The 72,089-nt window shown below is 42.5% G+C and overlaps 1 protein-coding gene and 1 non-coding gene across 2 annotated transcripts; one reads left to right on the plus strand and one right to left on the minus strand.

The window, feature by feature from the left end:
* Window positions 1-835: 835 nt before the first annotated feature.
* LOC126174767 (mucin-19-like) lies at window positions 836-11,054 on the minus strand. The gene is made up of 2 exons (XM_049921104.1): window positions 10,998-11,054; window positions 836-3,501 (listed from the first exon to the last, which is right to left on the minus strand). The coding sequence occupies exons 1-2, from the start codon at window positions 11,008-11,010 to the stop codon at window positions 1,358-1,360; spliced, it is 2,157 nt and encodes a 718-aa protein (XP_049777061.1). The 5' UTR covers window positions 11,011-11,054; the 3' UTR covers window positions 836-1,357.
* Window positions 11,055-22,854: 11,800 nt separating this feature from the next.
* Trnas-cga (transfer RNA serine (anticodon CGA)) lies at window positions 22,855-22,929 on the plus strand. Its single transcript has one exon. It is a non-coding gene; the product is annotated as a tRNA-Ser (tRNA).
* The last annotated feature ends 49,160 nt before the right edge of the window (window positions 22,930-72,089 follow it).

The following is a 72,089-nucleotide window of genomic DNA, read 5'->3' on the forward strand; positions in this document are numbered from 1 at the left end:
TTTAGCCAATATGTAATTACACAAACAAAAGAATGCCTTTGATCGAATGTCGATTCTAACGTTTTACTACTGCTAAATAAGTGCGCGGAATGTATTTCCGTTGGCTATTTGCTTGGTAATGTGATGTTTGATACTGATAAACAAACCATAGTCAGCGTGATGAGAAGGTGAGCTTTCCTTTTGTGGATACTGTGCATGCATAGTTTTACCTGACGAGTAAAGTGATACAGCGTAATGGTCCCCGCCATAACAGGTAGGTGCCTTGTTTTGAGATGTCAAGCCACGTCGAGAATTTCATTTTCGTCAATAATATTTTTACGATTAACGGAGTCGACATAGACACGTATTTCAAGCGATAGTGTACATGTGACTGCTGCCTAGACACGTAGCTGTGTCTGAAACTTCAATCAACGGCGCAGTTACACCGTCAAGAACTGCAAATAAGAGGTAGACGGGAAAAACAAGATGACTACCCGATTCCGTTATACTTGAAGACTACTATGACATCATTCTGCTTTTGAAACAATAAATTTATGTTTGCTGATTCACACAGTTCCCAAGCTCAAATATCACCTAATGTGATAATAAGGAAGTTAACAGTACCATAATGCAGGTGATTTCTCTCAAAATATCCAAAACATGTAATCTAAAGAAACCCCAGACTTAGGGAAAACATTTTAAGGAGTTCCCAGGAGGAAACATGGACAAAGTGTATTTTATAGTGCCAGTATCACATTTAGAAGGAATGCTTTACAGTCAAGGGGCTATAAAGATCAAACGACCTTTTAAATGCAATCATTATTTATTATACTGATTCGAAAACAAAAATGGACATTGTATTTCAGTGGACCAAAAATAAAAAACATTTCAACATATGTGACATCTACTGTTTCTATGTCTATGTAAAGAGTCTAAATATGAGTTCGGTAAAACTAAACGTAACATTTTGCTGTGTATTATGAAATTAATTTGTACAATATACAGTTACGTGAATAAAAACAAATATAAATTTAAATATAAATACATCTATTAGATTTTCACTTACTCACACATAGAGTCAAAATGAGAGTCTCACACCTACAGTTTCACAATGAAAAACAGTACAAAAGAATATATTTCAGTGATTGGTGCGCCATGACTGCAAAAGCAATATAGACCTCAGTTGGTTCTGTGTCTGAGATGCTTAACAATAGAATCTTCAACATACGTACAACATGGAAAAACTGAATCAAAAGCCCCTTTATTGGCGAATAGCACGGTGGATCTACCAGGTGTACCACTACTTAGTTTGGCTGAAGCTATAGTAGCCATATTGGTGGACTGAAGCTATAGTAGCCATTTTGGTAGCACATGCCTATCAGGCTGAACTATTTGCACAGCCAGCACGGTATGGCCAATCACATACTTCCAGTGTAGGGTTGAAATGGAGCCCAGCAGGGCAGTCAAATGTAACAGGTGTACCATGGTCACATTTGCAGAACTTGGTGCAGTCAGATGCATGGGGAAGGTGCTTAGCAATAGAGTTCTCATCTTCATATTGTGGGCAGCTGCCGACTGCTGGGCAGTCTCCTGATGGGGCAGATGTTGGATTGGCTGTTGAACTTGGTGCTGCTGTTGGAGCTGTTGTAGTGGCAGCACTTGTAGGAGCAGCTGTGGATGAGCTTGGTGCTGCCGTTGGAGCTGCTGTAGTGGCAGCACTTGTAGGAGCAGCTGTGGAAGAGCTGGGAGCAGCAGTTGATGCTGATCCACCTGAACAGCCCGCTTGATCTGGCCAGTCACATACTTCCAGTGTAGGGTTGAAGTGGAGTCCAGCAGGACAGTCGAATGTAACAGGTTTTCCATGGTCACATTTACAGAACTGGCTGCAGTTAGTGGCATGGGGAAGGTGCTTAGCAATAGAGTTCTCATCTTCATATTCTGGGCAGCTGCCGACTGCTGGGCAGTCTCCTGATGGGGCAGATGTCGGATTGGCTGTTGAGCTTGGTGCTGCTGTTGGAGCTGCTGTGGTGGCAGCACTTGTAGGAACAGCTGTTGATGAGCTTGGTGCTGCAGTTGGAGCTGCTGTAGTGGCTGCACTAGTGGGAGCAGCTGGGGATGAACTGGGAGCTTCAGTTGACACTGATCCACCTGAACAGCCCGCCTGGTCTGGCCAGTCGCATACCTCTAGCGTAGGGTTGAAGTGGAGTCCAGCAGGACAGTCGAATGTGACAGGTTTTCCATGGTCACATTTACAGAACTGGCTGCAGTTAGTGGCATGGGGAAGGTGCTTAGCAATAGAGTTCTCATCTTCATATTGTGGGCAGGTGCCGACTGCTGGGCAGTCTCCTGATGGAGCAGATGTTGGACTGGGTGTTGAGCTTGGTGCTGCCGTTGGAGCTGCTGTAGTGGCAGCACTTGTAGGAGCAGCTGTGGATGAGCTTGGTGCTGCAGTTGGAGCTGCTGTGGTGGCTGCACTTGTGGGAGCAGCTGTGGATGAGCTTGGTGCTGCAGTTGGAGCTGCTGTGGTGGCTGCACTTGTGGGAGCAGCTGTGGGTGAACTGGGAGCTTCAGTTGACACTGATCCACCAGAGCAACCTGCTTGGTCTGGCCAATCACATACCTCTAGCGTAGGGTTGAAGTGGAGTCCAGCAGGACAGTCGAATGTGACAGGTTTTCCATGATCACATTTACAGAACTGGCTGCAGTTAGTGGCATGGGGAAGGTGCTTCGCAATAGAGTTCTCATCTTCATATTGCGGGCAGGTGCCGACTGCTGGGCAGTCTCCTGATGGAGCAGATGTTGGATTGGCTGTTGAGCTTGGTGCTGGTGTTGGAGCTGCTGTAGTGGCGGCACTTGTAGGAGCAGCTGTGGATGAGCTTGGTGCTGCAGTTGGAGCTGCTGTGGTGGCTGCACTTGTGGGAGCAGCTGTGGGTGAACTGGGAGCTTCAGTTGACACTGATCCACCAGAGCAACCTGCTTGGTCTGGCCAATCACATACCTCTAGCGTAGGGTTGAAGTGGAGTCCAGCAGGACAGTCGAATGTGACAGGTTTTCCATGGTCACATTTACAGAACTGGCTGCAGTTTGTGGCATGGGGAAGGTGCTTAGCAATAGAGTTCTCATCTTCATATTGTGGGCAGGTGCCAACTGCTGGGCAGTCTCCTGATGGAGCAGATGTCGGATTGGTTGTTGAGCTTGGTGCTGCCGTTGGAGCTGCTGTAGTGGCAGCACTTGTAGGATCAGCTGTGGATGAGCTTGGTGCTGCAGTTGATGGTGATCCACCTGAACAGCCTGCACGGTCTGGCCAGTCACATACTTCCAGCACAGGGTTGAAGTGGAGTCCATCAGGACATATAAACAATACAGGTGCTGCGTGATCACATTTGTAGAAAAGTGAACAGTTTTTGCTGTCTGGTAGATGGTCTGTGTGATCTAGGGCATCTACTGGCGGACAGTCACCTACAGGTGATGCGCTGACTGCAGTTAGAGCAACTAGGACCCACACGGTCGTTAACACAATTGCTGAAAGTAAAAGAAAAGTCTGTGATAATTTTGCTGTCACTTACAGAATTCTATTTATAAATTTTAGTATCAGTTATCAGAATACTTCAGAAAAAAGTCTATACTTCCTTTTATGCGACCCAAAAGCAATATCGTCAAGGAATTACCAGATTCAGCGTTCGGTAAACAAGTGTGTAGTTAGCTGTGCTGTTAGTTAGTCCCTTCGTGATATCATTTTGTGTTGTAGAACAGGAATGTATTTTATGTTAAGTTTAAAATATAGAAAGACATTTAAACCGACAATATTAATAATTACTAGTGTCCACTTTACAAATATTTCCAGTACAAATGATACGGAGTTAAATCGTGCGTGCCTTCCATGAAGCAACTATACATAACTTTCCTTCAGTTATGTAACATTACAGTGGACCCTGTAATAAACCCGGTACAGTATGAAGGAGGTTTTTAATATTTGGAGGAGACAAACTCGGATCGCTGTACATGAAATATTAAAGCATTTTATAATAATCCATTCTTCTAGGACTGTGGTTTTGGCCTCCATGAGTAGTTGCAATTCGGCCGCTTAAAATGAAATATGTAGTCCCGAAATAATTTCGTCTCTCGCTCGTTTAGGACTGTAGATACGCTAGCACGTAGGATGTTGCGGACGTGATTAAGAGCGCCACCTGCCTGTTTCAAGTTGAAGTACATTTGTATGCTTGCATCTGTCGGGGGACTCTTGAGGGCTAAGGAAGCACTGAATAGGAGTGCCCATGTGTTGTAAATACACTCCTGGAAATGGAAAAAAGAACACATTGACACCGGTGTGTCAGACCCACCATACTTGCTCCGGACACTGCGAGAGGGCTGTACAAGCAATGATCACACGCACGGCACAGCGGACACACCAGGAACCGCGGTGTTGGCCGTCGAATGGCGCTAGCTGCGCAGCATTTGTGCACCGCCGCCGTCAGTGTCAGCCAGTTTGCCGTGGCATACGGAGCTCCATCGCAGTCTTTAACACTGGTAGCATGCCGCGACAGCGTGGACGTGAACCGTATGTGCAGTTGACGGACTTTGAGCGAGGGCGTATAGTGGGCATGCGGGAGGCCGGGTGGACGTACCGCCGAATTGCTCAACACGTGGGGCGTGAGGTCTCCACAGTACATCGATGTTGTCGCCAGTGGTCGGCGGAAGGTGCACGTGCCCGTCGACCTGGGACCGGACCGCAGCGACGCACGGATGCACGCCAAGACCGTAGGATCCTACGCAGTGCCGTAGGGGACCGCACCGCCACTTCCCAGCAAATTAGGGACACTGTGGCTCCTGGGGTATCGGCGAGGACCATTCGCAACCGTCTCCATGAAGTTGGGCTACGGTCCCGCACACCGTTAGGCCGTCTTCCGCTCACGCCCCAACATCGTGCAGCCCGCCTCAGTGGTGTCGCGACAGGCGTGAATGGAGGGACGAATGGAGACGTGTCGTCTTCAGCGATGAGAGTCGCTTCTGCCTTGGTGCCAATGATGGTCGTATGCGTGTTTGGCGCCGTGCAGGTGAGCGCCACAATCAGGACTGCATACGACTGAGGCACACAGGGCCAACACCCGGCATCATGGTGTGGGGAGCGATCTCCTACACTGGCCGTACACCACTGGTGATCGTCGAAGGGACACTGAATAGTGCACGGTACATCCAAACCGTCATCGAACCCATCGTTCTACCATTCCTAGACCGGCAAGGGAACTTGCTGTTCCAACAGAACAATGCACGTCCGCATGTATCCCGTGCCACCCAACGTGCTCTAGAAGGTGTAAGTCAACTACCCTGGCCAGCAAGATCTCCGGATCTGTCCCCCATTGAGCATGTTTGGGACTGGATGAAGCGTCGTCTCACGCGGTCTGCACGTTCAGCACGAACGCTGCTCCAACTGAGGCGCCAGGTGGAAATGGCATGGCAAGCCGTTCCACAGGACTACATCCAGCATCTCTACGATCGTCTCCATGGGAGAATAGCAGCCTGCATTGCTGCGAAAGGTGGATATACACTGTACTAGTGCCGACATTGTGCATGCTCTGTTGCCTGTGTCTATGTGCCTGTGGTTCTGTCAGTGTGATCATGTGATGTATCTGACCCCAGGAATGTGTCAATAAAGTTTCCCCTTCCTGGGACAATGAATTCACGGTGTTCTTATTTCAATTTCCAGGAGTGTATATGTTAGGCAAGGCCCTATTTTGTCCTGATATGGCCGTAGATATTAAAAATTCACATTTCTCTGTTAGACTGCTTAGTGCTATTTCTGTTACTGTATCTTCTAAAACGCTGACAAGAGTCCTGAGTGCTGTTAGCGTGCAGCACACACAACAGTAGGATCTTCTTAAGTTCTTTTGTGCAAGTAGCATTTCAAAAAGCACATTACTTGATTAATGTGCATTTGCTACTGATGCTTACTTCACCGTACGTTTGTGACTGTTTTCTACAATTGCAATCAGCTGGTTGTTGTCATCATTATTCCCTTCATCGGAAGAAGAGTATACTTCAGTTTTTCCAAGAGTATGACTCGTGAGTTCACAGAGAAAGTAATCCTACAGACATAGGAGTGTCAGCACGAGCGGAGTTTTCAATATCGGTAGCTGTCATGACCCTAGTATAAAATCCAGAAGTGACATTATAGCATCGTTTACGCGAACAGTTATGACTTATTCACACAATGTAGGAAAAGACAGATTACTATTTATCGTAATGAGGAGACACAAAGTTGCAGTCAGGCATTACTAAAAGACACTTGCACATAAAATTTCGGCCACAACCCTTTTCCGTAGAAACGCACACCTCATGCACACATGACCGCCAATTCCGGCTGTTCGGCATTCTGGCCCGAGCTTCCACAGGTGGTCGTCATGTGTCCGTTAGTTGTCCTTGCTTTTGTGAATGAATAGTGTGTGTTTCTCTTTTTCCAAAGAAGCCTGTGTCCGAAAGCTTATATGTCTTTTAATTGTGCCTGTCTGTAGCTTAACGTCTCTTATTTATGGTTAAGTAGCAATCTGTATTTTGCTATATTGTTGATATTCTTCATAGGAGACATATAAGTAATCCTTTTTTCAGAAATGGAAGAATATGAAAGATATTTTGAAACTCTAGACAAAGATACTATTTTAGTGACGAATACGATGAAAGAAAAACTAATTTCGTGGAATTACGCATGTATTTCACGAGTTGGCTACAACATGCAAGTGTAAGGATTCACTGAGGTGATAATGCAAGGGTTCTGTCATGTGACGTGATGATTCTTATTCAGTGCCTAATGTATTAACAACAAATGAAATGAACTGATTACATTCATACACCGAGGCAAATATGCCAGGGTAAGTGAATTTTCCGTGTCAAGTTGAAAAAATATAGCACCTGAAAAATATACTGCGTAACAATTACGTGACTTGTCGCGGCTCGCTTGAAAACTCTGAAAATTAGCTATATTTGGGCAGAGTTGCTGTTTTGAAAGTGCCAGTTATTGGCACGTATTACCCTGAGACCCTTTGGTTTAACTTCGAGAATGCTTCGCATCAGTTACAACTTTGCCAGTGAAAGAGGAGAATATTGTTAATACTTCCAACAGTTCTCCCTGAATTACGATTCCAATTATGTTTACCATGTTGATAAGAGTGAATCCGTCTTTTGCAAACTGAATCTTTATTTTTTATTACTAAATATGTTTCACTTTTTCACACCAGGCATCGTCAATGATTTTCATTTTTCTCTGCTTTTCTTGTTTGCGTTGGGTCTTCTGCAGGCATTATACGCACCCAGTACGTATTTTAAATTGATAATGTGTCACATTTATACATTTCGCCCTTACCGTTGCAGAATGCTTATGCCCCATACCAAAATAACAGGGAGGTGCCTTTAGTATTGGCAAGTAATATTTAACTCCGCACTGATTTCCCTGACTCTACAACCATGAAACAGTCGCGTGACATATTGGTTGCAGGAACGGGCGCGACCTATGAAGACGGCAGAGAAACTGAAACAATGAAAATATTTTTTTATATCACTTGATACGTTAGTTATCTAACAGTCAAGTCACGCAAAACAAGATAAATTTGAATGTTAATCATCTGTAACTCCATAGAAATGTTTGAGATGGCATCAACAGAAACACCGATGGAAATCTCAACATACCGCAACTTGTTAAGGATCAAAATCCGAAGATTGAATATTATGGTTTAATGTCCCATCGACGACAGAGCACAAGCTACTCTTGAATGAATGATACTCGTCCGTATCCATTTCAAGGGAATCATCCTAGTATTTAACTAAACGGCTTGGGAACATTGCGGATTACAATAAATCGAAATGATCGGTCATGAAGTTGAACCATCGTCCTCGAGATTATGGATCAAGTGTTTTACCACTGCACCATCTTACTCGATATCAGAATTCGAGTATGAAAAACGTCGTATTGTTTGGTATGCTACTGTTCTTAATTGAACCAGTGTGAAATAAAGTAAAGTGGCAAGTCGTGGATCATCACGTTTTAATTTTGTAATACTTACTATATTTGTCTGTACAACAGAACGGATAAAAGCTGTGAGAGGGCTACGTTAAGTTGACGAAGGATCTCTGCTGTTTGCTGGGAAGCAGTTATGTTAGTGAAATGGGACAATAAAGGGAAAGGGCAGTTAGTCAGAAGAGAAAGTCCGTCAAGAAACCAATTACTAATGCAAAATACTCCATATACCATTGTGCATTGTATGGTGTATCGAGACCTTGTACAAGAATAAAAATTAGGACAGGAGTAATTAAACAAATATTGAAGAGTAAGTAAAGAGAAGATACCCGTTTCGCATGAAACACAGCCGTACAGTAAGGCTGAAGCGTTCGTAGACATTTACCTGTCCCCTGCACAGGAAACTCAGAATGTTTAAATCTATACCCAGCCAATACTATCGCTTTCCCTGAACAGTTCGCTATATTTCATTGCCCGTGGGCCACGCGCAACACATTGTGGACACAGCGAGTACTAACCTCTGTCTACATTCACCTTTTCAATGACGGAAGTTACATTCCATAGTATTTAATAATCAGCGTACGCACTGATAGTTAAGAGTTTCACAGTCGTGGTCTACAAGTCGATTAATTTATTTATGTGTATACTAACGTACGTTTTCATTTGAGGAGAACTTTTTTTCAGCTTTGTTCGAAGCTTCCACACCGTACTACTCTTAAGTACGATGCAACCATATTAACCATAATGATATATTAGTGTTATGATATATCTCTCTGACAAGAAAATGTCGATAGATTAACAATCCTCAGTAGTCTGTTTCACTTTGAGATGGAGAAGAATTGGATATTCCCTAAAAAATTTCCAAAACATATTCGTATGATGCAGGTACAAATCATGAAAATTTCTGACGAAGTTACAATTTATTAAGTGCAAATTCAGATCACTAAATATAAGACAGAATTCGCATATACCATAAAGATACCGTCAACACGAAATGGCATGCATAGATGAGTGTAAACCTAATTCTTTTCAGACTATTAAGAAATGTGTGCGTATCTTCGTAGCCAAAAGGATTTTGTAAACTATTCTCTGGAGTATACTTACGATACGATAAGTTGCAGCTTACACATATATGCGTATCTGACAGAAACAGGTCATATAATGGACAGATAGTCTTACTTTTACTCCTCACACCAGTACCAGAAGAATCAAGATTATTTAAAAATATTTCATACACTTATTGGAACTCCTTCAAGAGATCCATTCCTGCGAAAGAATGATGAAGACGGTCAAAACCATTGTCCCTGTTAAGAATAATTACCCCAGCATGAACATCAACATCGCCGAACGTCCAGATCAATTTGAAGATACCATAATCTACTAGTATTCACTTGTTCCAAGGAAAAATAAATTCGTGATCTTGTAGTAACCGGAAGTAAACGCCATATGTATTATTAACAACGGTACGATATTGTTATCGCTGTCTCATTAAACGGTTTGTCATTTATATGTTTCTAGTAACAGATCGTATCACACGTATTGTTTATTCCATCTATCAGCAGAAACAAGAAACCTAGCGTTAAATTTGGTCAATGACAAAAAGGCGATAACCTGCTCCGATTTAAGTGACACACTCTAAGATCTCGTCAATTTCTGATCGACAATACTGAAGAAAAACTTATATCGGAATCTTTTACTGAATGAGGTACTCATAACAAGAAATCGGGGGACAACAAGACCAAACGTTTCACATTTCGCTACAAGCCACGAAAGCCTTAAGTTGTTGCAGTAAATTAAGTTTCTAAGAATCCGTCTTCTCTCGAACCACTTGCAAAATGATGAATACCACACAGTGCAAATTTGTCTGAAACTAATGACGATCAACCCGTCCTAAAGAAAAATACTACAAACATGTTACATTCCTCTAAGTTTCATGTTTGTAAACAGCAAGATAACGCCACCACGAGAGTATAAATATAAAATAAGAACGAGAATGACAAAGGAAAACTAAGACAGATAGTGTAGAAAAAACGAAATTTAGAGCGATGTGCTAGATCCAACTTTTTGTCAATATTTTCAAAAAAATAGACACAAGAAAAAATTACTGAATTCCTTGAAAACAAAAGAAACGTTACAGGAGCAACAGAAAAGTTGTGATTACTCTTTCCAAGTAACTGTGTTTTGAGACAGCGATAAAGTCTACAGTCATAAGTACGAATCTTCAATTTCACATTCAAACTATTACGTGTGTTGTTCGAGGGCTGATTGTGTTACAGCTGGTCCCATGCTATCCCAAAATTGTTCTTCAGAAATAATGAGTATAAACATCTTGATGTAAAATAAAGAGGTGTTTGTGAACCTTAGTTAATCCACTATGGCGTATATTATGGCAGAAACCCTATTGAACTGAGCCAAAACTTAATGTTAAGGGAAAGTGATTTTCCTTTAAAATTCCAATAAATGCTACATAATGTTTATTAGGAGAGGAATTATATCGTAGTATAGTATCTCATTTGGTTCATCCAGGCAGTATTACATTACCGGAACTGAACAAAATGAATGGTTTTTATGATATGTGAAAACCTTCTGTCAAATAGAGAAGCTATAATGTACAAATCTAAACCGAGCGGCCTCGATCACAGTACATCTTTTGAGTAGTCAATAAGTTTTAACTGAATATAAATTTGTGACTGTGAGTAATGAATGCATAAGTTACAACTGACAGTTGTCCTGTTTTGTTAGTCATTTCTAAGTGAGTTGAATATTGCTATTCTTCCAGTTTTTAAACAACAAATCCGAAAAGATAGCACAAGAAACAAGTTTCGAGTAGAAACAGAATACAAGAGAGATATAAAATGATTGGCAGTACTCGGCGGGAGTTGTTAATAGACGCATGAATGTACCTGGCACAGAAAAGAGTCCTAGCGCATGCCTAACACATTTGTATAGGTAAAATGAAGACTGTCAGTGAGAATAACAAAAAACTAGAACACAGCTGTAGCTTTCAGCTCACCTATTAGATTCATGTCGAAAAGACGTCAGCGCTTTCGATGATTCAAAGCGAATGACGATACCAAGGATGAGCACTGGTGGTAAGAGCTTATATATCATGGCTTGTGTAGAATTATCACAGTGAAACAAGTTATCTTGATCTTATCTCGCAAAAGTGAAACAGGTAGTACGTCACATCGAGAAAACGCGAAATTTTGGAGGGTCACCGTGCGAGAGTAACACGCCCATGCTTCGATACGGTTATTAGAGATACGTCTTGTCATATCAAAACGCGTGGAGGGAGATTCAGTGCTGTCGTTAGCGGGGCAAATCCAATACGCACGTACAAGCAGCCCTTGACCCTAACGCAGTCTCACACTGACGACATTTTCCTGACATATAGATAGTGGTTTTCCTGTAACACCCCTGTGGCAAAGAATTATATTTCTAGCATATGTATTACGCCGTGATAGTACAACGTATTGATATCGATTGGCATCCGAAAGTAGGTTACGTTGCAGAGGAATTAGGGATAAGCAGTTTTCTTACGACATGTTTGATAAAGGAACAATGTGCTGTAACATGAGGATTACGCTTTTTCCTACTTTTTATAAAACATAAAAATTGACCGCACTATTTTTATGTTAACAGTGGCAATACAACGCGTCTGAAATTTGAATGTTTGACCTCACCCATTGTATACTTGTTTAGGCATCGCAATAGTTGTTCATACATCAGATTTATTAAGATAGATAATTAAGCCGTTATCATACATGTTTTACCAGAGTAGTATCCCAGTGACAATTTGTGGAACCTCTCAACGAAACACAATCGTAAAGTACAAAATACATGTACGAGCAGAGCTTACACATTCAGCGTCCCCAATAATGAGTACCACACGGCACTTTACGATATGCGTTGGACTCATCCTGACAGATCGATATAACGTGGCGGAAGAAAACCAGCCACGATCGGCACCATTCTATCGTCAAAGCTAGGTAGTTTGTGAAACACGAGTTTCGCAGAAGTTGCAGTTGATATGCTCCTTGGTTGAGGGCTACGTTGAGACAATTAGACAAGGCACCAAATATCTATACGGGAATTTTCTTCTTTCTGCTTACAGCGTAAACTATAAAATCGTATTTGAGTAAATTTACTGTATGGTACTTTTAAGAGAACTGATAAATCTACAGTTAATTTTTTTCCTCGCCAAGTTTTCCGGCTGTATCTCGAAAACCCTTCATTTTGAAACTGAACGTAGATATTTAAATCTGCTTTCGATACCACAGGGATACCGTAATCCGGAGGACGACGGTTCAACTCAGCGTGCGGCCATCCTGATTTAGGTTTCCCGTAATTTTTCTAAATCGATTCAGGCAAGTGCCGGGATGGTTTCTTTGAAAGCGCACGGCCGATTTCCTTCCCCCTCCCCTCTTTCCCTAATGCGATCTTGTGCTCCGTCTCTAATGACATCGTTATCGACGATACGTTGAACACTAGTCTCCTGCACCCCCTCCTCCAGGGCTTCCATAGAAATAGCTTTTCCTTGATATTTTTAGCGATGTATTGCATCCGATGTTACCCACACGTTACCAGTGCTAATATCTTTACAATTCTGTTAACTTCAATGTGTATCTGAAATATCTAGACGTTCCACATAACCACATACGCAAAAAGTTCTACTTAATTTAGGATTTCCTAGTGTCGAGAAGTTTTCAACACATTTCTGTACTTGCTTGGGTCTTTTACAAGCTAATTTTCACAGTTTTGTTTTGCTAGAGTGAAATGTGTGCAACGGTAGACTCTACATCTTCAGAGAAGAAGAGCACGATTCTAATTGATAAGCAAAATCATCCGTAGTTGACTATATACGTTAACTCAAAAAATCTTGTCTTCTCAGTACACACAAAATGTCAGTATCTCCTGGCAAATGCAACGTGAGATCTGGTGTTCGAAATCCATCTGCACACACAGTACAACGTGCGCTTATCAATAAAGGTCACTGTATTGTAGATTCTAGTGGCTATAAGGAAAGGTAACTGCATTTTAGATTCTATGCGTCACCATCGAAGTTTGAGATGTCAGGAAATAGAATTCTCGGTAACAATGCAAGCACCACCATGAGCACCAATGTGATAATGCTAATTGGTGATGGAAACCGACAGTTAATTGACTATTAGTTAACTGACGTATCAGACAGAGCTCCGAAAGGTAAAGATGATTTGTGTTGCCAATTACACCTTCACTTAAAGAAGTTAATATCTAATAACGGATCCACTATTCAGCAATATCACACATCATCTCTTCAGTCCCGGTTAGAGACGTTGCGTCATATTCGAACGTAATCACCACGTACCTAGGAGAAATCTTATGAGAAAATTATATGCGTGTGGATGTATTAGCTGTTTTCATAATCTGTACTTTTAGTGGAGATACTTCCAAACGAATGCGAACAGGAGTAACCCATACATTCTCGAAGGGAGCAGTCGGAAAACCTTCGAACGAATATCAATTGTGAATGTCGGGGAGGCACTAGTATACATTCGGTATGTTATGTTTCCTCTGACGGTCCAAATGGTGGTTCGTTAGTTTATTGAGTTCTCAGATTTGACTGTATCTGTGTGTCTGATGACGTTTCTGTATCCCACAATAAGCTTTCTATGTTATCTTTATGTAATGTGGTTCATACGAACACACTAAAAAATTCCTTTGAAGTTAATTGCTGAGATAGTCTCCAAAATATTATTCTGTAATTACTGGATAGAATGTTAGTGCATTGTGAAGCAATTTACCATTTGAGAAAATACTGTGTTGTCTAATCACGCTGGGACGGGCTAACAAACATACTATTTTAGAGACAACACTGTCTTCTCAGTAGAACAAGTCTAGGAAAAGCATTAGCATCCTTCTGTTTTTATTTCTGTGAAGTGACATCCACAGTTTTTCACTGGAACATCGTAGAGAAAAGAGCAAGAACTTAAAACACCGGTGTCCTTAGAGGCACTGGAACCTCATTAGTCCGGAATACGAGTCAAGCATGATCATTATTGTACCAATACGATCCTGGAAGCACGACTCCGAATTTCTTTGCCATCTCCTGCCAGCCATCGTTGATAAGAATTTCAAACGCTGGATAATACTCTAGAACTGGTCGTAAGAGTGCGTTACACACAATTTCTTTTATAGAAGCACAGCCGTTTTTCAGAATACTTCCGACTAATACTGATTCTACGTCATCATCCCATTACATATCGCTTCTTAGCATTACTCCAAATACTTGTAAAATGTGACGTGCTCAAAATGGTCGCTAATAGTCTCGTAATCGCGGCTTTTCTATAGTTGATATAGACATCTCATTGGTTTTGTGTCCCATTAAGTTATTGTGTGGTCTGCATCTTCTACACAGATGAAAGTTACAGAAACAAGAATTATGGCAAGCATTCTTAGCCCATGTGCACGACAGAGCAAGACAATTACAGTAAAAGAGGAGGAAATTCAGGTATCGCAAAAAGAGGGAAACTGTGGCATTCTAACGGTATTTGTAATGTCTATGACACACTTCTGTATTTTGATCAATGAAGAAATTTCAGTTGAGTGAGAAATCTAAGAACACTTCGTTAGGTATAGGCAATGATTTCCTAACTTCAAGCATTATATAACTACTGTAGCACCTGATCTTGAGGCAGTTTCGTGGTAAAATGAATGAAAATACTTGCTTAATAGATAAAACAGCAGTATTGAAGATGGTAAGTCTCTTAAAACGGGTATTAGAATGGATAACAAGAAGACGCGACATGACTTAGCGTTTTTCAATCTCAAATAATAGAAAAGCAAAACAACAGAAAACATGTGCGTGTTGCATATGATAAGCTGGATACTGTACGTTGCATAAGACTTTACCAGCGCTGAATAATTTTTGCCTAGAGGTAACAGTAACGGTGTAACTATCTTGTTTCCAAAATAGAGGAGTACAGATGATAGTAAAACAAGAAAAGAAATATGGAAACGTCGTATAATCGTCTGTCTTCATCTGTGTAGTCCGCCTGCTTAGCTGGGTGGTAACATGATTGCCTCCCATGCAAGCGGGCCCGGGTTGGATTCCCAGCCGGGCTGGAGATTTTCTCCGCTCGTGGATTGGGTATTGTGTTGTCCGCATCATCATTTTATTCCCATCACCGGCGCTCAATTCGCCCAATATGGAGCGTCGAATGAAATAAGACTTGCACTTGGCGGCTGAACTTCCCCGGATGGGGCCTCCCGGCCAACGATGCAATAACCTCATTTCCATTTTTTCATCTGTGCAGACAGGAAGCAATAAGTTCATCTCATGTCACGAAAATCCATTTTTGGGATTATATTATGACCATGTTTCGATAATATATAACAAATTTATAACATCTGAAAGAATAAAACTACAAATATACCGTAGCTTGTGGCTATTCAAATCAGTTTCTTTTATCTCTGCATTAAAACGTGTTGTACAAGAGATTAAAGAGAGGAATTGCTGCTACACTGCGCAATCGACATAACTGAAATCGAGTGACGTATAAACATTGTTTTATCGATATGTGATCAGTATAATTGACGCAAGTTGCTGACGTTCGCAGCTTGTCAAATACATATCACGTCTTCACCGGCTGAACGTTCTCGTTGTAATAACTCTAACAGTCACCCCATAAAACAGTACAACAAAAGAATCTTGTATTGTTCACCCTATTCCGTTTGATATATCTGGCACTCCGTTAAGTAATACTGCAAACCATACGAGTTCTCGTGATTTTCGAGACAGAAGTGCTATAAAGGGTAACCCCGTGATAACATTAAAAACTTTCAGGAATAATGGAGAAGGTAAATACATAAATCTGAGGTAAATGACTGTAGTCGGGAAACGAAGAAGTGGAAAGGTACAAGCTGATATCGACTCAAGTTCCTCCTTAGCCTCACACGGCGCTCAAAATGACAGCCCCAACTAAAGAGCCCTGATCATGGTGTACGGAATTCCTGCAGAATAGTTCCTAATGCCCCAGATAATATCCCTCGTGTATAGACTAGTAGCAGCGCACGTGACTTGATGTCAGAGAAATGGAAAATCCCAAGTGTACGGTAGAGTAAGAATGATTTCAGTTTACCTGCACAAATTCACAAGCTGCTACATTTACAACAGTTTTTCAAAATGGCGTCCCCCAGCGTCAAGCAGGCATGGCACCGTCGTGCAAAGTTCTGTTGCACCCGCTCCAGTATGCGTGGCGTCGTTTGAACAGTGTCGAAGGCAGCGAGAATTTTCACCAGGAGATTCTCTTTAGTAGCAGTCATCGAGTCAAGTATCCGTGTGGTCCGCATATCTCAGACGCACTTTATAATATGCATCAACAACTAAGAGCCGAATCCACAAACGTCAACTACACTCCTGGAAATTGAAATAAGAACACCGTGAATTCATTGTCCCAGGAAGGGGAAACTTTATTGACACATTCCTGGGGTCAGATACATCACATGATCACACTGACAGAACCACAGGCACATAGACACAGGCAACAGAGCATGCACAATGTCGGCACTAGTACAGTGTATATCCACCTTTCGCAGCAATGCAGGCTGCTATTCTCCCATGGAGACGATCGTAGTGATGCTGGATGTAGTCCTGTGGAACGGCTTGCCATGCCATTTCCACCTGGCGCCTCAGTTGGACCAGCGTTCGTGCTGGACGTGCAGACCGCGTGAGACGACGCTTCATCCAGTCCCAAACATGCTCAATGGGGGACAGATCCGGAGATCTTGCTGGCCAGGGTAGTTGACTTACACCTTCTAGAGCACGTTGGGTGGCACGGGATACATGCGGACGTGCATTGTCCTGTTGGAACAGCAAGTTCCCTTGCCGGTCTAGGAATTGTAGAACGATGGGTTCGATGACGGTTTGGATGTACCGTGCACTATTCAGTGTCCCCTCGACGATCACCAGTGGTGTACGGCCAGTGTAGGAGATCGCTCCCCACACCATGATGCCGGGTGTTGGCCCTGTGTGCCTCGGTCGTATGCAGTCCTGATTGTGGCGCTCACCTGCACGGCGCCAAACACGCATACGACCATCATTGGCACCAAGGCAGAAGCGACTCTCATCGCTGAAGACGACACGTCTCCATTCGTCCCTCCATTCACGCCTGTCGCGACACCACTGGAGGCGGGCTGCACGATGTTGGGGCGTGAGCGGAAGACGGCCTAACGGTGTGCGGGACCGTAGCCCAGCTTCATGGAGACGGTTGCGAATGGTCCTCGCCGATACCCCAGGAGCAACAGTGTCCCTAATTTGCTGGGAAGTGGCGGTGCGGTCCCCTACGGCACTGCGTACGATCCTACGGTCTTGGCGTGCATCCGTGCGTCGCTGCGGTCCGGTCCCAGGTCGACGGGCACGTGCACCTTCCCCCGACCACTGGCGACAACATCGATGTACTGTGGAGACCTCACGCCCCACGTGTTGAGCAATTCGGCGGTACGTCCACCCGGCCTCCCGCATGCCCACTATACGCCCTCGCTCAAAGTCCGTCAACTGCACATACGGTTCACGTCCACGCTGTCGCGGCATGCTACCAGTGTTAAAGACTGCGATGGAGCTCCGTATGCCACGGCAAACTGGCTGACACTGACGGCGGCGGTGCACAAATGCTGCGCAGCTAGCGCCATTCGACGGCCAACACCGCGGTTCCTGGTGTGTCCGCTGTGCCGTGCGTGTGATCATTGCTTGTACAGCCCTCTCGCAGTGTCCGGAGCAAGTATGGTGGGTCTGACACACCGGTGTCAATGTGTTCTTTTTTCCATTTCCAGGAGTGTAACTTTAACAGCCTGTGAAGAGATTAGTTTACCTGCTTGCTATAAAAAAATACTTACTGCGATAGTGTTATTTTAAGACGTGTTTGATTGTATTTGATGTTGGTGAATTCCACCGTGAGCTAAGTAAATCTGGCCGCCTGCTTAGCTGGGTGGTAACGTCCTTATCTCATCTTGCACTATGCATTAAATGCAAGTACAATTTCTATTATTAATCAGTTAACCATCCGCTCACACAGAGAACACAAAAACGTTTCGTCTTGCCATTACAATGCCACAACTCTACAACTCTGGGGTCGATTACAGTGGCAGCAATCGAAATCAGTGAGAGCGAGCGAGCGGGTCGACACAAAGTGTTACGAATTGTACCGACTTCTAACCACTAGTACTTGGGGAAGCAGCGCCCAACTTACCGCGACCCACATGGCCCCATGAGAAGAAATGGAGTGAGTTCAGGTGAACGTGCTGGCTACGAAACAGAACGTCATCTGCCTATCCATTTTTCGGGGAATGTGTGATCCAGATGTTCACGATCCTTCAGTCCAAATCGAAGTGGGGCTCCATCATGTTGGAACCACGTCCGTTGACGAAAAATGGGATATGTTCCAGGAACCGGGGTCGTATGTATCCGATAAACACTGTATAGACTTTATGAAAATGTATCTGTTCTTTCGGAACAGAAACCGTGTTCATATAGTTAAGGCTAACCGGCCATTGACCTTCTTCTTCTGTGAGGATGCACACGTATTGCCCGAACGCTTACGGAACTCGGTAGGATTGTCTGCCGCGAGTAATGAGTGTAATGGGCAGGGGCACTGCGATTGTACTGTGTGGACATTAAGCTGGGAATGTGGGTCTCACGAGGAGCTTGCAAGGGATAAGTCCCTGCAGTCGCACTCTTCTCTGTGGGACGGCCAGAATGGCCAAGCGCTTCTAGGCGCTACAGTCTGGAACCGCGCGACCGCTACGGTCGCAGGTTCGAATCCTGCCTCGGGCATGGATGTGTGTGATGTCCTTAGGTTAGTTAGGTTTAAGTAGTTCTAAGTTCTAGGGGACTGATGACCTCAGAAGTTAAGTGCCATAGTGCTCAGAGCCGTTTGAACCATTTTTTGGCTCAGATGGATAGAGCGTCTGCCAGGTAAGCAGGAGATACCGGGTTCGAGTCACGGTCGGGGCACACATTTTCAACTGTCCCCGTTGATGTATATCAACGCCTTTTGGCAGCGTAGAGTCTTGATTTAATTATCATTTCACTGTATAGACTGATGCATTGAGGTGGAGAGGTCGAAGAAACGGGCCTAGTACGTAATGATTGACTTTTCCTGCCCACACGTGGGTAGATAATCTGCGGTAATGGCTCTTCACAACTTTAAAGCGGGGACTCTCATCGGCTCAAACATGACTATTGCGACTATTTAGCATTCAGTCTCTGGTGAAATAGGTTTCATAGTGAAAAGTCTGGAAAGTGATTTGAAACTTCCCTGCCAGGAAGTTTCAAAATGGTGTGAATTTTAATATGGTGTGCCGGATCGAGACTCGGACTTGGGACCTTTGCCTTTCGTGGCAAGTGCTCTGTCGACTGAACTACCCAAGCATGACTCTCGGCCCGTCCTCACAGCTTAATTCGGCCAGTACCTCATCTCCTACCTTCCAAACTTCACAGAAGCTCACTTACGAAACTTTCATTCGGGAAATTTATTGTCGGCTGTTCTGAAGTCAGCAGGAATCGAAGCATGTGCTTTCTGTGGATGGTCGGGGTGTAGCTGCATTTCCCGTAATACTCGCCATACAATACTCTGTGAAATGTTCATTTCACGTGCAGCAAACGGAGTGCTGGTTACAGGCGCCTCATCCACTCGAGTAAGCACTAAGTCGCCCGTGCGTTTCGTCGTCATTCTCGGTCGTTGTACTGTGGTACCAGTTGCCCTGTTTCACTTAATCGTTTGAGCAGTCTTTAAAACATGAAGTGCATGTCTCCTATGAGGATATTTTTCCTGTACAACCTTTCCGCCTCTCTGCTGCTTTCGTTTGTTCTCACATACATGAAAATCATGCCTGCAAGTTCCGTCAGCGGATACAACTTCATTTGCTTAGGGCTGATTGCCGTTATGGCTTCAGCTTGTAAACACAGACTGCCGTCTACTAAAGTGCACCAGGACTGCTCATGTCAGAACACAGCACGCCATCAGAATTGGATTAGTCATTATTTCAACCTCAACACCTGAGTGCTCATCGAGGATACCTACCACACAATCGTAGCCATAACAATTCCGGCACACACAGGGGATAGGAAAAATAGTGTGAACACTTGTACTGACTTGGGGATGGTTTCTTAATAACCGGTTGGACTCCCATTTGCCCGTAATACAGGTGCGATTCTTCTTGGAAAACTGGCATGCAATGATCGTAGAGTCTCCAGTGGAATGCTATGCCACTCTTCGATAAGGACCTCTTCTCACTCCTGTAGTGAGGGGGAGGCGCAAATCTGCTCCAGTCTGTGCTCCAATACCGCCCACAAGGGTTCGATAATGTTCAAGTTCAGAGACTATGTTGGCCAGGGAAGACGCTGCAGGACAGTTACATACACCTCATACCACCATTCTACTGTCCTGGCTGCGTGAGTGGGTGCATTATCGACCTGAAATAGGGCATCATTGTTGGGGAACAACATTTCAATCATGGGGTGCAACTGTCACCTAAAATGTTCGCATAATCGTTGGCTGTAACACGATCTTTGAGAGTAATGATGGGACCAGCAGAATACTATGATGTGGCTGCCCACACCATCACACTTCCACCTTCTTGCTTTGCAGCAGGATACAAGCAGTCAGGATTGTAGGTTTCTCTTGGCGTTCTCCAGACGTAAGCCCTACCCCATGCTGGAGATAACGAAAACGTTGACTCGTTGGATCATTCCACGTGTTTCCACCGATCAGCGGTCCAGGATTTATCTTCCTGACATGTTTTACGTTTCTTTGCGTTGGTTGTTGTCACTAATGGTTTCGGTATAGCAGCTCTTCCATGAATATTCGCTTTATGGAGTTCTCGGCGGACAGTGTCAATAGATACGGGATTTCCAAGATGGCTATTGAGCTCTGCAGTCACTTTAGCCGCCGTAGTTTTGTGTTGTTTTGACACAACTGCTGCCTGCGTACAACGATCTCTGTCATTTGGTTTTGATTTGCTTCCACTATTACGTTTACACAATGATGTCTTTCCATGTTTTGTGTAGGCTTTCATGGGTGTTGAAACAGTTTCTCTTGAAACATTCAATAAGTTGGCCGTCTTGGTTACTGATGCTCCAGCTATTCGGGCCCCCACAAACTGCTCTCTTTGAAACTCTCTTAAGTCTTTCGTTGCACTTCGACCTCGGTCTCTGAATGCAAATACGAAGTGCGCACTACTCGTAAACAGCCTGCAATGATGCCTATGGTCCGTACTGAACAGAAGCAGTCCAGCGCGACCCTTACCTTACCTGCGTTCTTGACCGTCGAACAGAGCCACTGTTCACTTTATGTTGTCTATTCTCTACGTATTCCACAGTCAAAGGTATCAGAAAGATCTTCGCATACAAATTTCTTCTCGGTCTTTTCCGGACCAATATCGCTTGTCTCAGATTATTAACGTTCACCCTTATGCACCATCCCTGAACGTTTGCAACATAATCAATGGGATTGCCCTGTATAGTAAAGTTAATGGTCTGTGAACTGCCTTTAGGTCTCCTCTCCGATTTTCTGCAGCTCTAAAGACCTAACGTTACCAAGCGTCTCTTATATTTGAACACTTTCACAGCCATAAAAAAGACTGCTATTTCTCACTACTTATTACAAGACACGTCACCTCGTGCTACAGGAAGACTGGAATTCCCAGGGTACTGTCGATATCACCTGAAGTTATTTATTATGCATGATCACCTTCGAAATACTCTCCTCCACCATTGATACACCGCTCCCAAAACCGTTTCAACTTCCGGAAGCCGTCTGCGAATTTTCTTTCATCTCGTCTATCGTTGCAAATCTTCGTACGTTGAACTGAGTTTTGAACTTTGAAAGTAAAAAAAAAATCCGCAGGGGTCAGGTCTGGATAGAATGCAGCACAGTGATTTCGTTTTTTGTACAATAGTCACTCAGCAGCAGGAATGAATCGTGATGTAAAAGCCATGAATTATCTCACCATCATTCAGGCCGTTTCCTTCTCATGTTTGCTCGCAGACGTCGCAACACGTAGCGATAGTGCCAACGATTAACAGTTTGTCCCTGTGACACGAATTCATGATTAAGTAATCCTTCAAAGTCGAAGAAAACTCTCAAGCATAGCTTCGACATTTGACCTAACATGACGAGCTTTCTATGGTCTTGGAGAGCTTTCCCGACGCATTGTGAAGATTGAACCTGAACAGAATCGTACACCCACGTCCTATAACCAGTTATGATTCTCTTAAGAAAAACCTCGTAACATACGCGCGATATAAAAGCTCTTCACAGATTGCGTGGCGAAGGTCTTTCTGGTCTTGACTCATGAGCCACGGGACGAACGCGGCGGCAACACGGTGCATTCCAAGATGCCATGTCAGGATTTCATGTCAGGACTTCATGGTATGATACAACTGAAGTGTTACATTCTTATGAAATCTCTAGGACGGTGAGCCTTCGATTGGCACGCACACTTTCGTTGACGTTCCTGACATGAGCGTCGTCGATAGACGTCGAAAGGCGTCCTGTACGAGAGTCTTCTTTAACTTCCGTCGGCCATTTTTAAACAGTGTGAACCTTTCGTAACACAAAAGTACGGCTTACGCACTAATCGCCATAGGCTCCCTGCATCATTTGGTGTGTCTCTGTAAAGTTTTCTTGAGTTTCACGCAAAATTTAATGAAGACTCTTTGCTCCTCTGACTCTGCCACCTCGAAATTCGCAGACTGTGCGACACAGCGTTCTACTCAATACAGCACTGAACAATAACTAACAGAATGGTTCGCAGGAGAGCTTCTGTAAAGTTTGGAAGGTAGGAGACGAGATACTGGCAGAAGTAAAGTTGTGAGTACCGGACGTGAGTCGTGCTTCGGTAGCTCAGATGGTAGAGCACTTGCCCTCGAAAGGCAAAGGTCCCGAGTTCGAGTCTCGGTCGGGCACACAGTTTTAATCTGCCAGGAACTTTCAATAACTAACAGACATTCAACAATGAAACTTCCGCAAGTTACACTTTACACACAAGCATTTCACTCCAACACACCATTAGTGTAATATTACGACTGTTCCGCAATTTTTTGAACAAACCTCGAAAAAAGCCGTCAAAAATTACTAACAACAAAGAAAGTAATAAAGAGGAAATGACTCGTCCATACATCTGCTTCCCAGCAGTGAAGTGACAGGATCAGTATAACATCATGTACGTGACAGACTTATTACTGACTGAGATCAAACGTTACCAGGTTATGTCCCATACTACACCAACCATAAGAAGAATAAAGTCAAATGAATAAAGAACAATGATTTATGTTGGTGCCTTTCCTCGTCTGGCGATAAGGTACGTCAGGAACTAGGGTCAAGGGTGATTTTATTTCTAACAGCAGAGTCGATTCTTCGCCAACCTTAACGATTCTGAACATCATTTGAAACTTGCCTGTTAATTTTTTTTCCATTGTTTTGCACGTCCATGAACTAACGAGTGATTTTTGCTGTGATAATCTGTGCACAATGCTAGATATCTACGATGTAGCCACTCTGGGCGTAACTGCGGAGATTTGTCTTGACGATGACCTTTGGGACGACTGGTTGTTCAGTTAATAGGCATTTTATGCAGTTACAGAGTACAAATTTTCCGAAGTCAAATGGTAATTCTTTTGTTGGGAAACTTGGTCATTAAAGTAAATTAACCGGTCTCTATGCCCTATTTAAACGCTGCACGAAGCAAGAGCTTCCTGTGTTACGATTTTCAGTAAGTTAGGTCTGATTGCGTTATAACAGAACTTACGGTCAGCATATATAGAAACAGAAAGGGCATATCAAGTCAAATGTCAGACATATTTGATGTCTTTCTGGCCACTTACACATACTAGTTCAGACATCACACACAGGAATGAGACATTAAATATTACCGATTGCTCCCTGAGAGTAAAACAAGTACCATGTTAAAAGTTACTTCAAAAAAGGTTGGCTATTTGAGAGTGCCCTTTGTATTCACACATTGCTCAAATGGATACAACCCATTAAAAACAGAAGAGCAGAAATGGCAGTGAGTGGTCCGTATTAACAAATAATATAAAATTCGAATGTAAGCCAATATCATAATGGAATTGTTCGATATAACAGTAGGAAGGTAACGTACTTTCTGAATGCACATTGAGCTTTGGCCTCTCAGTTGCCTTTATTCAGGAGAAGAGGTTAATGTCATTTGACTTCTGACCTTTGCCTATATCTAATGGGTAATAGTGCCCTCCCCATCTCCTCAACCACCCCTCTCCACTACATCCTCCTTATATCCAACCAGTGACAGCACAGCATTAAAAATGAAAGAGCCGATCAAAATATCCAAAACGGCGGGGCTAACCTATTATGATTGTGGGAAATTAAAAACACTGTCCCCCTTCCCTCCCCACTTCCCGCCTCCAGCTAATCAGACTCCTGTAATAAAAACGAAAAATCAGTCAAAAAATACTCATTATAGTGGAAATACCTTAAGCGTGCTAGTGGGAAACTGAAAAACAGCTCCACCTCCCCTTCTTATCTCCAAGCAGTCTCAGAGAAGTATCAAAAATGATACAGCCAATCGCAAAATTCAAGATGGCGGAACTATATCAATCGTGCTTTACACCTTTCCCTGCTTCTCTCCAGCGTACAGGGTGTATTATTAAAATGGTGTCTAAATAGGAAGCAAAGCTGCATTATTTTCGTGATTTTTATGTAAAATTGGGTAAACAGAAACACACACACGCAAACACACACACACACACAGTGCAAAATGTACACTCTCACTTGTCTGTCCATGTATCAGAGCCTAGTGTTTTAGGCTCAATTAAAATGAAAGAGCCAATTACGGTGTAGCTCCACTTTGGCTGCAATCCTAAATATCCTAATTATTTAATGAACAAATTACGTATGCAATAATTCCCATCCCCTGGAATCGCGTAAAAAATATTGTCAACTATGTTTGCATTAGCGACTTCAAAAAATCGTCGATTTTTTATGAACAGGTTGCTATGCTGTCAGCTACCACGTTTCGGCTGTTTTTCAAGATCATCCAACTACCAACTTTTTGGTACCTTTCAAAAACGTAAGGAAATTTCTGATAGCATCAGACAACATTATGAGCACTGGTGGTACCTACAATTATTGCTTAAACGACTGCTGTCACTGGTGCGATAGAATAGGAGTAATTACAATGTCTTTATTTAAGCAAACACCACACGATGGGCTCTTATGCACTTCGAAGAGTGACGCACTGGACCTCACTGCCTCCCGTCCTCGCCGGCATCTCGTGGTCGTGCGGTAGCGTTCTCGCTTCCCACGCCCGGGTTCCCGGGTTCGATTCCCGGCGGGGTCAGGGATTTTCTCTGCCTCGTGATGGCTGGGTGTTGTGTGCTGTCCTTAGGTTAGTTAGGTTTAAGTAGTTCTAAGTTCTAGGGGACTTATGACCACAGCAGTTGAGTCCCATAGTGCTCAGAGCCAGTTGAACCATTTTGAACCTCCCGTCCTCACGTGTGCTGTAGCGCCAGCCCTTTAGGCAGCTTGCCTCGTTGCTTGTTGCTGTCGTAGTACAGGGTGTTTCAAAAATGACTTTACAACTTTAAAAATTCGTATAAGTTTATTGAAAAAAGAAACAGAGTTGGATTTAGTGGCCGGCCGAACGGTTGTAGGCGCTTCAGTCCGGAACCGCGCTGCTGCTACGGTCGCAGGTTCGAATCCTGCCTCGGGCCTGGATGTGTGTGATGTCCTTATGTTAGTTAGGTTTAAGTAGTTCAATGTCTAGGGGACTGATTTAGACGGTCCACAACAGGGTCAGACATGAACAATTCATTCCACAGTCATAAATCGTAGCTTAAAGTATATTTTCTCGAAACGGTAGCCAATGCTCCCTCGCTGATTTTTTCCAGCTTACTACTTCCCGCCACAGTGTTGTCCCCATGTAGAAGAAAATGTCATGTCTCTAGAACATGGGTCTCCAAACTACGGTTTCGGCCCGCGAGGGCTGGCAAACCGGCCCGCGTTAGCTGGCCGGACATCCCCGGTATCCGGCCCGCCAAATATTTGAGGTGGTACCTATACTGCCAACAATTGAGTTTCGAGGCCTATCGCGACCAATATACCGCGACATTGTCGGACACAATCACGCAACAGAACTATCTAATATATACCCTGGCTCTGCTACTCGGTACAAGACTACATAACTAAACTTATTGTTGCGCCGCTTGAAATAACAATGCGTTGACATTCTCTACCTCTACGTCTTGCAGAAATAGTGTTTCTAACAATGACTTTGAGATTTCGTTAACTTTGCAGGACGCTTTCGTGAAGAATGTGCAGTGACATACTTTTTTGTCGGTGAAATTTGCCAGAATAAAATACGCCAGAATTTTGGTCAGGTACGTTCACTAATCAAAATTATGTAATTAAATAAAAATCGTAGTTCGTTTCAGTGTTAGCTATTCCCACAACCTCAGATTTTTGCGATTTCATCTTTCCTTTAGCCTTACATTACGGTGATCATGGAGTTCTAGGGTACTTTAATCCCACTAGGTGGATCTTGGCCCTTATGACTTCGTGGAGGAGTCAACGTGGCCCGCGGACTAATAAGTTTGGAGACCCCTGCTCTAGAATGTTATTCTTTGGAAGTGCGCGTAAGGGGCGCCATCTCTGCCGCAAATTCCGAATACTTCCACTGCAGCGTTAATTTTTTTTCTGTGTGTACTTGTAAATCACTTTAGACCGTGAATTATAACTGGTATATATGGTATGGAATCACATAGGGTTTTTCCATGCTGTACCCCCAATAAAGCTTAATGGAGTGTGCATGTAGGCCCAGTGTGTTATTAACAAATTCAAAAGTACAGCTGGTATCAGCAACAAACTCAAATGTACAGGAATATTGTCTGAGAATTCTACGCATTGACACTAACATCACGATTCTTTGATGCTGATCGGTGTTTTTGAAGTGATAATATCATGATATAATCACACCCATAATTTTAAGATTTGACGATCTACTTATTATCCACTTATACTGCGCAGCATCTGAGGGAACAGTAGTAGTCTATGCTGTTTTTCTTTGTCTTCAGACTCACAGAACAACAGTACACCATATGGTGATACAATATAAGCATCCTTTTTTAAGCAAATCAAAACGAGAATTGAGGATTACAAACAGATCTACCGTATAATCACTCAAGCAGCCGTAAACACCATCACTTTCGACAAGTACACACTCGTACGACCTCACTTAGTATTTACAGTACACGTAGATAAACCGTATCCCCTCATTCGTGTCCAGATTTTTTTTAAATTCTGTGTTTAAAGTAATTTGCAAGCCCTATATGCACAATCGCAATGACCTGCTCTTTTTCGAGTAACAGTCTGCAATTTTTCTTCGAGGCACCTTCTTTCGCCAAATACGGCAGTGTTTCTCAGTTTTTTTATATCAGTCAGTTCCACTTCCAGTTCTTCGGCATTAACTGTACTTTAAGGAGCAATTTGTTTAATAGGGATCGACCTTAGTTTATTTGAAAAATTGCTTCTTTTTCTTAAGAGCTCTGGAAACCAGTATTTGTGGTATCAGTGATACTTTATGGTTGCATTTTTCTTAAGAGGCTTATAAACACTTTCTTTTATACAGTCCCTAAGGCAGTAAACATATTGTATCCACTTTTTTCTCCGAGTACGCCAACATATGGACATTTTCTATTGGCATACATAGTAAATGAAGATATGCCATATTCCCCATTTGTATCCATATATTTTCCATATTCTGCGTGTAAATGTTTATGCAGTGATTAATAAAGACTTTTGAACGCGCATTTATCCTTCATCCACCAAATGTCTACCCAGAAAAAGTTACATGAACACGCACTGCCCATGTTAAATCCACCCTTTATGTTAACTAAAACTCATAGACTGTGGTGATGGAAGTGAAGTGCTTTACACAGTTCGTTATCTATCTTAAATACAGATTTATACTTATTAACGCTTACAACATTTCGCTCCATGACCACCTAACAAACGCGATACCAGTTCCTTCTTTATCGTATATTAATAACACAGTGTACTGTTTAACTGCAAAGGTCTATGCAGCGAAAGGAAATAACGTAGGAGAATTTCACGTTATCCGTTTCGTAAACGCTTAATAGAATTGCGCTATTTTGTGTATGTGTTGGTTTGTTGCGGGGTTCCCACAGACGCGTTTCGTGTGTAATAATATCAGGAGTGCCCCAAGGAAGTGTGACAGGTTCAAATAGTTCAAATGGCTCTGAGCACTATACCACTTAACTTCTGAAGTCATCAGTCGCCTAGAACTTAGAACTAATTAAATCTAACTAACCTAAGGACATCACACACATCCATGCCCGAGGCAGGATTCGAACCTGCGACCGTAGCGGTCGCTCGGTTCCAGACTGTAGCGCCGGCCAGCAGTGTGACAGGACCGCTCTTGTTTTATATAAATGATCTGACGGACAGCGTAAGCAACAATCTGCGGATGGTTGCTGATGACGCTGTCTTGTGCGGCAAGGTGTCGTCACTGAGTGACTGCAAGAGGATACAAAATGACTTACACATACTGTAGTTTCTATCGGGTGTGATGAATGGCAGCCTGCTCGAAATGTAGAAATATGTAAGTTAATGCAGTCGAGTAAAAAAAACTATTGAGTAACATGAGGTGTGTGATACACTGATGAGCCAAAACATTATGACCACTTTCTCAATAGCTTGTTTTTCCATATTTTGAACGAAATACATCACTAATTCTGCGTATCGGGGATGCGACAATTCGTTGGTGGGTTTGAGGAGGTGTGTGGCAATAGATGTCAACGTACAAGTCATGTAATTCGCGTAAGTACCGGACCGCTGAACCCAGAAAGGTTCCATATGATTTACCTCAGACGAACTTCGTCGCCGATATATCAACGTGAGTTCGCAGCAATGCTCCTCAAACCATAGTAGCAAGGTGCTGGCTCCGAGACAAGGGCAATTATACTGCTCAAAGATGACATCGCCGTCGGGGAAGAAATAAAGCATGAAAAGATACTGGTGGGTCGCAGCTGTCAGCTTGTGGTCGATTACCAGCACAGGTCCTATGCAAGTGCAGGAAAACGTCTGCCATAGCATTATATTGTCCCCTTCGGCCTGCGTCCGCGGTGCGCTGCACGTTTCGAGCCGCTGTTCACCTTGATGACGGCGTTTGTGGAGATGACCAACGACCTAGTGTAGGAAGAATGAGATCCAACCGGAGAGCTGACACGTTTCCAGTGATCGAATGTCGAATTCCGATCGTCCTGTGCCCACTGCAATCATAATTGACGATGTCGTTGGGTCAATATGTGAACACGTAGGGGTGGTCCGCTGCGGAGCTCCATGTTCAACAATGTACGATGAACGGTGAGCTCCGAAACACTTGTGCTCTTTTGGCAGAGATGCTACAGATCACCATCTCTCCTACTTTACAGAGGCGACAAGCCTCCGAACCCCACGTTCTGTAAATAGTCGTGGACCTTCTGTAAACAGTCGTGGACGTCCAACCATTTAGTGCCTAGTTGTAGTTTCACTGTCCTTCTACCGCTTTGCGTAGATGCTCACGACAGTAGCAAGTGAACATTTGACCAGCTTCGTCGTTTTAGAGATATTCCCTCACAGGCACTGCGTAATAACAGCCTGCCCTTTGTCAAAGTCGCTTATCTCAAAGGATTTTCCCATTTGAGGCCCATATCTTTGCTATAGTGATCCCCCGTCCGTGACTCCTCTGCTTACATAAATTTATTAATATGTCACGTGCCGAAACGCCATCAGGAAGCATCCAATGTCGCGGTGGGCAGTGGTGCCAATGTTTTGGCTTATCAGCGCGTAGTCAAGTAAGAGGCGTGTACACATACCGACATCAGAGTACGACAGTCATAGTCTGATGTCGGTACTTGTACATGATTCCATGCCGTGTTAATGAAGCTCCCTACCACCACTGATCTTCTGAAGGGCGGTTTACTCGAAAAGTGTTAGTAAATTTGAGTTGCTGAAACCCAAGTGATTAAATTTTTCTCCTGCGATCACACCAGCAGTGTGTAAAAAAGCTCCTATCCAGTATTTTTCGAATGCAGTATCAGTAGTTTTCTGCTTGACATAGTATCTGGGCATAATTTTACAAAGCGATATGAAATAGAACGTGCATCTAAAGACGGTAGCATTTATTTACTTATTGCTTTTTTAGCCTGACCAGATTAGGACCAGCAGAAACATATACAAAAATATTGTATGACAATCGCAATAATGATAGCTTGCATTGTCAACAAAAATAATAATTCCTCAAAATCCGCAAGCTGACAAACAGAACCACCAGGAAAACAAAACGCGACTACGTCACTGAACAATTCAAATCAATAGAGGTAAACTTCAGGAACTTCAACAGTAGAGATTTCTAAGACTTTCGCGAGCAAAATCAAAGGTTACTCACCGAAAAACCTGACGTTCAGGAAACGAGATGGGAAACTTGCAGTCACCAATCAAGAAAACTTCGAAAAACTGGCACAGTACTTTTCTGACCTCCTGAACGACCCCATACCACCCGAAAATTTCCAACACCTAATCCCAGAGCACACAAAACACGATTTAGAACCACCAACACAAGAAGAAGTCCATCGCCACATCAAGAAACTCAAGCACATGAAGGTATCAGTGGAAGATGGAATCGTCGGAGAGTCACTGAAAACTCTGGAGCCACGATCACAACAGGAAATCACACAGATCATCCAAGAAATCTGGTAAAGTGAAAACCTCCCAGACGACAGGAAATGTGCACTCATCCACCAATTGCATAAAAAGGAAACAAATCCAACGTAAATAACTACAGAGGAATCTTCTTTACAAAATACTCTCCACCTGCCTCCTACAACGCGCGCAAGAGCTCGAGCCCCTAATTGGCGAATACCAAACAAGGTTTAGACAACACAGATCATGCACTGAACAAATTTTCAACCTGAAATCCACATTAAAACTTCAAGTCACACGAAATCTCCCAACCATCTGCACATTCGTCGATTTCAAGAAGGCCAATGACTCCATCGATCAACAATCCCTCTCTAATATACTCAAAGAAAGCAATCTTGACCCGAAAACACGTCGACTCATCCAACAAACCATAGCCGACACCACTTCCAAAGTCAAGTCCAGTGGGAAAATCTCCCAACCTTTCCTTATCAAAATCGGCGTCCGACAGGGTGACGGACTCTCCCCACTACTCTTCAACATCGTTCTCGATAAGGTCATCGAAGAATGGGAAAAGGAACTGAAAAAACAGACAAGCTGGACACCCATCATGCTAGGAAAAAAAACGGGATAACATCAGTGTCACGTGTTTAGCCTTCGCTGACGAGCTCGCGATCCTCTCCGGGATGAACAAACGGCAATTCGTCAGATCGAAGTACTCAAAGAATGTGCCAAAAAAGTCGGGCTCTAAATATCTTTCATAAATACTGAATTTATGGCCACAAAACTCATCAAAACTGAAAATTTGATCACAGAATATGGCGCAATAAACAGAGTCAATCACTTTTAAATAATTGGGTGAAATCATCGAACCCACACTAACAGAAAGATTAGCCCAAAAAGCACGGTAAGTCAAAATGCGAAAATCATACGGGAAAACTGGGAACAACTACAACAAAAGGTACATGAATATCAAAACAAAAATTCGATACTATGCGACTGTCATCAAACCTGAAACACTGCACGCAAGCGAGACCCTAAACCTCAATTACAAAGGGAATTTTGACAACATCAAAAAAGTTGAAAGGAAAATCATTCACAAAATCCAGGGTCCATAGGTCACAGACGAAGGATATCAACTACATTCAACCACAACAGAAAAATACTCCAACACTGAAACAGACTCCCGCAAACGACGACTGAGGCTCTATGGACGCATCATGATACTGGATGACAACAGATTAACAAAGAACATTCCAATGTACTCTCAGAAACTAAAAACAACATTCTGGATCAAACCAGTTCAAACTGAACTCAAAAATGCCAACATCACCCCCGCAGACATTGCAGATCGATAAATCTTCACACAGAAGATCCACTGCTGGGAAGTTGCATCAGAAGAAAAACCCGAAAGATCTACGGGAAAATCGACGGAAGAAGCTAGAGGATGAAACAGTTGTGGAAGGACAAGAAAAATAGCAACCACAGATCGTAGTTCGCTTTGTGTGATCCTCTATGAGTCTAAACAATTTAAATAAACAAGTAAATAATAACAACAGCACTACTAACAATGTTGATACAATGTGGAGGAATTAATGGTGATACTGATTAGTTATTACATAACGAACTCAATAACTATAATTTGCATTATTAATAAAAAGAAATATTTGACAAATTTAAGAGTATCAGTAATAATAATAATAATACATTAATGGAGACATTTAGATTGATGGTGATTAGTTTAGCACTTTTGAAGCCTTGTTTGGTATAAGAAGAAGTGGAGGGAACAATGGAAGAGGAGAGGATTTAAATGAATGGGACAATAGTTACTAGGAAATAGGAGAATTTGCATAGGGGACCCTCTAGACAAGGAAAGGGGGAAAAAGGTGGGGGGCGGCGGGGGGTGGGTAGGGACAGTTGATGAGAGTAGGGAAGCTGAATGGTCGACTTCCGTTTGTTGGGGGAATTTTAGGGACGTGTGGTTCATCTGCAAAGGAGACCACAACACCACACTTGTGTGACCCATTCTTGATCACTGGTCTAGTGTTTGGCATCCCCATTATGTCAGATTAAAGGAGGACATTTAAGCATTTCAGAAGCATGCTGCTAGATTTTTTACCGGTAGATTCGATTATCAGGTGTGTTTTATAGAGATGCTTTGTAAATTCAAATGTAAGTCGCTGTATGGAAGGCGACGACTTACATATTAAGTTAGGACTACGAAGATAAAATGCACTGAGATGACAAAAGTCATGGGATACGTACTGATATCGTGTCGCACTCACTTTGCACGGAGTAGTGCAGCAACACGACGTGACATGGACTCAACAAGTCGTTCGAGGACTGTTGCAGAAATAATGAGCCTTGCTGTCTCTGTAGCCGTCCAAAATTGCGAAAGAGTTGCCAATGCAGAACTTCCTTCACGAACTGACCTCTTAATGTCTCACAAATTTCCATTGGGATTCATGTCGGGCGATCTGGACTTGTCCTGAATGTTCTTCAAACCAATCACGAACAATTGTGGGCTGGTGGCATGGCATATTGTCATCCATAAAAATTTCATCATTGTCTGGGAACATGAAGCCCATGAACGGCTGCAAATGACCTCCAAGTAGCCCTACATAACCAGTTCCTGTCAATGATCGGTTCATTTGCACCAGAGGACTCGGAACATTCCATGGAAACACAGGCGACACCATTACAGAGCCACCACCTGCTTGAGCAGTGCCTTGTAGACAACTTAGGACCGTAGCATCGTGGGGCCTACACCGCACTCGAACCCTACCTATGACTACTAGGGTCTGGTATGTTATTACTTTAAGCAGGCCATAACGCTTCACAGAAACCTCTTAACCAGATCCCATGGCCACCATCGCTCAGAAATGCTACGCAGTTGAGGTCACGGGCACTATTGCCCACGCAGCACCACGCAGAGGAGAAAGCATGGAGCTCTTTTGTCTGCACGTTGGTGTTATCCTTTATTTACTTACAGCAATTACACTTATTTTTCAAAGAAAAATACGGGAATTTGGAAGCAGGAAATTACAAATTTATGACAGAGGAAAGAGTAGATATAGGTATCCCTTCGCCAACACCACCTCGGGAAGGGGACTTGGTATTGAACTTCAAGTCCAGCGTCAACATGTGGTGCTACCCATTTTAGTACTATCCATATGAACATCCCTCTTCGGGAAAACTTGATTTGTTCATTCCATGTAAATCTAACTTATATTGGTGTTACAAATTTGTTTGCGTGGCCGTCCTCCACAGCAACCACAGAAATATTTGTTTTACAAACGAAACGGCCTCTCTTGCTGCAGGGTAATTTTTTTGTCCTAGACGACTTTCACCCTTTTTTACTCTAAGGCATCTTCAATGGGATCTAGAATGACACAGTTTTGTTTTGATATGTACTATTTTTAGATTATCAAACAGTTATCATCGCGTATTTTTTCGTAAATAAGTAATTACTTTGTTTTTTGGCATCTGCATTTATACACACAGACACATACACATACACAAAATATACACTCTTCAGCTCTCTCTCTTCTTCACACACACACACACACACACACAGAGAGAGAGAGAGAGAGAGAGAGAGAGAGTGAGAGAGAGAGAGAGAGAGAGAGAGATAAACATGACGAATAGACGTTATTTTACAAAATATAGTTCGTTAGGTTGGCAACATATAGGTAAACAAACCAAGCAGAAGGAAACACATTATGAACTCACAATACTGGCGTCTTTAAAAGCACAGTTTTCAAACAATTATCTATAACTAGTGGCAAAATAGTAATAGTGCACTACAAAAGTAAAGATAAACATCGTGAACAGTGAGAGGAAAATTTTCAAAATGTAGAAATGTGCTTATGTTTCGCAAATGAAGTGGTAGTGCAACCTTAAGGGGACACAGTCGCAAGGGAACTCCCATAAGGAATCAATGCTAAAACGAGCAAACGTCAGGTACACTTTCTCAAGTAACTGATGGAGATAAAGACCTGAAACTTTTACAGTGTACAGCTGAAACATCATTCTCAAATCTCATAAAAATTGTTAATGTATTTTATATATTTCATGAGTAATCATTTTTTTGTTCTATAAGACCAAAAATTAAAACTTTTCTAAACACTTTGGAGCTTGTAAATATATTCTTTTTATCACTACTGGTCTATTTTTTTATCTAATTAATCATCGTTGTATTAACAAGAGATACTATAAGTCTGATGTCTGTAGCAGTCATAGTTTTTGAGAAAAGTGTACCAGAAGGTCAAAAAAATGTAGTTTTGAGAAAAATGGTATTAAAGTTTTACATGCAAGAAAGTAATGTACAATATCACACATACACACTTTTAAAACATTCCAGGGCTATACTGTGGCTCAGCTTCTTGATCATTATCTTCTTTTCTTCTTCTCTTTGATCTTCTGACTATCCTGGCCTCCTTGGTAGCATTTCCTGCAGAAATATCAGCATAACTGATACGGTCCATGTCAATTTTTTCAGTCTCCTTTCAGTATTGATACCATCCTTTGTTCCCAAGAGTCTTAATACATCAGTCTTCTTTGACACACCAGCATTGAAGCACATTACTGCATCATGAACACCAAATTTTAGTGTTTCTTTTCTAACGAAAACAGCTTTTGGTAGCCTTGTCCAAATGACAGAATTCAAACTTTCATTTGGGTTTTGAGTTTTTCCATGGAGACACTTTTTCAAGAGCTCTTGCTGGCTAAGGTCTCTGAAAATGGGTTTCACAGATAGCAGGATTTTTTCTGGAATTGAATGTTTGTGCTTATAGCTGGAAGATGTAGCTGGGTTGTTGAATTTGCACCAGCTGTCAGATCCCCGTGGGCAAAGATTATGTTGTGGTTCCTCATCTGTTGAAATTTTATGAAAGAATATAGCCCAGATGGCTCTCCTCATTGCTTCTACATTGTTGCAGTTATTTATAATTACCATGCCATAATAAGTCTGGATCCTGTCTATTTCAGCCTTTGTCAGGCCCCATTTACCACCTAACTTTTTTTCCTTACATATCTTTAGAAGTCGTGATCCCATTCTTTTCTGTACATGTCCTATACATTCCAGTTTATTAATTTTGACTCTAGGCCCATAAGGTTTATCTTCTACCTCTTTCAGATAAGCCTTACTGTCCCCGTCCCCAAGATAGTCTGTATAGCTTGACTGCACAGACCTTTTGAAAATGTTAGCAACACCAGCCACTTCCCTGCCTCCACTAGAACTATCAGAGTCTTTTTTGCAGACATGTTGTATAGAGGGATTTTTGCTACAGATGTCACAGAACTTAGTAATAATTTCAATATCCAGAACCTTCCCAGTATCAAAAGAAGTTGCTGACACAATGCCATTTAGGGATGTATGCCCACGTTTCTGCCAACTGCCATCAAAACCAGCACAAATTTGCCTTGGGTCAGATTTTGTATCATTCAACTGAACTGCTTCTTTGGCTGCTTTCAACATTGTAGATTCACTTACCTTAGCTACAACTGTACCAATAGTCTTGTTGTAAACATCAAACTTTCTTGGAGGTGGAGGAATGTTCATCACTGCACAAAGAACAGCACCTGCACTTCGCCCTTTACCAATAGATCTAAGTGCATACACTAATCTTATATTGTTTTCATGCAATCTGCTTCTTGTTACGTGAGATGACATTGTATTGGCAGTACAGCTACATTCCAAACATGTCAAAACTAAATTACAAACAATTCCCTTGGTTTTCACCACATCTTCGTGCAAAGTAACGTTTCCACCACAGTTTTTACAATTTGTGTGTTTTTCGATAAGTTCACGTAATAACTTCATGGAGATCAGAATGTTTGTGTCAGTAACAACAGAAACACTGTTCACACCACATATTGCATTGTCACGCATTTGAGAGGCACTTGGAAAACCGGCAGCACCTAGAAGCTTCTTGCTTGAAACACTGACACTCGCACTGGCATCACTTTCAATATTATTTTCTGCCCTCTGTTCAAAACTAGCAGTTACGCGGTTTATTTTTACATATTTATTTCCACGAAACTTAGGCTTACATCCAAACTTCCTTATTCTACCCATTGTGTTATAACGTTTCACAAAATCATTACATTTGTATCACCAAAACGTAAACTACTAGGATGAAGAAACTGACAAACGATAGTCGACAATGCAGACAGGCTGGCAAACATCAGAATAACAATTCTCTCTTGCAACCCAAATAAAGAGTATTTATATCCGTGGAACATAAATTATTGTTGTACTATAGTCAATGCTGACTACTGCGCAAGACACAGCAAAAATGCTTCACGAACAAATTAATAACTCCGAATCTAATAATCAGATTTGTATGAAACAAACGGCATTTTGGAGCCAAATAATTGGAGCATAGATTAAGACTAAAAAAAAAAAAGAATTCTATTTTTTGAGCCTGTTCGCGACTGTGTCCCCTTAAGAGCAGATGAGAGGAAACGCAGAAGTCAATAACCTGCAAGATTTTATTTATTTACAAAAAAGATAAAATAAAACAAAACGCGACGTTAACAGTTTGATAATCACAAAATATCACATACCAAAACAAAACTGTCGTTCCAGATCCCACTGAAGCTGGCTTAGAGTAGAAAAAGAAGGAGAAACGAGCCTGGGACAAATACATTATAGTTCAGCGAGAAAAGGCGGTTTCATTTACAAAACAAATATGTCGGTGTTGTTTGTTACAGTGCCGTGTGAGCTGCTACCATTACGTTAAATAGTAAACAAATCTTGTGTGACTTAGGAACAATATCCTGCCTCATTGTAATTTAATTAAGTTATATACTGTTCCTACGTAGTTTTTGGAGATACAACAAGCCACGATTAACCTATTATTAATCTTGTAAATACTTTCTTGAGTAGTGGACCCATTGATTTTGGATAATTGCATAATATGCATGATCTGTTTCTGTTGTTTGCTTTTGCTTGTTTATTTTATATTAAATTCACATAATTACATTCACAATGATGTGTTAATTTATGTAACTACTTAACAAAGTTTGGTACCGGTTAAATGTGGATTCTAGAACAATATCTACTACTCCTAATTTTAATTAGATTCATTCATAATAAGGCATGAATTGCAGTCTTTGTGTTCGCGTGAATAGGTGTGCATGTTTCACCTGTTTTGTGTTATGTGTATTTTGTGTGTCTCTGTTACGTCAGTGTTGTCAGTGTCACTCGTATCTTCGTCAGTACTGGAGCAACTGGAGCTATGTACCGGGTGATCAACAAGTCAGTATAAATTTGAAAACTGAATCAGTCACGCAATAATGTAGATAGAGAGGTACAAATTGACACACATGCTTGTGATGCTATGGGGTTTTATTAGAACCAAACAAATACAAAAGTTCAAAAAATGTCCGACATATGGCGCTTCATCTGACCAGAATAGCAATAATTAGTATAACAATCCACCATCATTCCTCAACAATAACTCTACTCGAGGAATAATGTTGTGAACAGCACTGTAAAGTATGTCCGGAGTTATGGTGAGGCATTGGCGTCGGATGTTGTCTTTCAGCATCCCTAGAGATGTCGGTCGCTCACGATACACTTCAGGTAACCCCAAACCCAATAATCGCGCGGACTGTGGATTGGGGACCTGGGAGGCCAAGCATGACGAAAGTGGCGGCTGAGCACACGATCATCACCAAACGACGCGCGCAAGAGATCTTTCACGCGTCAAGCAATACTTTTTTTTTTTTTTGTTCTAATAAAACCCCATGTCATTCCAAGCATGTGTGTCAATTTTTACCTCTCTATATACATTATTCCGTGGTTTATTAAGTTTTCAAATGTATACTGACTTTTTGATCAGCCGTATATGAGCCTGTCTTCGTCTTCTGCGCCTTCCGTATTGATGAGTCTGCTTGTACGAGGGTTGGAACATCAATAGAGGCAACTATTTATTTACAGCTTGTACAAAGTAGATACGTGTTTCAACGTTTTACTGACCTTCAAAGTTGTAGGTTGTGTTCCAAATATGAACAGCATAGAGACAGAAGTGATGACGCTTTCTGCAGGACCTGACCATCATGTTGCAGGACAATGCTCAAGCACGTACAGTGCAAGCTGTTACTGATTTGTTTTATTTTTATTAAGGCTCTGAGCACTATGGGACTTAACATCTGTGGTCATCAGTCCCCTAGAACTTAGAACTACTTAAACCTAACTAACCTAAGGACATCACATAACACCCAGTCATCACGAAGCAGAGAAAATCCCTGACCCCGCCGGGAATCGAACCCGGGAACCCGGGCGCGTGAAGCGAGAACGCTGCCGCACGACCACGAGCTGCGGACTACTGATTTGTTTGATGGACGGGGCTGCTAAGTGCTATACCACCTACTGCACTCCCCTGACTTAAGCCCTCGTAAGTTCAGCTCGATTTCTAAACTGAAGGAAACACTTCACGGCATACGCTTCAGAGCTGCTACAAAATTCGTCGGGCAATAGACCGCGCCGCTGGAACTGTCAACACAACTGGCACTTCTGAGACTATCCTACGACTTCCACATCGCTGGCAACGGGTTATACACAATGCTGGTGACTACTTTGAAGGTCATTAAAACTTTGAAACAAGTATCTATTTTGTACGAGCTGTAAATAAACAGTTGCCACTATTAAAGTTCCAACCCTCGTATATGTCCTATCCTGCTTTTGAGATGTTGTTGGCAATTCCGTTCAACTTGTCCATATATCTGGGTTTCTCTGAGTATTGCATAGTGTTCTTTCCGTTACGTGTTCTATGTTATTACGTGAATGCCTGTATCTAATGCATTTCAAAAGAAAGTGTTCTGGGGAAACAATTTGAACGTACGTGCGACGATTGCTTTCTGGAAGCGACATGCTCTGCAACTGCGTGATGTAAGGGCTATGTCCAGTCACAAAATGAACCATGCCTCGGCTGGGATTGACGTGACGCAACCGTAACCGCTCCCTGATATTGGGGAAAAATGAATAGACTCGATGGCCCTCGTTACTCTGGTCCCACTCTTTGGCAATTGTCCACGCGCCAAGTTTTCGGTTGGCTCCTGTCTGATACGTGCTGCCCAGTGATTTGCAACATTCTCTCAGATCTATTTTCAGCCAGTATGTCGTAGCCCGATATCTGATGGTTATATCGATCGGGTACATTCTAAGCACCAACGGCCCAGACAGTCTCAGTAGCACACTCCTCTGCCTGCGCCTAACGGTGACCCTGTTCATGATGAGACCGATTCAGTGTGCCCCTGTACTAGCTGAAAAGCTCGGTACGAAAAGTGTACAGTGATACATTCTTAAGTATCGTGTTGAATTTAAGGTCACTAGTTTGTGAAGTATACTTTAGGATATGTTTGTGATTAGTCGTATGTGTTCGTTGAAGCTATGTCGTTCGTTAATATGTACCCCAAAGTATCCAGTTACTACTTCATGTTTTATGTCTGTGTTGTTTATTTTAATTGCTGGGAGTTTTTGTAGTGATCCTTTAAGCATTATGCACGCTGTTTTTTGTGCTGCTGTGTATAATTTGTTTTGGTTGAACCATTGTTGAATTGCGTGTAGCATACCACTGGCCTTGTTTTCCAATATTGCTCTTGTGTTGGCTGATATCACAACTAAAAGGTCGTCAGCATATGCCACTAATCCGCCTGAACGTTCATTTCCCTCGACTAAATTCAAGATCGGTTCAGTTGTGCTATTCTAGAAGATGGGCCCGCAGATAGAGCCTTTGGACATCCTTTGGCAATACTTTTTACAACCTTGCGGTTTTTCTCTCGCCATTCAACCACTCTGTTCCTGCAATAGTCTTGAAGACTATTTCACAGGGGTCCGGGTGCCTGTAGATCTCGAAATCGTTCGAACTTTGCTGGACACCGAATATTATCAAAGGCGCCAGCAATGTCAATAAGAATCGCAAATGCGTACTTCTGTAATGTCTATTCCATGATTTTGAAAGCCCGATTTATCGAGTCGTCAACAGATTTTCCTGCTATAAAGCCAAATTGGTGCGTGAGTTTTGAGGCGGTTACATAGAAGCCTCTCATCGACCTTTGCCAATGTATTTAACAAGCAAATTAGTCGATACGATTTCGGTTCTGATGGATCTCTATCTGCTGCTTTCTTAATAATTACTGTACTGGCTGTTTTCCAAACTAGAGGCACCAGTCTTAGCCTTTGGGCATCATTTGTTACATTTGTTATTTGTGGCGTTACCTGCAGTGAAACCTAGCGCAATGTTTACGAATGGCTATTGTCTGGTCCTGGTGCTTTCTTGTTTTTCAGGCCAGCAATTGCTAGCACGACCTCCTCTCACGCAAACGGGCAAGTGGTGGTTTCTGTAGCGTAATCCCTCTATATTGCCTCCCTTAGCCATGCGCGTGCTCGTGTATCTGTTCATGGCCCGTCATCGGGGAGGAGCTAGTCGAGCAGATATTGTGTTGTTTGTCTACATCCCCTCGTCGTAGTTCCGTCATCCTGCCGTACAGTAACCAGGACAAGAGGCGACTTAATGTTCTCAGTTATAAGTTTGTATGATATTCCCCAGGTGTTCTGTTGTAGATTTATTGAGACGAGTGCTCCCAATATTCTTGTCTAGAGGCGATTAGTACGGTTTTGAATGTAGTTATTGCGTCGCTGTATTCTTGTAGTCGAATCTGTCTGTCCCGGGCAGTAATTGCCTTCTGGCAGAGCCTTCTCTTGCGTTTCATATACTGTCATGGTCTAGATAGCTCGGATCTCCAGGGAGCGTCTGTCTTACACTGGCTGGTGAATGTCCGTATGTATTTTCGGTGGGCAGTTCGTAACATTTTCTGAAGTCTATATGTCCTTAGGTCTACAATTCCGTCTTTGTTTTCCACCAGTTTATCTCTTCCGTAATTCTGATTCCCATCCCAATTTTCTCTGCTTAACATACATTTGCTTGATGAGTTAGTGTGATGTGCTGTAGTCTTTTTGCCAATGATGAGTGCATTATGATCACTTGTCGTTACACGCACAGACGCACGCCAATTTTTTTTTCTTTATCTACAGATTTATGTTTAACTATAGTTATGTCTATATTGCTGCTGCCACCAACATGACCTATATGTGTTGGTTGTTGCCCGTCTTTGTTGATAATGTACAGTTTGTTCGCACTTGGGACGTCGTTGACGACCTGACCTCGGTCCGATCACAATGCCACAAGGTGGATCTGGCATTGATGTTGGCTGCAGTGATGATCTTCTTCAGTAAACTGCTACCTATAGAATAATGTCTGTGTATGGTCGAATTGTATGGGAGTACTGGGCATGTAATGCCGTCAGTGTCTGCACCCTTGATGACCTCTACTGTTAAAACTTGTCTGTTTCACAAGTTTGTATTCTGGCACTTTGTGTCCATTATCACTGTAGAACCCACGGCCTCTCTGTCTCCTGTTATGTGAGTTGTTTGGGGGGCAAACATATTAATTCCACATACCTACTGTAATGTTCTTGAACGCAAATGACACTTACAATTCTATTACTCATAGCATTGAGCTGCAAGATCTTCACGGCTGCCTTGCATACACGTAGCAGTTCTCACCCATTCGCTCCGAGTCAAAGTACACTCTCCCGTGAACCCTGACAATGTCTTTGTACATTTTCTTAATATTGAGTTCTTCTGAACGCCGTCTGCACACCTGTCTCAGGAGATTAGCAAGCTCATTCCCATCAGTGGGAAAGTTTTCTGTCCGAAGTATTGTCCTATCCGTCTGCTCGGTTATAGGGGAGCAAATGGAATAACCCTTCTCATGCGTTAATAGTGCTACTAAACTGTGTGCAGTTTGCAGGATATCCCTTTGCTCGAGCCTACAGAGCTGTAAGTTTCAATTCAGACGCATTGTAGTCTGCTAGTTATTCATTGTGATTAAGTACTTGTCAATCCTGTGTGTGTTTCATTTAAGACTTAATGTAATGAGTTACTACATACTTTTTCGTCCTTCGTGTTGTTCACCGCTTGTTTATGCACCTTCAGCTGTGTATCTTTTTTACATTCTTTGTTATGGGAGTTAACTTCGATCCCACATTTTGTTTTTATGGCTTTATATTTTGTCGTAAATTTCTGTGTTTGCTGTTCTTGTCACTGCCTACAGTGACTTGGCCCTTTTTCTTCTGATTTATGTTTTCATTATCAGCGGTTGATGCGGTTGTTACTTCTCCATCACACACCACATCAATGGGGTTTATTGAGGTTTTTCTTACATCATCACACGGCATACCTATGGGAATTTGTGGTGGTACCCCTACTTCATCACTTGCCACATCTTCGGGGATTGGTGGAGGTTTCTCTCCTCCATCACACTCCACATTATTTGAGATTAATGGTCGTATCCCTACACAGTCACTTGGTACTTCATTTTTACTTTCTTTACAAGATGCACTGATGGACTCCCTCTGTTTCTTGGACACTGCTAAGGGTGGATGTGATGCCCTCTCGTTCATGACTGAAGGGGTTTCCTGAGATAAACTCAACAGGTTTTATGTATTATTTATATTTTTATATTTTGTTGTGTCCTGTCTATTCACATGTTCGGGATTTATCTGAGATATAATTGATTGTTTTATGTGTTGTTGCCTTTCATAGATGTTGTTGCGAGATGCATTTTGACACACTGTATTTCGCGAGTGAGTTATGCGTGTATGAATGATGTTTTGAGTCCCTCTCAGTTAGCTCATGTTCCAATTCTTCTACCCTTAAAATTAATGTAATCGGAAACGTAGTACATTGTAAGATTTCACGTTTTAGCGCACGTGCCACTATCGGATGCACCTTTCCTGCATTACACATTGGTCCATATAATCTGTATGAGTATTATCAAGATACGTGTCTTGAATGGCTGCATGTATGTTAATGCTGTTATTTCATGTTTATTGTTTAATGTGTCCTGCTGCAATAAACCATGCTGCCGTCGCCATTCTGCAGCGCGGTGACAGCTTTTACTTATTGTGGATGCAGATCGTTTTCTCATCCTAGGTGTAAAAATGTCCGATTCTGGATTTAGAACGTACTTCTTGTGGTGGCTGGAATTCGTATTACATTTAGGAGCCATAGTCTGTCTTCTCAATTTGTCTGTTAGACAAGATACTCAGTCGTTCCGCCATTGGTGCAGGCCTTGCGTCATTTCTTACTGGGAATGTATCCTATTTTATGCTCCGGTCTTGGCCAGTCTCCTTTTTTATGTCCTTCTTCACCACATGTTCCACATATAATTTGAGGGGCTCTGTAACCCTCCACACTGTGGCCTAGGTCGCAACACATAAAACATTTTGTGACTACATTGTAATCTTTGACTCCTACAGATTGGAAACTACAAATACCCTGTTTTGGCTCAATAACTGGTTTCTTACTCTGGGACTTACCTCTACAATGTTATTTGCTAAACCTTTATCTCGTGACCCAGTGTTAAATCTCAGTTTCACTTCATTTGTAAATTCCTCTCTGAATATGTGTTCTGAAAAATTTGACTCATATAGTTCATCCTTGAATTCATCGTCCTTGTAAGTTGTTGGCACCTTACAGATTGCCACTAGTGGTCTTCTCCTTATGGTCTCACACTTAATTTCTGAAATTTACGACTTTTTTCCTAAAATCTGTTACAGTCTTCTTGCGTCTGTGTTTCCACTATGACAACGGATTGTGTTTTACTGATTGATCTTATCCTCAGCTTTCCTTTTCCTGAATCTATATAATGTCGTCAGTTTGTTTAACACTTCATTTGTGCCTTTGTTCTGTGGCGATTTAACGAAGACAGTTGTATTGGTGTTTTGCCTTGGCCTCTTCTACTTAAGCGTTAATTTGTGCCGTCCCAATTACTTCGTTAATGGAAGCAACAGGAGTCCAAGCAGATCTAAAAGCTTAACGGCGGCTACGCTAGTCCACACCAAGCTGTTTGTTGGTTGAAACTGCAGTATTATAGCGCGATCTTAGTCCGTTCTATGTAGCAAGACCGAATTTAATGTTTATACCACGGACAGTCTTCGACATTTGTACCTCTAAATATTATGTCGGTGATCCTTCTTCGTTCTCTGTACTACGATCAAAGTACGTTCTCTGTACCACGGTTGAAGATCGTTCTATGATCCAGTGTTTGGCGCGAACACAATCACAGCCAATTGTAGCCTTCAATTACGGTACAGAAAGTCTCAAATAATTCGCCACAACTATGAGCTACACCTGCCGATTTTCACTCCCCTCTGAAACCGCTTTTATGCAGAAAAGTCACCCAACACAAAATAAGAAGAGGAGATTGCGGGTCATGATGACCACCACACTCGCGAAACGGAACGTATGTGAAGTGCAATCAACACAGTGTGTTTCTTAAGATTTTTGCGTAATCTATTACAAAATACATTAGTTCAAAATATTGTTCAATAAATCTTTATCAGAAGCCCACACAACACTCGACTGTAGAGGGAGCCTGCAGCTTGAAAAAAAGGCAAGTCATTTAGGTTACAATAGACACGGTCATGAGCCCAGGAGAGGCGCTGCAGGTAACGTCACACTATTACCAAAGGCACTGGCATTGGTCGTTTGCTGCTATAGTCCATTAACGCCAAATTTCGCCACACTGTCCTAATGGGTACGTTCGTCGTACGCCCCACATTGATTTCTGCGGTTAGGTTACGCACTGTTGCTTGTCTGTCAGCACTGACGGTTACGCAAACGCCGCTGCTCTTGGTTGTTAAGTGAAGATCGGCGGCCATTGCGCTGATCGTCATGAGAGTTAATGCCTGAAATTTGATGTTCTCTGCACGCTCTTGACACTGTGGATCTCATAATATTGAAATCCCTGCCGGTTTCCGGAATGTAATGTCCCATGTGTCTACCTACAAGTACCACCCCGCGTTCAAAGTCTTTTAACTTCCGTCGTGCTGCCATAATCCTGTCGCAAACCTTTTCACACGAATCTCCTGAGTGCAAATGATAGCTCCGCCTGCGCATTGCCATTTTCTACCTTATATACGGGAAACTACCGATCCGTAATGTATATATCAGTATCCAATGACTTTTGTCATATCAATGTAAGAGAAAGTAGAGCTCCTACGGAGGCACATAGACAGTCGTTTCTCCCACGCTCTACATGCAAATGGAACGGGAAGGGGAATGATTTGGTACAAGCTGCCCTCGGCCATGCACCATATGGTGGCTTGTAGCGTTGTACGTAGATGTAGAATGTGCAGGTACAAATTACTTGAAAGACACAATGTGGAAAAAATCTGGATACAGTGGGATATCCTACATCTACAGGTGCTGTAACTTCCGAGTCTGATCGCACACTGGTGTGTTGTCGCAAGTACTGATGTTTACTGCTGCATGGGTGGTTATACGGTAGATCTATTTTCAATCCTTCATTTTCATTTGGATTTTTTGAAAAAGTTTGGTTATATTGTATTAGCTTGTGGCAGAGTTGTTGTGTCCTGAATCTGAAGAAAGAGAAAACTGTTACTGTTCCTACGAATGCTGTTATTTCATGCAGGATAAGTAGATAATACATAGATCATCAAGTCTTAAAATGATGGCTATAACTATACCAAGATCTTATAACTTCGAAAACAACTCGCACCATTAAAGAATCGTGATTTTAGTGTCAAACATAGAATAGGCAGATAATACCACCATTTGGTGAAGTAGGCAGCCTTCACTAGTGTTAAAAACATAATTATATTCTCTGCACAATACTGCTGTTAAAATAAGCTGTATTATAAAAGAACCTTGCAACTGTAGCTGTAGTTTCCAACTGTGGTGTTCACGTTTGACCCAGTGGTGGATGGTCTAATTGTATGAACTGCTAGAGTTACGGAAATTGCAGGAGAAATATATTTTACCTCAGTCCATAGCACTGTTCAACACACTAAGGTCGAATACAGATATTACCGAATTAGAACTGATACCTACAAACAATATTATTTCTTAGGTCTCAGACTTTCATAGGTATTAGGCTTAAGGGAATCCTATTAAGATCTACGAGTATAAAACACATATGTAACACTACCGGGGAGCCAGGTGAAATTGCACATGGAGTGGTAAGTATTGTCCATGCAGCCTCATTAGCAAATTTCCCAAACCTTATTCTAAGTGTTTTGGTAGTAAGAAAGTGTATTACTGTGACATTAGGTTGCATGACAGTAGGGGCATGAAAGACATGCTTAGAGAGTTATGATTAGGTAACAATTTTATACATCGTCCAGATACACGTTTTCCTCACTATATATCATGGTGTTAGGGTTGTAAGTAGGCTGTTTATGTTTTCTTTATGTAAGTAGGCTGTTTAGATTTTTATATTGGTAATGCTATGTAGCACTCAGTATGAAAATCACTGGCTGTGCTGTGTGCAGTCTGTGGCTAGTTTGCATTGTTGTCTGCCATTGTAGTGTTGGGCAGCTGGATGTGAACAGCGTGTAGCGTTGGCAGTTGGAGGTGAGCCGCCAGCAGTGGTGGATGTGGGGAGAGAGATGGCGGAAGTTTTGAAATTGAACTGCTATATACACTCCTGGAAATAGAAAAAAGAACACATTGACACCGGTGTGTCAGACCCACCATACTTGCTCCGGACACTGCGAGAGGGCTGTACAAGCAATGATCACACGCACGGCACAGCAGACACACCAGGAACCGCGGTGTTGGCCGTCGAATGGCGCTAGCTGCGCAGCATTTGTGCACCGCCGCCGTCAGTGTCAGCCAGTTTGCCGTGGCATACGGAGCTCCATCGCAGTCTTTAACACTGGTAGCATGCCGCGACAGCGTGGACGTGAACCGTATGTGCAGTTGACGGACTTTGAGCGAGGGCGTATAGTGGGCATGCGGGAGGCCGGGTGGACGTACCGCCGAATTGCTCAACACGTGGGGCGTGAGGTCTCCACAGTACATCGATGTTGTCGCCAGTGGTCGGCGGAAGGTGCACGTGCCCGTCGACCTGGGACCGGACCGCAGCGACGCACGGATGCACGCCAAGACCGTAGGATCCTACGCAGTGCCGTAGGGGACCGCACCGCCACTTCCCAGCAAATTAGGGACACTGTTGCTCCTGGGGTATCGGCGAGGACCATTCGCAACCGTCTCCATGAAGCTGGGCTACGGTCCCGCACACCGTTAGGCCGTCTTCCGCTCACGCCCCAACATCGTGCAGCCTGCCTCCAGTGGTGTCGCGACAGGCGTGAATGGAGGGACGAATGGAGACGTGTCGTCTTCAGCGATGAGAGTCGCTTCTGCCTTGGTGCCAATGATGGTCGTATGCGTGTTTGGCGCCGTGCAGGTGAGCGCCACAATCAGGACTGCATACGACCGAGGCACACAGGGCCAACACCCGGCATCATGGTGTGGGGAGCGATCTCCTACACTGGCCGTACACCACTGGTGATCGTCGAGGGGACACTGAATAATGCACGGTACATCCAAACCGTCATCGAACCCATCGTTCTACCATTCCTAGACCGGCAAGGGAACTTGCTGTTCCAACAGGACAATGCACGTCCACATGTATCCCATGCCACCCAACGTGCTCTAGAAGGTGTAAGTCAACTACCCTGGCCAGCAAGATCTCCGGATCTGTCCCCCATTGAGCATGTTTGGGACTGGATGAAGCGTCGTCTCACGCGGTCTGCACGTCCATCACGAACGCTGGTCCAACTGAGGCGCCAGGTGGAAATGGCATGGCAAGCCGTTCCACAGGACTACATCCAGCATCTCTACGATCGTCTCCATGGGAGAATAGCAGCCTGCATTGCTGCGAAAGGTGGATATACACTGTACTAGTGCCGACATTGTGCATGCTCTGTTGCCTGTGTCTATGTGCCTGTGGTTCTGTCAGTGTGATCATGTGATGTATCTGACCCCAGGAATGTGTCAATAAAGTTTCCCCTTCCTGGGACAATGAATTCACGGTGTTCTTATTTCAATTTCCAGGAGTGTATATTATGATTATTAAGGTAAATACAGTGTTTGTTCTCTATTAAAATCTTTCATTTGCTAACTATCCCTATCAGTAGTTAGTGACTTCCGTAGTTTGAATTTTTTATTTAGCTGGCAGTAGTGGCGCTCGCTGTATTGCAGTAGTTCGAGTAATGAAGATTTTTGTGAGGTAAGTTATTTGTGAAAGGTACAGTTTAATGTTACTCAGGGCCATTCTTTCGCAGGGATCTTTGATAGTCAGATTGCGTTGCGCAAAAAATATTGTGTGTCAGTTTAAGCACAGTCGTGTATAATTTGTTCTAAGGGGACGTTTCATATGGCGACCCTGCCATTTACTTGAAAATACATTCTGAATTAAAGTACTTTCTGTGAAATACCAGATGACACAGTGGTTAGTTTATGTGACAGCTACACGATTATATCACGACGTTACTAATGAGTGACAATTTACAATGTTGCTTTTGAAGTGTTTCTGTTTCATATATGCACAGTTTTTCTGTATTATTCTGGGAAGTAAAACATGTTTTAGTAGTATCTTTTGTGCTATTGCTACAAGGAGACAGCCTCTTCCGTAGCACAACAATATGTTACAGCACAATAATTTCTTTATCACAACAATAAGCGTAATAACTAAGAAATCTATATGCAAAGCATTTCACTTTTGTTTATCATGAGGTAAGTACATTGGCTTCTGCAGAACTTAGCTTTCGGAGGACGATAACTACGACACTTCCACAGAGATTATCTTACAAGCAAGACGCAAATTTAGCGCTACAGGACACGTATTTGAGTGATTAATTTTGTACTTAAAACATTTCTTCTTTAAGATTTTTGAATTACAAAGAAAGTTTTCCGTGATACATTTCATTCCATTGCTGTAATCTGTAATACCTGAGGGTACAATTACATTAATCCTCAGGGGGGTACACGCCTACTTTGTGTACCATGTGTTTGGCAAGCACAAGGAGCCCTAGCTAATATGGTATTTGCTTATATAACTTTACACATCGGTACCATATTTCCCTAAATCATAAATTACACAGCTATCTGATCATTTAACTGAGAGATAAACATGTTTTTTACTACGTCAGTGACACATGTTTACGCAATTACTCAGCTGGATGATTTCACACATACGAAATTGTATTTTGTCTGTACTTTGTGAACTCTTCATAGTTTTTCGGAACCATTGTGATACTACGAGAGCTTTGAATGATATATTTGGTATGGGATCACGATTTTTAAACTATGTTTGAGGCAGATGACACTTTTGAAATGAGCAGAGAATATTTTTTATGGTTTGAAATTATTGCAGAAAGCTACGACTTTTTTGAGATTTGACTGAGGTGTTATGATGTTATTTTTACGACGACGATGTGTATTATGCTGTTGAGGTATGTTTATGTCAATAAGATGATGCTACCATATATGAGGAATGTGATTACGTGTTTATATGTTTATGAATAATGAATAGAAGTTAGGGACTCTTGACTTGTGAAAAAGGATGTTGGAAACCAAGAATCGTACTTTAAGAGTTATGAAATGTGTGTAAATGCGTGAATGTATCACAATGCCGGCGAAAATTTTTTGGACACTGTTATATTCGTAGGATTTTGTTTCTACACATTTGCAACGTAAATTCTCGACCTGTGAAATTTTTATGTGAGACTGTCACTGTAGTGGAAACTGCTGTCGTAAATATTTCCGTAAGAAAGTTAAGTGACCACCTGCACATGCGTCGTGGGCACCCAGGTGTGTCAGACGCCTGGAGAACAAGCCATTAGTGTGAGTGCCTTGTCAGAAGCACAGATAGAAAAAAAGAAAGGGGAGGCCATTGTCCACGCTACTGACATTTCCTTGTTGAAAGCATACTGTGGAGCTCGTAATTTATGATATTTACTGAAATGCCTAATGAAACGATAAGAAACATTTCACGGCTATTGTCTTGCTAGTTGAGAAAAATGCCATATGGCTTGCTCTATGTATTTATTTACACATTTTGTTTAATATCAAGTTTCTAGCTGCACGGCAGCATTGGTTAAAATAAAATTTAATATATGTACTAATATAGTTATTTTATGCCTACAGATCCAGTCAATAAGAAATTTATGATCTACTTCCAAGAAAACGAGGGCACATAAATAGACATTTCCCTTCACAGGAATTGCAAAAATAATTTCTTTACGATTTGCTAACTTATCTGCTAGTGTAAGTTCTCGTGATGCATCACTCTAGTGTTAAGATGTGACATAGGTATTAGACATGGCCATTTTAGTGTAATATTTTTTGTGCTTGAGCTTTGTCATGTATAGATATAAGTTTTATATTTTTTATATTTTTTATATTTGCTGCTGCTGTTTGCCAGGCATAGTGTTACTGAATTTGACTTTGTGTTACTCTTCTAAGCTAGTTTTTCTTGTTTCCTGCACAGTGCCTTATATTAGTTGTAATTTATGCTGCTTGCTTTGCCATTTCTATTTTTTGTCATTGATGTTTGTATTAATTGTTTTATGTGATGCTGCATTGCCTCGTCCCTTAGTTTAGCATCTGAGCTCAGTAGATTTAAGTTAGCTTAAGAGGGGGTAGACTATATGAGAAACTAACTATGATGAATTGGACGAAATGCATTAAGAAGCTATAAGATAATGGTTTGGCCAAAAAAAAAATAGTGTACAGTGGAGAAAAACTATTTTGAAAGAGGATGTGAACAGAATACAGAAAGCAGGCTTAGATAGTACTTTTGGGAATAATGATGAACAAAGGGAGATCTCCATGCAAAATACTGCAGTAAAACAAACCCTGTCCTTTCCTTTTGTGTCATCCCTCTATATGTTTGTGTAACCTTGTGTATTTGTGTTTTTCCTGTCTTTATGTGTTTAGCTTATGAGAGCTATGTTGTAGACATTTTCTAACACTCTGTTATTTACTTTGTACAGATGTTTAGACATTATTTATACTGTTTGGTTGCTCACATGTGAAGGTGATGTTTCAAACGTTCTTCTGATCTTTTATGTATGTACTCATGTCATAATTCCTGTAACACTGATGTATATGTTATTTCGATTCTTTTGTAAAGCCTGTATTACTACAAATGTTATCTGTATTGTTATGTTCTTTAATGATGTATTATGTACCTTTGTAATTGTATTCTCATGGTATAATATTGTAATTGACACCAGTTAATCAAATCAAGTAACTTGTAAGCATTCATTTCACTGCACACATTTCTGTTGGTCATAGTATATGGACAATATGTGAGAAGTAGGGACGGTTAGTGTTTGAACATGTGTTAATAATTCAGCAAGGGACTGGATAACAGTATTGCTGGTTCTAAGGACAATTCCAAAAACTTTGTGCATGCACAAGTGGTGGTTTATGGACTTGCTATATTCTCCGCAAGACTCTTCAATGGTGATTGTGCACCTGCACATTCGCCACAGATGGCTGCTGGCCATCTCTACAAGGACTGCAGTGGGTCTGCACCTCTGGTGGCCCACCAATACCACAATCTCTACCAGGACTACAGTGGGTCTGCTCTGTGATGACCTACCTACCAATCCTCTTCAAAATGTCGAATGACTCTGCTGTGGGTTTGCTCCATTGTGGCCCATTACCTGTCAGCATGTCAAGAGTCGGCACTGCCATTCTTTTTACTAATGAGACTTTGTGAAAAAAAACTGTAATTACTATTATGATGAATGATCAGGACTGTCTTTATGGACTGTGAGAAAATTTTAGCTTTTGACCAACATTGTATCAATAAGTGTGTGCATTGGATATCTTTGTTAGTGTAATTACAAAAAAAATTTATCAAATCATTATTGGCCACTGGCCAAAAAAATTTGTAAAATTTTTTGTGGGGAGCAGGGGGGCTATGTAAGTAGGCTGTTTATGTTTTCTTTATGTAAGTAGGCTGTTTAGATTTTTATATTGGTAATGCTATGTAGCGCTCTGTATGAAAATCACTGGCTGTGCTGTGTGCAGTCTGTGGCTAGATTGCATTGTTGTCTGCCATTGTAGTGTTGGGCAGCTGGATGTGAACAGTGTGTAGCATTGGCAGTTGGAGGTGAGCCGCCAGCAGTGGTGGATGTGGGGAGAGAGATGGCGGAAGTTTTGAAATTGAACTGCTATATATATTATGATTATTAAGGTAAATACAGTGTTTGTTCTCTATTAAAATCTTTCATTTGCTAACTATCCCTATCAGTAGTTAGTGACTTCCGTAGTTTGAATCTTTTATTTAGCTGGCAGTAGTGGCGCTCGCTGTATTGCAGTAGTTCGAGTAATGAAGATTTTTGTGAGGTAAGTTATTTGTGAAAGGTACAGTTTAATGTTACTCAGGGCCATTCTTTTGCAGGGATCTTTGATAGTCAGATTGCGTTGCGCAAAAAATATTGTGTGTCAGTTTTAGCACAGTCGTGTATAATTGTTCTAAGGGGACGTTTCATAGGGTGTGACTTACAGCTCTATGGTGATCGTGCCAAGCAGTATTTTTTGCTATGTTCTGCTTTGTGTCCAAAATACTATAGTACGTATCTAGAAACTGGAAAGCAGTCTTCGAGTTACTTTTAAGAAAATCTGTGGAATAACTACACTCCTAGAAATGGAAAAAAGAACACATTGACACCGGTGTGTCAGACCCACCATACTTGCTCCGGACACTGCGAGAGGGCTGTACAAGCAATGATCACACGCACGGCACAGCGGACACACCAGGAACCGCGGTGTTGGCCGTCGAATGGCGCTAGCTGCGCAGCATTTGTGCACCGCCGCCGTCAGTGTCAGCCAGTTTGCCGTGGCATACGGAGCTCCATCGCAGTCTTTAACACTGGTAGCATGCCGCGACAGCGTGGACGTGAACCGTATGTGCAGTTGACGGACATTGAGCGAGGGCGTATAGTGGGCATGCGGGAGGCCGGGTGGACGTACCGCCGAATTGCTCAACACGTGGGGCGTGAGGTCTCCACAGTACATCGATGTTGTCGCCAGTGGTCGGCGGAAGGTGCACGTGCCCGTCGACCTGGGACCGGACCGCAGCGACGCACGGATGCACGCCAAGACCGTAGGATCCTACGCAGTGCCGTAGGGGACCGCACCGCCACTTCCCAGCAAATTAGGGACACTGTTGCTCCTGGGGTATCGGCGAGGACCATTCGCAACCGTCTCCATGCAGCTGGGCTACGGTCCCGCACACCGTTAGGCCGTCTTCCGCTCACGCCCCAACATCGTGCAGCCCGCCTCCAGTGGTGTCGCGACAGGCGTGAATGGAGGGACGAATGGAGACGTGTCGTCTTCAGCGATGAGAGTCGCTTCTGTCTTGGTGCCAATGATGGTCGTATGCGTGTTTGGCGCCGTGCAGGCGAGCGCCACAATCAGGACTGCATACGACCGAGGCACACAGGGCCAACACCCGGCATCATGGTGTGGGGAGCGATCTCCTACACTGGCCGTACACCACTGGTGATCGTCGAGGGGACACTGAATAGTGCACGGTACATCCAAACCGTCATCGAACCCATCGTTCTACCATTCCTAGACCGGCAAGGGAACTTGCTGTTCCAACAGGACAATGCACGTCCACATGTATCCCATGCCACCCAACGTGCTCTAGAAGGTGTAAGTCAACTACCCTGGCCAGCAAGATCTCCGGATCCTTCCCCCATTGAGCATGTTTGGGACTGGATGAAGCGTCGTCTCACGCGGTCTGCACGTCCAGCACGAACGCTGGTCCAACTGAGGCGCCAGGTGGAAATGGCATGGCAAGCCGTTCCACAGGACTACATCCAGCATCTCTACGATCGTCTCCATGGGAGAATAGCAACCTGCATTGCTGCGAAAGGTGGATATACACTGTACTAGTGCCGACATTGTGCATGCTCTGTTGCCTGTGTCTGTGTGCCTGTGGTTCTGTCAGTGTGATCATGTGATATATCTGACCCCAGGAATGTGTCAATAAAGTTTCCCCTTCCTGGGACAATGAATTCACGGTGTTCTTATTTCAATTTCCAGGAGTGTATATTTAACGATCACTGGTTTTTTTGCCAAAGTGCTAAACTACGTGGAAATCGGTTACGTTCAGACTCCAACACTATTTTACGATTCGGTAGCCAATGTACCGTATTTTATAAAGTGTTCTGATCGTAGAAGAACGTAGTACTGAGCCACAATTTATAGCTAAGCTTGCGACCCTAGACACAAAGAAACAATAATACGAGGTGTGCAGAGAAGTAATGAGACTGATTATTTACCTACCAAAGTTTTATTTTTTTCAAACAACAGCATTTTCCCCTTCAAAGTAGTTTTCTTCGGCACCTACACACTGACGGAGTCGTCTTTCTCAGTCTTGGTAGCAATGCTGAAAGGCTTCAAGTGGTAGAGCCTTTACCACGTCGGTCACATTTTTTTGAATGCTCTCCAGCCCCAAAACAAATTCCTTTTAAGAAATTTTCAATCTTGGGAAAAGAAAAGAGGCCCAAGGACTCAGGTAAAGAGATTAGTGTCCCGTGGAACAAGATGAATGCCTTTTCAAGTCAAACATTCCGTGATGGAAATGGACGCGTTACATGGGGCGTTGTCACGATGCAGCTTCCACTTGTCTGCAATGTCCCGTCTCACTCGATTCACCGTTTTCCTGAAGCATTCGAGGACATCCTTGTAATACGCTTGCTTGAGGGTTTGTCCTGGACGAACAAATTCCTGTGCACGATACCCCTACTGTCAAAAAAGTAAATCAGCTAGGGTCACTTTCAACGTGTTCTCGGCCTTCCAAAAATGATTTGTGCTACCGAAATACTTGTGCTCTTGATAAAGAATGTTCTCCATAGGCCTGGTTCAACTTTTCAGAGATCACACAAGCAGATTCCCCAAGTTTATCAGACAATGTGATGGCATAACGTTACTGTAAATTGCGGAGTTCCATTTTCGCTAACACGCAACAAAAACACAACTTCACTGATGACGCTCTCAAAAATCACGTGAAAGCTGTACGGAGCTGAAACCCAGACTGAGCATCTGGAAGGCATGAACACACCGGTCTACAGAAGGAGAACAGCACAGCGTTGTCAAATCACTCGCATTGTTGTCAGTCACATTACTTTTCTCACAAACCTCGTGTGGCTGAAGGAAGCGACAGATACAGGTTCTACAGCTGACTGATGTTGGATAATAATATGAAACCTTCTGATACACAATCTAGCACTTCGTAACACACGTTGCCTATGGTATTGTGGGTGGAAGGTGTTAATAAACTTATTGGGGTTAAATAATGTAAGATATCTTTACCCCATTTAAATAATGTAAGATATCTTTACCCCATATCATATGGCGACATCTGGTTTGTGGTGCAGTTGATGTTATCATTGTCTGGGGAAACCTGTACGGGGCCGTAGTTGTGCATCATCTGTTACCAAATGATTGCGATGTGAGAATAGTACACCTTTACCTCTCGTTACACATGGGAGTTCATGACCAGATGAATTAAATTTCAAATTTTTGAGCGGAAGTGAGGACGTGATGAGGTGCCGGCAAGTGGTATTGTATTGGATATTTAGAATAGATAAAGTGGCTTGATAGCAACAACTGAAAAGTCTTGGATGTTTGTGGAAAGTGTCTGCATCTCTTCATTTAATGTGCTAAATATTCCTCAGCTATCGGGGAGTAGGATGACGAACGTTTTGGTTTGTGGATATCACTGGAGAACGTGGACAATCTTGTTACTGATATTGGTAACAAAAATTACACGCTCCTTCCAAAGAAGTATTTAAATATACTTGAGGCTATTACAGAGCGGTTTTGTGACAACATGTTGGTGGTTAAAATATGTGAACAACTCAAATGTCAAGAACAACTGGAATATCGGCAGACCTATAACTTTAAAGGTAGAGCTGTCTGGGTCATTTAACATTACCTATATAGTAAATTCTCCAAATCCATCTCTGTGAAACACAGCACTGGGGCGAAGCTGCACTTTTTCCGAGCTGGGACCAGCAATACGATAACAATAACAATACTGAAAAAAATTCGCTCGGTAACACTGGAAACCATTTCATGGAAATATAAATCCCCGTTGATTCAGCATTTAATTGGGAATTGGCTGATGTTATAATGGATGTACAAAAGGAAGAGCATTCTTGGATATTGCAACACCTTTGTGTAGGCAGCATGGACGTGGTTTTAACTCAAGATTTTGTTGGGACTTCTAACAAAATGGTGATGTGCGAATATCTAATACCAAGCCACGACTTCTGTGTGCAAGGAAACCATCAGCGAGACACCAGCGTGATTGTAAACAACGGTATGACAGTTGGGACTGACTATTACCTTGATGAGTGTCAGTTTGAAAGATAAATAATAAATTTTGTGTCAAATCAGAAGCCCCTGAGTGAACAACGATATCGGCAACCTCCTTATCGATTTTCTAAAATGTCCTGATTTGCGTCTATGAGAAACTGTTACATCTTCCTTGGCTAAATAGCCCTGAAACTAAGATTTATAAGTACAGAGTGGAGGTGTGTTAAAATCTGCTGAAGACTGTCTATGGTTACTAAATGCCACCAAACAACATTTACAATTAGCGCTACAATACTCTGTGTCAATCACTTGCATGTGTTGTCAACTAACGAAAAACTTACAAATCAGCTCCTGTGTAGTATTGAATACTGTTCTGCAGTTTGTCTACTGGGACAATGAGAATATCCGAAGGCTGATTGGTGTGCAAGTAAATCTTCAATGCTGTCATAAGGAAGACAATATTATAAACTTTGCTCTCCGTGCCTTTAGTTTAATTTTTTGCATCTTAACTGTGACGAGGTTGTTAATATGGATTCCAACAAACACGATACTAGCAATACACATAAATGTTGTATTAAAACTGAATTAAAACTGAGGAAACATATTTTTCCTAGTGTAGAGAACTGTTCTCCACAGTACCATCGAATATACACTCCTGGAAATGGAAAAAAGAACACATTGACACCGGTGTGTCAGACCCACCATACTTGCTCCGGACACTGCGAGAGGGCTGTACAAGCAATGATCACACGCACGGCACAGCGGACACACCAGGAACCGCGGTGTTGGCCGTCGAATGGCGCTAGCTGCGCAGCATTTGTGCACCGCCGCCGTCAGTGTCAGCCAGTTTGCCGTGGCATACGGAGCGCCATCGCAGTCTTTAACACTGGTAGCATGCCGCGACAGCGTGGACGTGAACCGTATGTGCAGTTGACGGACTTTGAGCGAGGGCGTATAGTGGGCATGTGGGAGGCCGGGTGGACGTACCGCCGAATTGCTCAACACGTGGGGCGTGAGGTCTCCACAGTACATCGATGTTGTCGCCAGTGGTCGGCGGAAGGTGCACGTGCCCGTCGACCTGGGACCGGACCGCAGCGACGCACGGATGCACGCCAAGACCGTAGGATCCTACGCAGTGCCGTAGGGGACCACACCGCCACTTCCCAGTAAATTAGGGACACTGTTGCTCCTGGGGTATCGGCGAGGACCATTCGCAACCGTCTCCATGAAGCTGGGCTACAGTCCCGCACACCGTTAGGCCGTCTTCCGCTCACGCCCCAACATCGTGCAGCCCGCCTCCAGTGGTGTCGCGACAGGCGTGAATGGAGGGACGAATGGAGACGTGTCGTCTTCAGCGATGAGAGTCGCTTCTGCCTTGGTGCCAATGATGGTCGTATGCGTGTTTGGCGCCGTGCAGGTGAGCGCCACAATCAGGACTGCATACGACCGAGGCACACAGGCCCAACACCCGGCATCATGGTGTGGGGAGCGATCTCCTACACTGGCCGTACACCACTGGTGATCGTCGAGGGGACACTGAATAGTGCACGGTACATCCAAACGGTCATCGAACCCATCGTTCTACCATTCCTAGACCGGCAAGGGAACTTGCTGTTCCAACAGGACAATGCACGTCCGCATGTATCCCGTGCCACCCAACATGCTCTAGAAGGTGTAAGTCAACTACCCTGGCCAGCAAGATCTCCGGATCTGTCCCCCATTGAGCATGTTTGGGACTGGATGAAGCGTCGTCTCACGCGGTCTGCACGTCCAGCACGAACGCTGGTCCAACTGAGGCGCCAGGTGGAAATGGCATGGCAAGCCGTTCCACAGGACTACATCCAGCATCTCTACGATCGTCTCCATGGGAGAATAGCAGCCTGCATTGCTGCGAAAGGTGGATATACACTGTACTAGTGCCGACATTGTGCATGCTCTGTTGCCTGTGTCTATGTGCCTGTGGTTCTGTCAGTGTGATCATGTGATGTATCTAACCCCAGGAATGTGTCAATAAAGTTTCCCCTTCCTGGGACAATGAATTCACGGTGTTCTTATTTCAATTTCCAGGAGTGTAGATTTTAGCGAGTTTGCATTGATATCCACGAATAATGCTACTCCACAAGCCTTAAGAAAAAGAACTAAAAACTTGAACAGAATTAAACCTCACGCTACTCAAGCAATTACTCCTTTCAGTGCATTGATTGTGTTGGGTGTATGGAAAATAAATCTTCAAATGGAATTGGTTGAAGTCAAAACACGAAAACTGGAGCATGTAGTGAAAACAGCCGTAACAGAGGAGGAATATAAACTGCTCCTAGAAAAAGAAGAAACGCTTGCAGGTGTGTGGGCAGTGCTCACATACCTCTTTAAACACAGCATGTGGAGATATTTGGATACAAGCGGAAATACAAGATACTAGCACTTACTGTTAATACCAATGGTAAGCGTCAATAAACTGGAGAAAGACCGAAAGAGATTGATTCGGACACGCTTATGGTGTTAATGGAAGCACTAAGTGTCGTTACATTGTATCTAAACGTAAGGCAATTGATGTCGTGTACCTAGCAACAGTACAGCCGTTTGTGGAGTTTTAAACTGAAGGATAACTATATTTAATGGGCATTCGTTTTCAAATATTGTGTGCTTAAATTTTTATGCCCTGCAAGAATGTGGAGCAGAAGAGTTTCCAACGTACTGTCAGGAAAGTGCGTAATGTTTGAACATCCTTGCAATGCAGGTGATAGAGGCAAAATTAAAATTACTGAGTGCTCTCAGCTAGAATAATTGCAAGACGTAACACAGTTAACTGTTAAAGCCATCAAAGAGAAATTTTCAGGATTAAAATCAGATACGCTTTGGAATTCGAGAACGTAACTTGTTTGTATTTAACAAGTTCTGGTTGAAGAAAGTCCCATAGTGCTCAGAGCCATTTGAACCATTTTTTGCCACTAGACCTATAGTCTTTCACGTATGTGGCTCCAGAACTCCCCACAGCATGCCGACAGCCGTAACATCCGAGTAACTACATCGGGAGTCCTATTTAAGGACTGTAGGAGACGCTGCGCTGTATAAAGAGTATAGAACTGAAAGATAACATGGGTAGATTCTCAGTGTGTCACGCTTTGCAGTGATGCAATACTGGCTATTCTCTTTGTTTTAATGTCCCTGTTAATCCACGCCGATTAAACGAATATAGAAACAGACCAATTTGGGACTAGTCTCTTGAATGACAATGAAAAATCTCACTTTACAATAATTTTGTTTGTAACGGGAAACCAACCGTCGCTTTCCATCGACACTGGGCGTTCCATTAAGGATGCGAGGAGCAGTAGTTGTCTGTGCTGATTGCAGCGACGGATTGCGAAATCAAAATTTCGAATATCTGTCTAGTACAAAGGATACGCTGCATTTCAGATCGCTAAGATATCGGTAGCATTATTAGCCCATTTAAAAACCGCCAATTAGTACTCATTTAATAAAACTGACAATAGCTGCCTCATCTAACCACGAGTGCAGTGGAGTTATTTTGTTTGCTCATATAGGAGAACTTGATGACAGGAAGCTGAGGTACACTATGACTAAGAATCTGTTTCCCTTCCAGCACCGTAGAAGTGTCCAGCGATATACTTATATTCTGTCCATATTTCTTGCGTCAGTGTTATTACCGACTCACATCTCTATAAAATTCAGTGTTAACGCACTTAGTGGAAAATAAACAGCCCCCTCCCGGCCATGTCTGCACACTGTTTCGTTAGTGACTCATAAAGCGCGCTGCAGAGAGCCAGTATAACTTTGTGAAACATCCAGTAGTTCCTTCTCGTTACGCAGTAGGATACAGTTAATCGTGTACCACCCGCTCGCTCTCTAATTTGCAAACCTGCGAAGGAGAGGAATGCATGACCATAATCCGGCGACCGACGTTCCATCACGCTTGTATCTCCCCCACCGCTCTCTCCACTCTGCTGCACACCAACTGCACTATTTCTCACTTAATGCGACTCTACTGCTCTCATATATGATACACACATTCAATATTTATTCTTTAACCACTTTATTTTACAGTAAACAGTAATTTTATACCACGAAACCACTATTTTTCACGATCTGCGATTGTTCCATCACTTCCACCGCGGAAACCATTAGCCCTAGACATTAATGTATAGCATCTTGTTGTAGGAAATTTAGAGTAGTTAAATTTTGTACTCTAAAAGATATTCTTCAAATCACATTAATCATGGAATGGAAACACACACCAACAGAACGTACCAGCGTGATTTCAAACACTTTCTTACAGGAAATGTTCGAAATGTTCTCCGTTAGCGAGGATACATGCATCCACACTCCGTCGCATGGAATCCCTGAAGCGCTGATGCAGCCCTGGAGAATGGCGTATTGTATCACAGCCGTCCACAATACGAGCACGAAGAGTCTCTACATTTGGTACCGGGGTTGCATAGACAAGAGCTTTCAAATGCCCCCATATATGAAAGTCAAGAGGGTTGAGGTCAGGAGAGCGTGGATGCCATGGAATTGGTCCGCCTCTACCAATCCATCGGTCACCGAATCTGTTCTTGAGAAGCGTACGAACACTTCGACTGAAATGTGCAGGAGCTCCATCGTGCATGAACCACATGTTGTGTCGTACTTTTAAAGGCACATGTTCTAGCAGCACAGGTAGAGTATCCCGTATGAAATAATGATAACGTGCTCCATTGAGCGTAGGTGGAAGAACATGGGGCCCAATCAAGACATCACCAACAATGCCTGCCCAATCGTTCACAGAAAATCTGTGTTGATGACGTGATTGCACAATTGCGTGCGGATTCTCGTCAGCCCACACATGTTGACTGTGAAAATTTACATTTTGATCATGTTGGAATGAAGCCTCATCCGTAAAGAGAACATTTCCACTGAAATGAGGATTGACACATTGTTGGATGAACCATTCGCAGAAGTGTACCCGTGGAGGCTAATCAGCTGCTGATAGTGCCTGCACACGCTGTACATGTTACGGAAACAACTGGTTCTCCCGTAGCACTCTCCATACAGTCACGTGGTCAACGTTACCGTGTACAGCAGCAACTTCTCTGACGCTGACATGAGGGTTATCGTCAACTGCACGAAGAATTGACTCGTCCATTGCAGGTGTCCACGTCGTTGTAGGTCTTCCCCAGTCGCGAGTCATAGGCTGGAATGTTCGTGCTCCCTAAGACGCCGATCAATTGCTTCGAACGTCTTCCTGTCGGGACACCTTCGTTCTGGAAATCTGTCTCGATACAAACGTACCGCGCCACGGCTATTGCCCCGTGCTAATCCATACATCAAATGGGCATCTGCCAACTCCGCATTTGTAAACGTTGCACTGAATGCAAAACCACGTTCGTGATTAACACTAACCTGTTGATGCTACGTACTGATGTGCTTGGTGCTAGTACTGTAGAGCAATGAGTCGCATGCCAACACAAGCACCGGAGTCAACATTACCTTCCTTCAATTGGGCCAACTTGCGGTGAATCGAGGAAGTACAGCACATACTGACGAAACTAAAATGAGCTCTAACATGGAAATTAAGCGTTTCCGGACACATGTCCACATAACATCTTTTCTTTATTTGTGTGTGAGGAATGTTTCCTGAAAGTTTGGCCGTATCTTTTTGTAACGCCATGTATATATATATATATATATATATATATATATATATATATATATATATATATATATATATATATATAAAGGTTAAATTATGTATTTGTATTGGTCATGTCCGGTATGAGGACGTTGGAACAAAGTTCGAGAGACAAGAAACTTTCTGATAGTAAAACCATAAGAGGCAGGCTGACAGAAAAAATGATTCATGAACTGCAGCAGTATTATGGGATGGTCAATAGAAATAATAATGAGGATTTGTTGAAAATGAATCAGGCAGTATGGGGTACCTTCTTCCACGGACTGTCTACTGATGAAAAGTCAGTACACCACCTTTGCCCTCCTGGACCTGATTCATGGTGCAATTACTGGAATGAACAGTACTCAAACAGTTCATGCAGCCATAAACATTCCATCCCAGCAGCAGTCATGGATATCATAAAACCTATCTGCAGAGACCTGGTAAATCCTGAATTACTGAATAAGTGTCTGCATGGTCAGATTCAGAATCCTAATTAGTCGTTCAATAATCTTATATGGACTCGCTTACCAGAAAATGTTTTTGTTGGAATGAAGAAACTAAAGTGGGGGGAGGGACTCGGTGATACTGTTATTGCTTTTAATGATAGCAACGTTGATAGGGTGAAAGTACTACAGCATATGGGAAGCAATCCTGGAGCAAATTCTAGAACAAACTGCATCAGATAACTTGAACAGATGGACAAGGTTCGCATTGGTAAAGCAGAGAATGCAGCACAGTAGGCGTCTAAGGAGTCCAGAAAGAAGAAAAGAGGAAAAAACTTGGAAAAAGATCAGGAGGACGATATACAGTATGGTGCAGGGCGCTTTTGAGTGACTAAAAATAAAAAAAATAAGCATATATTAAGTGAGTTAAAGTCTTTTGAAACTTCGGAAGCCGTTCCTAAAAATTTACATTTTCTGTTGCATTTTTCCCTATATCTCAAAAACCATTTCCGGTAGAGTACTCAAATTTTCAGGGAGTAATAGCATACATATCGTGAGGCTACTGAACTAAAAGAAGAACGTACAAAAAAGTACACAAAATTTTAATCATGTAATAAAAAATATTGTTTTTCCGAAAGCGGGGGCTGAAATGCAATTATTGTAGTTCAGTAGACTCAGAACATACAGTTTAATGTCCTGTAATAGTTTCATGTCAATGGCAACAGTGGTTACAGAAATACGGGAAAGCCAAGTCACTAACATTGTCGGGATAGGGCGTACCAACTCCCCTTAAGGCCTGTCGTTAAGAGAAACCAATGCTGCTGAGCCCAATATTGGTACATTACAGCTATCGACCAGTGGCCATAGATTATCACAGCAAAGAATGCTCGCGATGTATGCGTAAAACATGACAAACTGAAGGTTTAGAAATTTAACGGGCAACTTTCGATATATATCATTGTTATGGTCGGCAAAGAACTGAGTCTGCTGGCCGAAGTAAACTCACTTCTGACTACAGTGTCGACTGCACCTTACGGCGAGACGAAGAAATGCCCCAATACATATCGTTGTCCTATTTTCATTTGAGACTCTTCTAAAAAAAAAATGGCTCTGAGCACTATGGGACTCAACTGCTGTGGTCATAAGTCCCCTAGAACTTAGAACTACTTAAACCTAACTAACCTAAGGACAGCACACAACACCCAGCCATCACGAGGCAGAGAAAATCCCTGACCCCGCCGGGAATCGAACCCGGGAACCCGGGCGTGGGAAGCGACAACGCTACCGCACGACCACGAGATGCGGGCAGACTCTTCTCCTTACAGGTGGTAGAACACGGGATGTACACTGGTAGAGTTTGATGACTGTCATTGCTTGTAGTAAGTTTGCAGCGTACCGTACATGACATTATACTGATCAAGTCACTTTGCTACTAGGAAGCAGATGCTACGGACGAATCACTTGCCGCCGATTATCTTCCGAGTCGTTTTTAATATTTCGACATTTATTAATATTTGTGATGGCTTTCGGTACCATGTTGTAGTATGAGATTATGAATATAGTGAAGCTGTACGAGTTAACTCTCAGTTATGTGGAAATTTTACTGTGGCACTAAGGAGTATTTCAGGGAACGTCCACAGTACTCTTGCTGTTTCAGTGTTACTCAACGAAGAAGCTACTTGTCTTGTAGTAAGTGTAAGTAGTAACAACTGGCGATCTTTCTTAAGGCTGGGAGTAAGCTCAAGTATAAGAGCTTCTTCCACGGCGAGAGGCTTTGTTAGGCGATCTGTAGAGTTGCAGAAAGTCGGTGAGGAGGAAGTGGTTCACAGCTAATTTACTTGGTGCTTTATATCACTTCCGTCTCGATACTCAGGACAACTCGCCTGGTTCGTCCTTTTACTCTACTGTGTGGCAGATACATCAAAGCAAATAGCGTGCACAACGTAATGTTCCTTTGTGGTATTGAATTGGTATCCGACTGTTCGGATCATTGCACAGAACACGCCCATCCGGTGAAGAGACATTATATGTATTTGACACATTGCGAACGTCAGCAACTTGCGTCAGTTACAAAGTCCACATGTCACTCTCAATTTCAGTTACGTCGATTGGGCAATATAGCGGAAATTCCTGCCTTTGATCTCTCGTACAACTCGTCTGACTCCGAAGATAAAGGAAGGCAAGTTGAGTATCCATAAACGACGGATTTGCCGTTTTACTTTTTCAAATGATATAAATGTATTGTATATTATCGAAACATGGTTATAATAAATGCTCTAAAATGGATCTTCATGAACCGAGATGAACTTATCTCCGCCTGTCTCACTGGTACAGAGAATATAAGTTATCTACACAGATATGGCGTTTCCACACTTCTTTTCTTGTGTTTCTCTCAAATACACTCATCTCCACTATTATGAAAACAAGATAGTTAGACAGTTATTATTGCCTCCTACATCACAATCAATTATTTACCGCCAGTAATGTAATGTATGATATACAGCTTGCAGCTTGTCATCTGCAAACATCACAACGTTTTCTGTTCTGTTTTTCTAGCATTAGAGAATAGGAATCGATACATCATCTTCATATTAACCGTTCTGTGATACGTGTTAAGATACCAATCATGTTCACTACTGCTGTTTTAACTATTAAACAAGTATTTTAAATCATTTCACCACAAAACTGCTTGCAGATCAGGTGCTTCAGTAACTATATTTTCATTTGTTTCCTAGCGTGGCTGTTTGAGGGTGGGCAAGCCTTTGCGTATTGCTAAAGGAAGTGTTCTTAGATTTCTGACAAGACAATTTTTTTTTATTGGTTGAAGTATAGTAGTATGCCACAGACATTACAAACAACGCCAGAATATCTCTGCTTTCCTCTATTGCGCTAACTGGGCATTTTCCTCTGCCGGACCGATGGTCTTCCTTTGTGGTGCACGTGGGCTACAGAATGCTTTCCGTAATTATTCTGAGTGATACAGAAGATCATTTATAACTACAACTTCTTAGTGGCACACAGCGTTCGCGTTACAGCATACATGTTAACATGAAAGAAAAGCACTTTCTGGAACGTATAGCAGCAGCGTACAATAGTTGGCAGTATTGCAGAACAACACCTGTTAACTATGTGTAAACTTAACAATCAGTTACCATGAAACAGCTGAACTGGTCAAAATAGTATTTCCCAGTCCAAGTATTTTACAAAAAATATGTTGGAAGTTGCGCAGAGAGTAGAAGTTTTCTCTCTGTTATGGCGTTCCAGTTTAATGAAAAAGAACACTGGCTAAGAGGTAGAACGACTGTCTTCATATTTTCAGAGTATATGGCAGTTTCGCCGTAAGCAAGCACTGGCGACCATGTGGTGCCGGATTACTATGCTTCTTTAACTTTCAACTGTAGAAGCTGCAAGTTTCACAAGACCTGAAGTAAACACAAAACCAGTAACAATTAGCAGTATACTTTTATAAGAAAGCAAATATAAATAAGGACAAGTACTTATGAACTAGGTTGAGACGCCAGAAAGGGGCCTTTACATTTTACATCGAAAATGAATAAGATTACGAGAACGATCAAAGTAATTTTTGAATACCCTAAACAGACTAATTTCGTTTGTAGCCGACTATGGAAGCACATTTTAACCTCAAACTTCCATATATTTAAGAAGGAAAAAATGTCTTCCTTAAAGAGTAAGCACGGAATCAGGAAAAAACACTCAGGTGGAACACAGCTTGCTTTATAAATACACGGAACCTTGTAAATAGTAGATGCAAGTGAACACGTAGATTTCATCCTAAATTTGTGTAAGGTGTTCGGCATTGTACCCAATCGTGATCTACTGAAAAGACGTGATCATACGGAGTGCACATAAATATGGTACTGGCTCGGTAACTATTTGACCCTCAGAACACTATGCGTAAAACAGGACGTCGAATGTTCAACACAAACGAAAGTTTAGAGTGAGTGTGCCACGAGGAAGCATTGTACGACCACTAGGGTCTCAGAACACACAAAAAATTTGTACGATATGATCAGTAGCGTTATGAGATTAATTAATGATGATATTTGATACAGGCAATTGTGGAGCGTAAGGAGATGCAGAAAGTCATGTACAAAATTTCCTTCTTGTGTAATGAGTGACAGCTCCGTCCGCGATTACAATACGAGTGACGAACATCTTGAGCACGGTACGAGTATATCGTACATTACTTGGGTATTAAGGAGAGCGCATGGAACATCTGAATTTGCTGGAAGCGTTTTGTGAAAGAGTGGAACTTCTGTAAAGGAAATACAAATACAAGGTTCTTGTACGAGGGATTTTAGACTATTATCCAGCGTTTGGTGTTCTTATCAAGGATGTACGGCAACAGATATGACAGGAATTGACAGTTTGCTGCTGTCGGTAATTAAATGTATGATATACAGCTTGCAACTTGTCATCTGCAAACATCACAACGTTTTCTGTTCTGTTTTTCTAGCATTAGAGAATAGGAATCGATACATCATTTTCATATTTACCGTTCTGTGATAGGTGTTCTGATACCAATCATGTTCACTACTGATGTTTTACCTGTTAAAATGGTCATGCTAGACTCGTATTCCTGACTAATGAGGATCCATTGCATCTAAAGGTACTTAGATTAATCTTCTTGTTCGTTTCTTTACATCGTTCCGTTCAAGAAGATACCTATTTGGCAGAAAGAAAAATACCAAGAATGTCGATAATAGCGAACATTTTCAGAAAGCATTTCATCCTCTATTTCACCCTACAGAATTGTAATTTCGAATAATCCCATCTTAAACGATGCCTACAGTATAACATCCAGACGCTCTCCATATTTTAAGTTTCTATCCTTGGCGGTAGGGGCTGGGCGGTGATGAGACAACGACTCTCTGGCCATATTTCCAAAAACAGTGAAACACTTCTTTTTTTATTTCTGACAGAGAAGCCAAGTACCAATTTTCGTAGATATAGCTTTAAAAATGCTTTCACAATAAAATATTTTCATAAAATATTTCACCCCTATTTCATGCCCTTAGGGTTTTAGTATCCGAAAACAGTGACACGCGTATCTTTGTATTTCTAACCTAGAAGCCAAATACAAATTTTCATAGATTTAGCTTCAAAAATGCTTTCTTAATGAAATATTTCATAAAGCACCCCCTTAGAGGCTGAATTTCCAAAAACACTGAAACCCTTATTTTTTATTTCTAACCTAGATGTCAAATACCAATTTTTACATATATAGCTTTGATGGATATATATATAGTTTGCCAAGAGCAGTCTACTAGCATCAAACATAGGCCTTAATTAGAGGAAGAAATTTCCGAGAATGTACGTTTGGAACACAGTATTTTGTGGCAGTGAAAGATGGACTGTGGGAAAGCCGGAACAGAAGAGAATCGAAGCATTGGAGATGTGGTGCTACAGACGAACGTTGAAAAGTAGATGGATGATAAAGTAAGATATGAGAAGTTCCTGCGCAGAATCGGAGAGGAAAAGGAGACGGGACAGGATGATAGGACATCTGTTAAGAGATCAGGGAATGACTTCCATGGTACTAGAGGGAGCTGTAGAGGGCAAAAACTGTAGAGGAAGACAGAGATTGCAATACATTTTGCAAGTAATTGAAGTCGTAGGTTGCAAGTGCTACTCTTGAGATGAAGGGGTTGGCACAGGAGATGAATTGGTGGCAGGACGCATCCAACCAGTCAGAAGACTGATGACTCATAAGGCTTTAAAAATATTTTATTTAAAAAACTTTTATCCCCTGCCTCACCCCTTAGGGATTCAATTTCAAAAATTGCCGACCTACACGTTTTTTTTTTATTTCTGACCAAGAAAACAAATACCAGTTTTAGTGGTTCTAGCTTCAAATTTGCCTTAATAGCAATATATTTTCACAAACCCTATCATTAACTATTTGATCCCCTTACGGATGGGATATTGAAAAATCCCTTCTTTAACTGCGCCACCAATATAAGATCAACACCCACCTGCAAATCTCAAGTTCCTGTCCTTAGTGGTTCCGGCTGGTCGATGACGAGTCAGTGAGTCAGTCCGTCAATCAGGACATTGCCTTTTATATAAAGAGATCATGAATTTTATTACGTTTCTTGTCGCTATAATGGTTATTTACAGCAATCTGCTATACTCAAACAACTGTCCAGAGTTAGCTTCACAGTATTTCGGAAAATATTGATACGATACAGACATGAAATAACCGTGTATACTATTTGAAACTACACTGCGGCTTCTTTTTTTCCTGGTCTTACCCCACATTTGGACGGCGCCGGCACGTTATTCTGCAGTATTGGACAATGTTCGTGTTCGAGGGTGGCCGGATGCCCTTCCTGCCGCCTCCCATATCCCCCCATCTCTCTGCGTCTAGTGTTACCTCATAAAGTTTGAAACGTTTCCGAAATATGTTGCAGTGCCTGTATTGTTAACAAGGATGCATCGTACTTCTTAACAACACAGACACCGCAACGTTGTATTTATCCGCTGATACTAGACAGCGACTTCCAATTGAAATGTCCTCTCCCAGTACGGGAAACACATAATGTGTACGATTGCAGATTGCGACGCTTGAACGACGACATACGGAAGTGTGGATCAGGCCTTTGGTCGTGCACGGATAGCCAAAGCGCTTAAGGCGTGTAAAGTGGGAAATACGGGTTCGAGTCTCGGTCCAGCATAAATTTCATTATCGTCATTCTATTATACGCCGGGTGGTTGTCCGTATTCGCAACCTCGAATACATTTCACATTTTTGGAAATGTTGGCGAATCGTGTAACGGAGGCGAGGCGTGGATACCAGCCCGATATTCACTTTGATGGGTGTGAGAAACCACCTAAGAACCACGCCCAAACTGACCAGCACATCGATCTTAGTCGTTAAATCCGCCGGACAGATTCGCATTCCATAAAGTACGTGCTAGCAAGCGCAGCTATCCGGCCGAATCAAGAATTTGTAAAACGGGAACCACATTACTGAACACCTTCGAAATGCTACCGTAACGACGTAGTATATCATTTAATAGTGAAGGTGAAAAATGAAAGCGATTACACCTAAAGAAAAATGAAGGAGTTTTTGACAGTAGAGATGATGTTAATCACCACAAGATGAATAAAATAATAACATTTTCTGATTCTGCTAGATGGTCTACACGAATAGATTGCATCCACATTCATGTTTTCAGTTACTCTAGATATTAATTCTTAGGTAGTATTTCGGTGTGTGTTGTCGATGGTTCAAACGAGGTCGTTCTGAGGCTGTGATAAATAGCCTACTAAATGTTCAGAGGACGGGACTGACTCACACTTCATGAAACGAAAACAACATCACGGTTAACGTATGATATTTACAGACCACATTTAGGAATGTTTTTGCGCTGTAGTCTTCACACACCAAGGACGCCGTAAATAAACATAGCACTATCTCACTGAGATAAAGCACTTTTTTTTCTTTGAGCAATAACTAGGTCTAAGTCTGGAGTTAAATGTCATTTCATAATCTGACATTTTCCAGTTTCCTTTCTTGCGTCAACTAGGCCATCGCCTTTCAACTTGTAAAGCCATGAACACTCACTCACACAGCCAATAAGTGTAATAATATAAGCCTGGGATTAAGTATTGTTTATAATCTGAGATGTTCTAGAATGTCGCGAAGGCCGTAAGATGCTGCTAGTTTTCCCTCTTCCTTCAATCTAGCTATCTCTTTTCCACTTGCAAAACAGTTCACACACACACAAACATTCACACACAGAGTAAGTCGAGTTACTTAAGACAAGGATTAAATACTACTTCATAGTGTTACACATTAAAGACAGTGCAAGGCTGTCACGTGCAAACTTCCTGTTCTCCTTCCTGCAGATCAGTGCATCTACTGAGCTATCACATGTCAGCTTGTAAGCCAACGCACACCTATGGCCAGCCAGCCGACAACAAGTGATATCCATTTTTCCAGTTACTGATACGTCATGTAGCCTCTTTCGGTTAACTGAGACAGAACAAACAACAAGCAAACAAGAGTAATTGACATATCTGATACTCGACTCCTTGACTCCATTTCTGTACTGCTGTTCACGCGGCAACGAAGAAAATTTCTTCGAAGGGGTATCTTATTTGATCAGCTTGTAACATTTCTATTTCTTTCTTCAAATATGTTTCGTGTGATCTGTTTATCCTTTGTAGTTAGCAGCATGTTCTAAAAATGCGTTCTTTGGCCGTCAGAACAACTTTTTGATAAAAAAGTAAAGAAATTATTTCTCTGATAGTTACTGTAATAAAAGAAAAATGAAAGTACGAAGTGGACAGATTCTGATCTTACCCAATCAGGTGGTTCCTTCAGCTTCACATAACTCCGTAAGTTCATTGCTTTATAGTCTTATTTAGTTCACCCTTTAATTGGCAACGTCGGTATCTAGCAACACTGATATCCAGATACCCTCATAAGGTAAGAGGTAGCAACAGCTAATGCACTGACGAATACTGTCCCACACTATCATTTTGGTGATTCAGGTGTTTTGGTGTGGAGACGCACGATGCAAGAGAGTACTGACCTCCAGATCTTTCAACACGAGATTCAACTTTGTTGTGACACCGTACTCCTTCCCCACGTGTGTCATTTTAGAGATGCATTCGGGCCTGTCATTATTTTTGTTGACGACAATGGGCGACCGCATCGAATTGTGTGTGTGTGTGTGTGTGTGTGTGTGTGTGTGTGTGTGGAGGAGCTCTTTCAGCAGTTGTCAACCGTGCTGGCGGAGGAATGCAACGCTCTACAAGGAATCCTTACTAACTTTGAAGGCAACGTTGGGAGCACGTTGCAGAAAATGCACTGCCGTCCGCGATGATCCACACCCTACTAATAAACATGTACCGCATTTTGTAACGTCCAGGAAACCATCATACATCGCAGTGATTTGGTGTAATAAAAATATCTTTTCAGTTTGTCTCACTCTGCATTTCTCCTCGTTACTTTCTGTACCATAGCAGCAGTTCTTTCTATACATGGTCCAAGATTCGTCGAACTACGTGATTTGGCAGA

This window comes from Schistocerca cancellata, chromosome 3 (genome assembly GCF_023864275.1).
Source record: "Schistocerca cancellata isolate TAMUIC-IGC-003103 chromosome 3, iqSchCanc2.1, whole genome shotgun sequence".
In the NCBI taxonomy this organism is placed as follows: Eukaryota; Metazoa; Arthropoda; class Insecta; order Orthoptera; family Acrididae; genus Schistocerca; species Schistocerca cancellata.